Here is a 61,736-nt window from a genome sequence, read left to right on the forward strand (position 1 = left end):
TCTTGATTTGCTACAGAGGAGGAGTTTAGGGTCACCCATTGACTTGGGCAAGGGCATTAAGGGATTTGTCTTGAAGGTGTGATTGCATAGCAAGTTCATTGCTTTTGGACTAGCTTTGGGATATATTGGAGATTACAGAGGAAAGTGGTCTGAAGACCTCCATAAGCAAGATAATATGTAGTATTAACACCACTAGAAGTAAATATTTTAATTCCTAAATTTTGGGGTCTATTTCTTTCCCTACGGTGTTATTTATTGCTGCATGACAAGTTACCCCAATACTTAGTAGCTTATATAGCAAACATTTATTATCTTACAGCATCTTTGGATCAAAAATTTGAGAAAGGCTTAGTTTATGGTCTCTCATCAGGTTGCAACCAAGTTGGTGAGGGCTGTATCATCTCAAGTTTGGACTAGAGCTGGAGGAGCCATTTCCAAGATGGCACACTCACATGGATGGCCTGAATGTTTTCATCATATGTCAGTGGCTTTCCCCAGAGGAAATGAACCAGGAGAGAGAATAAAGAGGAAGCCCAAAGCCTCGGTGATCTTACACTGTAGTATCACCCTTGTTCTCATTAGTTAGAAGCAAGTCACTGAGTCCAGTACATACTCAGAGCAGGAAAATTGAGCTCTACCTTTTAAAGGATGACTATAAAGGAATGCAGGAGCGTATTTTAAAATCACCATCCCATTATCAGCAAGGATAGAGGCAGGCCCCATGTCTCGGATTTCCCAGAGCCACTGTTTCTGAAGTTGTTTTAGTCAAGATGGGCTGTTGAAACAAATCACCCTCAAATCTGAGTGGCTTATTGCTCTAAAGTTTTCCCACTCTTCCTGTAACAGTCTAGGAGAAGGCCCTAGTCATTGTCACAAAGACTGAAGACGTCAGAGGCTCCGTCTTGACATATCCTCTCATGAGTACCAAACCAGAAGTGTATAGTGAGTCTCACTCTGTTCATAAAGCTTCAGACTAGAAGTGACACACATCACACAAAATACTGGCCAAAGCAAATCACACGGCCTAACTTCAAAGGAAGAATAGGGTGTGCCATCCAAACTGTCTAGAGAAAGGCAAACCAGAACACTTGCTCACATACGGTGCTGACTATTGATTTCCTCTATCTGACCCTCTCTAGTAGTATTACACTTAAAAAAAAATCAAAATGCAAGAACAAGTTTAAAACATTCTCTGGGTGCCTTCATTGAGTTCCCAGAGGGAATGCTTGTTCTTAGAGACACTTTAAATCTCTTTTACATTGAGATTGACCTGTGTGCAGGGACTAAACCTGACAATACAAGAGAACGAGGTTTTTCTCCAAATACATGTCTGAATCATCTCTGCTTCAACCCTCAAGATCCCTCTCACACAAGGCACCAAAGGCAGAAGAACAAGAGCGTTATAAATGCACTAGGCAACAAGTAATCTCAAACATCGCATTATTACCTACTCGTGTCATCTTCATTCTGATCGTGGTGATTTTGAAGGTCTTCACTCTATATCTGTGTGCCTTGCTGTCTGTTTCCCCCAGAATCCCTCAGACTTTCAGCAATAATTAATGACCCATTTACATGTTAAGTACCCCTTATAATTATTTATTAATCTAGCATTAAAAATGATGAGTCCATCCTGGGAGAAACGGCAGCAAGGTCTCTCTTGGGGGCAAACTCTGAGCTCCAGGAAGTGAAAGGCTGCACATGCCTGCCTTCCCAGTGCCCTGGTGTTCTTCTCACAAAGCACCAAGTCGAGCTCTGACAACTGCAGCTGGGAAATCATAGAAGCCTTGTTTTAATTCAGTTTGGCCTGTCATCCAGAAAGACACTGTAGATTTAGGTGACAGCCTGAAATTTTCAAATGATAAATTTTTACCATATTCCAAAATATGAATTGCTAAAGCAGAAGAGCTCCTGCTCTAAAATCCCCATGAGAGCAGCTGTGCATGTGTACTTAGGAAAAGAACAAGCATCCACGAGCCCGGGACTTCGAATCAATTAACATAAACAATTGCTTTTTAAGAAAATCATTCCAGACTGAAGAGGTCTAATCCTGCTTCCCAAGCTCTGTCTGTGTGTTGAACACCATCAGCTACTGAACTAGAATGTTCCCTCAGGATTCCTTCCCAGTTGCCTAGCTGGGATATCACAGGGTCTCACTGACTGTCTGAACCTCCAGCTTCTCTTCTGCTATGTGCTCAAGGCTTCAGGATGCCCTTCCTTCTTTCCCTAGCGCCCTATATTTCTTGCCCGATTGGTGGTGTTCCACACAGCATTTTTTTATTCCCTGAGCAGCTTGGTCACAATCACTGGATATGACAGTCCCCTATGTTTACCCTGACTCTCCTATCTGGAGTGTCCTTAGGTCTTGTGGGCCATGTTTCAGGATCTCACCAGCGCCCTCAGGTAGAGGCAAGTGCTTTGCACAGAAGAGGGACTGTGGAAGGAAGGTGGATGGCAGGCATTCTCACCCAGAGCCGCAGACCAACATCAAGTGCCCACAGAGCTGGCTACCCACTTGCTGTCTCTGCTCCATCCACAGAGACAAATCTCTGATTCTCTGACCAAAAACAATAACAAAATGGGATTTCCTGGATGAAACTTGTCCTTCAATAAAAGAACCCAGTTATGTGTATGAGGCTCTGGAGTCTGTCTGCTCTGGACTGGCCACTGATAAGCCAATGACCTGACATCCCCAAGTTGCCTTTTACTCTCACAGAGTGAGGGTAATGGCAGTTCTTACTCACAAACGTTACTGGGAGAAGGGATGAAATAATGCATGAGAAACAGCACCAAACATAAAGTGTTCACTAATTAATATCCAAGAATTTTAAGCCGCTGGGGGCTGAATCTAAGTCGCTACCTCCCCCAGGCTCCGTAGTGAAGCTGCCCTTGGTGTTCCCCTGCACAGCCATCTTCTCCAGAAATCATAAAACCTGGCTTCCCAACCTTCTTTTCCTCTTTAAACCATCACATGACCGTGACAAGCTGAACACCAGCTGAGCAACAGCCATGAGAAACAGCAGCTTTGATGCATGGATCCGTCCACAAGACAAGCAGAGGCAACCCACCAGGGACCACCTCCCATGTGAGCTGTTACCTGCCCTGCATCTTGTCTGCCACCTTTGCCCCCTGTCCATCCATGGCCTTTGTGATGCTGCACTCTGACTCTGTGACCTCACTCACATAACACCGTAGGGGTGAGCTGGGTGTGATCCTTCTACAGTGGTAGCCACCTGTGAGGGGGGCTGCTCCGTGAAGCATCAGCATGTGGCACACCCTCAGACATCAGAGCCATTCACCTTCCTTTTCCTCTGTCCTAAAACCATTCATGTAATGAGAACCCACAATTGTGCACATCACAAAAGGAGACACAGAAATTAACAAAAAATTGGCCCAGCTGGTTTGTTTTGGAGACTTGGGTTTGGAATAGACCTCTACATGGGGTTTTACTGCATCTTAGGAAGCCAAAGATGTATTCAAGGGGTGTGATTGGTTCTGTGTGTCTGCTTGGCCTGTTATTTAATTAAGCACTAATCTAGGCATTTCTGTGAACATATTTAGTGGATGTGGTTAGTGTCTACAATCACTTGACTTTAGAATCAACCTCAGTAATGTGGGTGGGCCTTATCTAATCAGCTGAAGACCTTAAGGTCTTCTGCCCCAAGACGGCAAAATTGACTCCTGCCTGTTTCCAGCCTGCCAGGTTGCTTTACAGACTTCAGAGCTACCATCCCATGCATCAAGGGTAGTGGCCCTGCTGGGCACCACTTCCTGTGGTAAGTGAGGTTTATTGTTTTATGCTCAGAAAGGGCCCCAGTCCCATCCAGAAACCAGACAGACCATATAGCCAGTCTCATCTCAACCTACTAGAGTCCCTCACAATGCCACCCTTTTCACTGTGGTTTTCATCAACAAACAGGTGAACCAGATTTTACCTCAGTAGACAGCACGATCTGCTGATGGCTTACTCTTGACTCAACCCGGTAGGGGGTGCAGAGTCTTAAAGTGTTCCTTTTTTTTTTTTTTAAAACACATCATGGCCACTGGTGTGAGATGAGGAGCAAACCAGGGGCCAAAGATCAGCAGATCTAGGTGTGAGGCCCAGCTGTAATGTTTACTACCTGTGCAAACTCAGACCTCAGTCTTAGCATCTATAAAATGGGAAGATTACCTAACTCACAGAGATGCCGTGAGGCTTAAGAAAGTAAAGGTACATAAAGCATTTTGAGAACTTTTATAAAGAATATAGAAGCTAATTATGAATTAAATGAATTATTTTCTTTTTTTTTAATATTTTTATTTATGATAGTCACACACACAGAGAGAGAGGCAGAGACACAGGCAGAGGGAGAAGCAGGCTCCATGCACCGGGAGCCTGACGTGGGACTCGATCCCGGGTCTCCAGGATCGCGCCCTGGGCCAAAGGCAGGCGCTAAACCGCTGCGCCACCCAGGGATCCCTAAATGAACTATTTTCATGACTTTACATCTGTCTAGGAATAAACCCCACATAGCAAACCATTTAGGAAAAAAACAAACAAACGTTTCTAAGCTGTGCTGCTTGCAAGGAGCTGTTTCTTAGCACATGTACATAGAACTGTGAGTCTTAATGTATTACTGCCCTTTCCAGATGCCCAAGTCCCTGAAGGTTGAGGGAGTCAGCTGGGCTCTATGACCTCATGGTCCCCACTTTTTACCTATGGCTGGTGGGAAGGATCAAATGGCATCAGTCCATTTGCATGGCTGAGCCCTCCTTCAAAGTTTCTTCTTTGTCTCCTAACACTTTGTACTTAGTCCAACGCAGACTCTGTGCACTGAATTTTGGATAGGAAACAACCAAGTCACAGACTTATAGGAACCTGTGTCTGGAGCCCTGTAATAATCTGCCCACGGACAGTTATTCATAGTGTGAACCTGGCGTTGACCTCACTTTTTAGGGCAGCAGGGAGATGAAAACATCAGCTTAGGGGTATTTCCAGATTATTTGCTTTTGCCCTATTCTGTGCGCTTCACAGAAGTCTGTTCTGTTTGCTGCCCTGCCCCTCTGCTCAGAACAGGTCACTATGGCTCTACTTTAGGTATTCCCCAACCTCACACCTCTACACAGCCAGAAGAACAGTGAGAACTCAGGCCTCCAAATTCTGCTCTCAGAGCCCTAGGAGTTGGGGGACTCGAGGGGGGTGCAAGCCCTGCATCTGTGGAGTTCAAGGAAGCTTCAGGTATGAGATGTGAAAAGAAGCAAGCAAGCTGGCAGGGTCAAAGCTAGGTCTCTCCCCTGTCAGTGTGCAACTCAACCTTCCGGAACCTCTAATTCCCCCTTACCCTAGATGAGGGTGACATGATCTACCTGTATATGTGTCATAAAGATCTTAAAAGCTCCAATGAACAATGCCTGATACACAGGAGATGCTTAGTAACATTGTTATTATTCTTTTTCCAGTACTGTGATCCAACTTAAGCAAAGAAAGAAGGAAATAGATAGATTTGCTGTCCAGACAACCAAGGCAGGAGGCAGAGGGATCACACACCACACATGGTTCTTTGTAATCTGTCCAGGATTCCCTCCCAGTTTTTTGGACAGAAAGGAAGGGACCCTGCAGTTTAGAAGCAAAGGGAAGGTGGGAATCTTTGGGTTTATTTAGTTAGATACAAAATACCTGGGATGTGGCTTCTTCTGCCAGTGGCTGTACACAGTCATTTGTGATTTTGAGGCCAGGTAACTGGCATGTCCTGAACTTGGGGCCCCAGTCTCTGGCATTTAACTACAAATCACATGGAGAAAGGCCAGGCTGCAGGTAAGTCTTCTCTGCCTTGAAAGCCAAAATGGGCCTTCTAACGTAGGGTGCTCTGTTAGAGCCCTCATTGCTCTAGAGAGCACCAGCTGCCTCAGGGTTATTGGGAGGATCAAGAGCAAATAAACCCAGAGGAAGGGCTGGTGCAGAGAATGTGTCAGGTGAGTACGCACCACAGCATCCTTGCTCCCCCTCCCACCACTGCGTACAGGTGAGCATGCTGGGCCATTGGAGACTTTCCTAAGATAGCACTCCTAGCGAATGGTGTCTTCCTTACAAATGACAGCTTACCAAGTGCCTCCCTTCCCCAAGACTCCACGTCCTGAGGTCACAAAGGCATGCAGGCTTGTTGCCCTCCTTCCCTCACCAAGCCCCCATATACCCCCTCCACACCCCACATCTCTGCACCATGTTGGATGACCTTCCCAGTGCAAGGTGTATCGCCAAATGGAGCAGGTTGCCATGGCTTCTTCCTCATCCCCAAGGGTACAACAAGTCCTAAATATCTAGCAGGCAAAGATTTGATGCCATCTCTGAGCAGAGTATGTTTCTCAGAAGGAAAACAAGAGTTGCTATTTGCTGAATGGGCTAAATGAAAGAGGTGGCCTGTGACGTGCAGGACCAAGTGATTCAAAGAACGAGAGAAAAGAGTGTGGCCATAAAGCTATAGAGGAGCCAGGTCTGTGACAGGAACCAAGAGTTAAAGTCATATCTGTGGTTTAAAAACTACCTTGAAGGGCTTTCCGGTCGGTAGATCTCAGGAAAGGTGAGAGGAGGGACGGGTCTCACAGGTGTCATTCACTCATTCCACAGATATTCACTGAGTCCTTGGTGCCTAGGAGCTCAGAATAATATCAAGGTGAATGAGATTGTAGGGCTTCTGGCCTCATGAGGTTTACATTCTGGCTTGGGGTAGGCAGCATACATCAAACAAGGAAATTAAATTAAACAAATAAATTACATAAAAGAAGGTTTCATGCTGTGGAAATTGCTGCAAGCACTATGCTTGAGGGTGGGCCATATAGGGTGCTTAGAATTAAGCTGATTTCTGAGAAAGCTTGAAATAAAATGAATTACTATACACAACTGGTTAAAACACACACACACACACACACACAGTCCACATACATAAATCCAGATTTCAGTACTCTAAGAGGTTTATGGCTCTAGAATAAATTATACTGTATAATTTAAAGTTAATCTGTAAAGTTAATTGGTTTTAAAAAGCTTTTTAACAACTTCCAAGTGAGAGATCAATTCTACATTCTACAACACTCTGATGAGAAGCTATATCTTGAAACATTATACACAACCAGACAGCACCCCTTTAGAGATGTTTCTGAGGAGCCAGCGAGTGTTAGCAGGTGTCAGGCGCCTGTGGACAAATGCATATAGAGAGAGCCAGGTTAAAGGAAGTCACTCCAAATCAGTGGAGTTACAAAACCAGGTTACAAAACCAGGAACTCGCTGGAGGAAGCCCAAATAAAGACTAACATTATTTGAGCAATGGGTGTGCCCTATAGACCCCAAGGGCCAGAAGTAGTGACAAGCCCATGAGGGACTAGAACTAGGAATTGGAGGTTTTCCAGAATTGAGAACTCATCTTCTCAGAGGCCATGTGATTATTGCTTAAATGTAATTATTGCTTAAATGTAATGTGTTTACAATACTAGTCGTCTGTAGGATTGCTTTTTCATAATGTTTTATTGTGCTAAAATATACATAACACAAAATTAGTCCAAGTGACCTCAACTATTTTTAATTCCAACATCCCTGCCATGTTTGGTTCTGATGCTTGCTCTGTCTCTTCTGATCGCATTTTTCCCTTTTGAAATGGCTTGTCATCTTTCTCAATAGCCAGAGGTGCTGGACCATGCTGCAGACAGGCTCCTAGCATGGTCTCGATGCAGTATCAGGAGGGAGGTGCTCAGTAGTCCTGTGACTAGGTCTCGGCCCCTTAGTGAGCCTGTCTTTGGGCGGTGAGCCTCAGGCGTGCATCTCAGTGTTCTTCTTGCCCTTAGGTGGACGGGATGGCTAGCATGGGCTGGAGTAGGCAATTTCGCTTCTCCCATGGGCAAAGCTAGAGCTGGCTGCAGCTGGCTGCTGGATGCTTCCCTTACCCAGGTCAGTTACCCTAGCAGGTAGTGCCCCAGCAGGTTAGCCTCTGATTAACTAGTTTCTCCCGAGGGTAAGCCTTGTTAAAAGAAGAATAGAATGTTCTGGCATATTTTAGGTTGCTTCCCTGCCTCTACCCCCAAAGCCCAAGGGATTCTCCTCCAGGATTTACTGCCAGAACCTGGTGAGACCCTGCAGGTAAACTTCAAGATATGGTGGAGGTCCTCCAAGGACTGCATCCCCTGGAGGTTTCACTCTCAGAGTTGTGAGCACTGAGCCTCCAGCAATTCATCAACTGCCCTTCGGGTTTCCCCACCCAGGCACTTGTTCCCACTGTGGTGGTTTCTACTTTCAGTCTCTACTCCAGGAAGCGAGTACTCCTTCTATTGGCCTGATGGTCTCTCCAAGCTTGAACAAAATGGCTTGCCCTGTGTCCTCCCTACGTGGATCCAAGAATAGCTGTCGATTTTTCAGTCCCTTCAGCTTTTAACTTGTTCTTGGGTGGAGAGGTGACTTCCAAGCTCCTTCTGTGTGGAACCAGGAACGATTTTAATCATTTTTAAGTCACAATCCAGGTGCATCAAGTACATTCACAGTGCTGTGCAACCATTACCACTATCTATTCCCAAAACTTCATTATCTTAAGCAGAAACTCTACTGCTCTGCAGTAATAGTGCTGTTATGATCATTGACATACTACAAGTACGTCTGAGCCCCTGATTTCAGTTCTTTGAGGCATATGCTTAGAAGTGGAATTCTACATTTAGCTTTTTGAGGAACTGTCATACTATTTTCCACATGGAGTATACTACCATTTTGTATTCATCTCAGTAATGTACAGGGGTCCCAATTTCTCCACATCCTTGTCAACATTTGTTTTCCATTTTTGTTTGTTTGTTTTTTAATTATAGCCATCCTAGTAGGTATGAAGTGGCATTTTGTTGTGGTTTTAATTTGCATTTTCCTAATGGCTAATAACATTGAGTACCTTTTCATTTGCTTTTTGGCCTTTTATATATATTCGCTGGAAAAAAATATCTATTCAGTCCTTTGTCCATTTTTTTTAACATGAGTTGTTTGTATTTGCTGCTGTTGTTGTTGAGTTGTGGGATATTCTGAATATCGAACCTTTATCAGATATACATTTTACAAATATTTTTTCCCATTCTGTATGTTGTCTTTCCACTTTCTTGATAATGGCTTTTGATGCAAAAAAAGTTTTAATTTTGATGAAACTCAATTTATCTTTTTTCTCTTGTGCTTTTGGTGTCATATCTAAGAATCCATTGCCAAATCCAAAGTCATGAAGGTTTATCCCTGTTTTCTTCTAAGAGTGTTGCCATTTTAGTTCATATATTTAGATATATTAACCATTTTGAGTTAATTTTTGTAAAAGTGTGAGGTCAGTGTCCAAATTCGTTCTTTCGCATGTGAATATCCATTTTTCCAATACCATTTATTGAGAAAACTTCCCTCTCCCCATTGAATGGCTTTGGCACACTTGCCAAAAATCACCGGAGCTTAAGGTTTATTTGTGAGGGTTTATTTCTGGGCTCTTGATTCTTTTCCTTGCACTCAATGTCTATTTTGTGTCGGTACCACACTGTTTTGATTACTATAGCTTTGTAATCTTCTTTGAAATCAGATAGTATGAGGCTTTATTCATCTGTTCCAAGACTGTTTTGACTATTTGGGGTTTCTGTCAATTCATTTTGTTCCTTTGCATGTACCATGTGTTCCTGTTTCTTCATATGCCTCATAATTTTTTGCTGAAATCTAAACACTTGAATCATATAAAGTAGTAAATATGGAAATCAGATTCTCTCAGTTCCCTAAGGTTTTCTGGTTTGGGTTTGTTTGTTTGTTTGTTTTTTATTTTAAAGTCTATAGTAGTCCATTTGTTTAGAAACTTTCCCTAACTAGTTTTGCAGACAGATTCTGTATTCCCTGCCATGTGTGGCCACTGGAGTCTCTCTGTTCCTTAGTTTCAAATGACTAGTATTTTCAGAGATTTCCTTAAATGTTAGGAGCTAACAAACCAAACTCAAACCAAACTAAACGCAAAAATCCCCTCTCCTAGTCTTTGCAGTTTGGCTCTGTGTCACATCACTCCTTCAATACTTAACCAGACTTGCACTGAGCTTAGAGATCACTCCCGGATGAAGGCTGAGCATCTTCTCAGGGCTTTTCTCTCTTTCTCTGGGTATGTGCAGTGGCTACAAGGTGCTTTCCAATGTCCTGATTTCCTAAAGAAAGTCAGGGTTTTGCTCCCAGTCTGAGACAGTCTATGGTATGTATTAAGCAGTCTATTGTATGTTTCCACTGTAATCTTTTACCCGAGCATCTGTGGGTTCAGTTCATCTCTCAATGTTTTCAAGCAATGCCTGCTGCTTTTCTGGCCTGACTTCTGATTTAGGCGAAACAGAGATTATTTCTCTTGTGTCTATTCTTTGGGTGTCCCTCAGACAGGCTAGAACAGAAATCCACAATAATTTGCAAATAAAGTCTGCTCTGTTCCCCTCAGAGCCAGGAACCAGGATCCCACACTGCAAAAGTGGCCGACATCTTCAAGGCCCCTGCCAGGCAGGAGAAGTCAGGTAAGGCCTAGTAAGATGTCATAACCTCTCCTACCATTTTTGAACTTACCTTTTTCTTGATTCAGCAAGTACTTGGCTGCTGTAGACCTTTGACTGTTTTCCGGAGTTTTGACAAAGTTGGTTCTAGCAGCTTCTGCCTGTCTCTGGATATTTCTGATGAGAGCTTAGAGTTGCCTCCTCCCCCATTGTGTGATGTCTCAGTCCTCATGTGGTTTCTTGCCTCAAATTTTCTCTGCAAATCTACTCCAACCTCTTCCTCTCCCTAGAGACCAATTCTCTCTGCTTGCTCATTACTGCCAATAGCTCCAAAATGGCTCCTCAGCATGGAAGCCTCAACACCCCCCCACACCCACCCCAGGGCTGTGTTACTTCATAGCTCCAGGACCCAAAGCAGTGTCTAAATCTAAAATGCAATGTCAGGATGTTGAAAGGGATTGGCTCAGCTTGAGTGCCTGGGACTAATCAGCTGTGGGGGTAGGCAACCGTGTGACTTACTTCCTATCCAGCAGGGCTAGCGGGCAGGATCTGCTCAGAGGAGGGCTAGGCCGGCTCCCCAAAAAATAAGAGTAGAAGCAGAAGTACAACAATAAAACATGATCCTTTATGGCAGGACTTCCAAGAGGGGGAACACAGTGAGAAGTATTTCCCAACCAAATTAGCTGGCTTTAGTGTTTACTGGAGTACAAATTATACAAACAGGGCTGTACCAGTCCAATAAAAATACTGAATTGGGAAGGTGAAGATTCAGATGGTATCTCTGCCCTTTTCTACTTGTACCAGAGACTTTTGCCACTTGGGGCACCAGGCTGGGGGGGCTGCAGATGTTCATTTGATGGGTACAGATGAGGTTCCTGAAAGCTTGTGACAGACACCATGCTGTCTGTCCACTGTGCAAAGGAGTATGAACGTTTCTCTCTCCAGGTATTTAAAACAAGTGAAAAGGCAGTGTAAGTCCCTGACCAAAAAGGAAAGGACACATATGACACAAATGGAGAGAGATAAATAAACCGTGAAGAGACCTTGCTCTGGCCTGGGTTTGCCCCCTTCCAGCTAAGCAGCTATGTGATATCAGACAGCCCAGCAGACCTCTCCAGATTTATGTTTCTTCACTTGGAAAACAAGGAGCTCAGACCCAATCGATTCTAGGATTTTTATTTATTTGTATGTTTGTTTCAGTTTTTGTTTTAAAAGCAGAACCTCTTCTTTAAATAATGTGCAGAGCCCCAGTATATAAGAACAACAGAAGCAGAACCAACCAGTACAATGGGAGTCAGGACCCCAGCGCTGGTCACCAGAGGTTCCCATAGACTTAGTGTTCTCTGATCTTCATAGGATGCCTATTGTGACTGTCCTTTGACACAAGCAAATCACACTCTGTATGGTGAGCTCCTCCGGGCCTCCTCCAGGCTCATGTCCCCATTAAATTGTAAATCCTTGCAGGCAGGGGATATCTTAGAGTTTGTGAATGCCGAGAGCCCAGCCTGACTCCCTGCTTGTGGGTTCTGGTTATGCCTGATAGTGGGAGATGATAATGTAGTAGTAGTAGTAGCAGTAGTAGTAGTAGTAGTAATACTGGGACTACCAAATGACAAGTATGTGACTAGTATGTATGTGACAAGGTGTATCTGCCACAGGCCTTCCCAGATTTCTGGATTTCTTGGGTAGTCAATGTTCTGTTTTGCCAAAGACAGATGTTAAGGAAGATAATTTTCACTACTATAGTAACCTCCAGTTCATCAGAGAAATGGCATTTTAGCAATAATAAAATGACCCAATACTGGGAAACCACCAATCTGGAGCCATTTCATGTCCTTTGTATCATTTTGCCATCTGCCTGTCCTCTCCAGTCAACACGATGTCAGGCTGATCTTATATCTTAAATCTTCAGGACCATCCAGGTCTGGCCTCTAGAGAATCCTCAGGTTTCCCGGTTGTGATGTGCCTGACCTGGGCCACTGGCCACGAGTGTTGTCCCCTTCTCTGGCACTGATCACTGTGACATCTTTGCATTTGGTCCAAAGTTCTGCCTATACTTCAATAAAACATGATAGTTTTGTCATGACTTCATGAACAAAGGAAAGCTAGGATTACTTAAAGTAATCAGAACAGCCCTGAGCACCAGAATCTGCCCATGGAGGTGGAGACAGAAATGAGTCAGTGTGATCCCTGTGCTCAAGTTGGGGACAGACACACAGACAAGCAGCACAGGTGTATTAACAGAGGTTCTCACAAAACAGTGTGGGAGCCCACTGGTGGAAAGAATTCCTCTGACTGAAGTTGTAGGAGATGGTATGTGCATGTGTGAGAGGCAGTCAGTAAAAACTGCTTGTAGAAGAAATGATGAGATGGTCCTTGGATAAGGAGTCTGCCAGGGTAAGTGGAGGGGACACTTCATGCAAAGAGAGAGCAAGGCGTGGCACAAAAACTTGAAAATTCCAGTAACTTTGGGAGAATACTTCTGTATCATCCTTTCAACAAGACCATTCTCTGAAAAGCAAAGTATGGTGAAGATGCTGCCCGCAAAGTTTTAACCCTAACCATGCACGTACCTATTCCCTGCCAGAAACCAGTCTGGAGCACCATCCACCATCAAATGACCAGGCAACAGGTACAATTTGGCAGCAGAGGTTTGAGGTGCAATCAGGCAACTCATCTATGTTGAAAAAAGCCTTTCACCTCCCAGAAGATTTACCTTGGGGTGATCTGGAAGGTAAGAACTCTTGGTCAAGGTGTCCATGTGATCCCCCATAGAGAGTTAAGATTGTGCAAAGTCTACTGGGGTGCCAGAATCAATTTCAAGCCACTATCTGAAGCTTTAGGCCCACTTACTAGGATGTGTAGTCGTTCTGCTTCAGAGCACTCCACCAGAAAATGAGGGGGGGAGGTCCCAGAGGCACCAATCTTATCCTCTGCTGGATTGGGATTTAGGACAAGCTGTAAGACATGACCTCAAGTTCAAATATGTATTCCAAGCAAGAGGTCCAAAGTCCAATGAAGACTCAGAGTCACATCCAGTTTGTGGACTCAAAAGGCTTGACAGAGAGGGATAGGCTGGGTGAGTTCTGAGAGGTTTTTTTTTTAAGAATTTATTTATTTATTTATTTATTTATTCATTAATTCATTCATGAGAGACACAGAGAGAAAGCAGAGACATAGGGAGAGGGAGAAGCAGGGACCCCGATGTGGGACATGATCCCAGAATTCCAGGATCATGCCCTGAACCGAAGGCAGATGCTCAACCGCTAAGCCACCCAGGCTTCCCAAGTTCTGAGTGTTGAGAGAGATTGGGATGGTGTGGGATAGAGACAGAAAGGGAGCAGAGTTGTGTTCTAGGTAGAGAGAGGGAAGAGTATTCCTAAAAGCACATGAACAAGAAAAGAGAGGTGAATTTTCAGCCTTCTGCAATAGCCAGATATTTTTCTCATAAAGGCTGGTAACATCTGTTGGCAGCTTGTGAAGAGCCTGACTTCCTCAGCAGATCTTCCCACGAATCTTTAAGATCAGGTCAGTCTAGGGTCCCAAATGATAGATCATGTGATTGGGTCAGCACCAATGGGCCAGACAGGAACACCTTCAGAATCCACAGGAGAGGCCACACAACACCAGACAGCTCCGGCCATCTGCATTCAATATCCTGGTTCATGGGATCCCTGGGTGGCGCAGCGGTTTAGCACCTGCCTTTGGCCCAGGGCGCGATCCTGGAGACCCGGAATCGAATCCCACATCAGGCTCCCGGGGCATGGAGCCTGCTTCTCCCTCTGCCTGTGTCTCTGCCTCTCTCTCTCTCTCTGTGTGACTATCATAAATAAATAAAAATTAAAAAAAAATATCCTGGTTCATGAATAAACAAGCACTGTGATGATGGTAGTGATACACAGAGGGGTTGTCATGGGTTGAATCACATCCCCCCAAAAGATGTTGAACTCTAATGCTCAGTGCCTGTCAATATGACCTTATTTGGAGGTAGGGTCTTTACTGATGATCAGTTCAAGATGAGATCAGTCATGAGGGTCCTACTCTAGCATGACTGGTTTCCTTATAAGAAAGGGAAAGTCAGACGCAGACAGACACACACAAGAAAGCACTATGAAGAAACAGGAAGAAGGCCATCTAGAAGCCAAGGAATGCCTGAGACTAAGAGAAGCTAAGAGAGGGGCTTGGAACAAATCCTCCTTCTCAGCCTACAGAAGAAACCAACCCTACTGACAGCTTGGTCCCAGCCTTCCAGGCTCTAGAATGAGGTAAGAGACAATACATTTCTGTTGTTTCAACCACTCTGTTTGTGGTACTCTGCTATAGCAGCCCCAGGAAACTAAACTTGCGGGGTTGACTTATTATTTGAAAAGGTCTCTAGGCTAGTGAGAAATATAAATTATGAAGGTTTGGAAACAGATGCTATTGTTGATTCTTTTTTTTTTTTTTTTTAAGATTCATTCTCTCTTTTTTTTTTTTTTTAATTTTTATTTATTTATGATAGTCACACAGAGAGAGAGAGAGAGGCAAAGACAGAAGCAGGCTCCATGCACCAGGAGCCCGACGCGGGATTTGATCCCAGGTCTCCAGGATCGCGTCCTAGGTCAAAGGCAGGAGCCAAACCGCTGCGCCACCCAGGGATCCCGCTATTGTTGATTCTTGAGAGGACTACCAGACTTTCTTTCCCCCCATCAATTTATGTTGATTCGGGTCTGCGTAGGACACGGTAGTGAGTCATTGGTGCCTTGGCATGTGCTGGCTCTCCTGGTTGAGCAGAACCTGATGAATCCCCTCTCCAGAGAAAATGCCCCCCAAAACAGGCACAGACCTCTGCATGAATTTCACGGACTCGTGTACTTGGACCCTAATAATGTTAAGATTTAGGGAAAACAGAGCAACAGCTCATATGTGTGTTTTTTAGCAAAAACTTGAAAGTGAAAGCCAGGAGGGGTCCACTGTAATCTGGAAGACCTCAGACCAGTGGTGGGCACTCTGACAACAGGCCTTTGTGATGAGCGATGCAGGAAGTTATCGCTGGCATTTAAGGATGTGCCCAGAGGAAATTGGTGCTCATTTTGACTCAGGTTACTCCTGCATGTGCCTGCAAACCTATGTATCCTGTGCCCCTAGCCTTGCCTTTGCTGCCGTACAAAGCCTGTGTCCCTGCCAGGTGAGCAGGAGGCCGGTGTCTGAGCTGACCTCACCCCCCAGCCCCACCCCCACCTTTGTCTCCTTCCCCAGTGGCCTGAGCTCTCACCGAGGTGAAGCTGCCTTGTGTGCTCCTACAGCTCACAGCACTGCCACTTCTTCCTTCAGGGGCCTTGATTTCATTGGCTCCAAGAGCAAATAAAAAGCAGGTCCCAGGAAAGGCTGAGACCCAACTTCCTGGTCAGTCTCAAACAGTCATTTTACACTTGAGATCAGATCAGGAGGGGTCACTTCCCTGGCCCTGGTCCAGCTTGCTCCCATCCCCATCTCATTCGGAGATGCTATGCCAGGTTGCAGCACAGGCAACAATATTCAACAGCATTCTTTTTATTTTATTTTATTTTATTTTATTTTATTTTATTTTATTTATTTTTATTTTTTAACAGCATTCTTTTTATTGAAATAAAGACCTCACTGGAACAAGCCCATCCTAAATCACTCATTGCCCCTCCTAACTAAAACCAAAGAATGAGGGGCAGCCCCGGTGGCCCGGTGGTTTAGTGCTGCCTTCCGCCCGAGCCTGATCCTGGAGACCCAGGATCAAGTCCCGCATCGGGCTCCCTGCATGGAGCCTGCTTTGCCCTCTGCTTGTCTCTCTCTCTCTGTGCCTCTCATGAATAAATAAAATAAAATCTTAAAAAAAAATAAAATAAAATAAAACCAAAGAATGAAGTCACTCCCTGGCTTGCATGGCACAGATTTCCACAAGACAGTGTTCACAACCTGCTCCTGGGTTTCCACTCTGCCCACCTGTCTCAATGTCCCCTGGCCTGCAACCTGCTCTGGCCACCTCAGGGAAGGGGAGAGTGCCAGGAAGAGAAAAGCCTCCACGGACAAGGTGCCCGTTGGTTAATAAGTGTCTTTATAGATGGTGTCCCAGACTTACTTCTGCCCTCTGCCATTGATTTGGTGGTTCTCCAATAAAAAGAGAAAAAGGAGCAAAAGAGAAATTGAAATCAGTGAGATGTACACGGTGACGGCTGGCCTCATCCATGGACACTAATGACCTTTGGCCCATTGTACTCGCTCTGCTGTCCTTGATATTGTCCACTTCCCAATATAGTAGGTGAGTTGAAAAAATACTGTCATCAGATTCTCATCACTTCTGCCTGTCTGTCTGTTATAGGCTCAGTTATGTCCTCCCAAATTCGTATGGTGAAGCTCTGACTCCCATTACCTCCAAATGTGACTATATTTGGAGACAGGACGTTTAAAGAAACAATTAACATGAGGTCATTGGGGTGGGCCCTAATCCAAAATGACTGCTGTCCTTATAAGAAGAGGAGATTAAGACATAGATGCTCACAGAGGGAAGACCATGTGAGGATACAAGGAGAAGATGGCCATCTGCAAGCCAGTGAGAAAGGCCCTAGAAGGAAACCAATCCTGATGACACCTTAACATTGGACTTCCAGCCTCCAGAACTGAGACGGTAAATTTCTGTTGTTTTAGCCTCCAGTTGATGGCACTTCGCTGTGGCAGCCCTAGAAGACTAATACACTCCCTGTAAGTACTTGGAAATACCTAACATTTGTGAACAACAGTTAAAATATTTAAAAAGAAGCATGTTTGTAGCTATTTTCTTTTGGATTCCCTACAATAACTCTGTAAGGATTTTATAGATAGGAGAACTGAGGTTTAAGAGAGAATTTCCTTCATCTTGTGCAGCACAAAAACAAACAAACAAAAAACAGCCCAGCTGACCCAGGGAACCGAGCTGGCTGTTGCTCCTCCAGCTAGGACTAGCCTAGCAATTCCCTTTTATGAAAAACACCTACTTCAATGTAAAAATCCTGGGCATCTCTTCCCTCCACATGTCACTATTGTACATGGAACATTTATAGAAATAACCTGCAAGAGTTGGATTCCTACTGCTTCTTATTCTATACACTGTTGCCTGAATTCATACTTCTCACTGCTTATAAACCTGAATCTCAGCTATAAATCTCCTCAGTGACAGACCTGAACATGCAGAACACACATTCATAAAGACAAGATGTCAAAGTCTCCAGCCATGCTCACTCAGCGGACTGAAGGGAAAATTAAAGCTGGACTGTATGTGGAAATCCAAGTGTGGGATGATTAATGGGAGTGTTCATGTGCCTGAGCATTCCAGGTTACCAGAGGAGTGTGCTATACGCACCCCCAGAAGAAACAGGGCTGCCCAGACGCACCCTGCAGGGGACCACTTAAAAGGGCTGCCCACTCATTCTAGAATGTCAGAACCTTAAAGACAAATACTGCCTGCTTCCCTCCATTCAAATACTATTTTTCCCTACTTCACTCCTATGATTTTGTGTGTGTTTTTTGTTTGGTTAGGTTTTTTTTAGATTTTATTTATTTGTTTGGGAGTGAGAAAAAGAGAGAAAAAGCACAAGCCAGGGGGAGAGGCAGAGGGAGAGGGAGAAGCAGACTCTCTGCTGAGCAGGGAGCCCGATGATGTGATGATGCTGGGCTCCATCCCAAGACCCTGGGATCATGACCTCAACCAAAGGCAGACATTTTACCCACTGAGCCACCCAGGCGCCCCAACCCCCATGTTTTATACATGATTAAAAAAAAAAAAGAAAACAAAACAGGGCAGCCTGGGTGGCTCAGCGGTTTAGTGCTGCCTTCGGCCCAGAGTATGATCCTGGAGTCCTGGAATCGAGTCCCACATCGGGCTCCTTGCATGGAGCCTGTTTCTCCCTCTGCCTGTGTCTCTGCCTCTCTCTCTCTCTCGGTGTGTATCTCATGAATAAATAAACAAAAATCTTTTTAAAAAAACAGTTTTATTGATAGTATAAAATAACCTGCACATATTTGAAGTGTATGACTTGATGAACTTTGATCTTTGTGAACATTTCTGAAACTCTCACTATGATCAAGGTAATAAACATGATCATCACTTCCAAGCATCCTAGTCTCCTTAGTAATCCTTCCTTCCTGCCCTCCTCCCACCCCTTCCTAGGTAATCACTGATCTGTTTTTGTCACTATACATTAGTTTGCATTTTACAGTAGTGGAAACATAGTGAGTACTCCTTTTGTCTGGCTGCTTTCATTCAGCATAATTACTTTGAAATCCATCCATAGTGTTGCATATACCAACAGATCATTCCTTTGATTTGTGAGCAGTATTTCATTGTGTGGATATGCCATAATTTATTTAATCGTTCATCTGCTACAGGACATTTGGGTTATTTCCAGTTTGGGACTAATACAATAAAGCTGCTGTGAATATTCATGTTCAAGTCTTAGAGTGGACTATGCTTTTACTTCTCTTGAATATGTAAATACCTAGAAGTGAAATGGCTAGATCATATAGTGGGTGTATTGTTAACTTTTAAGAAACTGTCAGACTATTTTCCAAAGTTACTGTACCTTTTTACATTCCCACCAGCAGTGTGGGAGAGTTTTAGTTTCCCCACATCCTTGCCAGCACTTGGTATGGTTCATTTTTGAAATGCTAGCTCCTCTCATATGTGTGTAGTAATTTCTCCTTGTGATTTTAGTTTGCATTTTCTAAATGACTAGTTATGTTGAGCATCTTTTCATGTCCTTCTTTTGCCAACTGTGTATCCTCTTTGGTAAAGTGTGCTCAAATCTCTGCCCATTTAAAAAAAATTGGATCATTTGCTTTCTTGTAATTGAGTTTTAAATGTTCTCAATACATCCCAGATCCACGTCCTTTGTTACATCTGTTTTGCATTTAATTCAGTATAATATATAAACAAGAAAAGCTCATTAGGAATAGCGAAACCACACTAGAAAATGAAATATACACCATTTATTCAAATATTATCATAATTATAAATCATACAAGCAAAAGCTGCATGTGCACATATTACTTTTAATCTCTCCCTAATGGCATTGATGGGACTCTTCAGCCACGTGGGCTGAAGGAAATCTCACCTTCCATGCATGTCCAGGTCTTCTTTATTTCTTGCTTCTTGTCGTTGGCTACTTTTCTGTTTCCACTCCTCTCTGACCCACTCCAACACATCAGGCAAATCTTGTGCAGGATCAGAAAGGACACCATAATTATCAGTCTTAAAGGCAAAGTCTTCATTAGTTGCTCCGGCTACCTTGGTTCTTCCTTTCAACTAATGTCAAGGAGGGGCAGATGCTTTGTGATGCTTGTTCTCTACCCACTACTAGAGGGTTCTTGTAGCTTTTTGCAGGAAAAGACCGATGTCTTGGTTTTGCGTTGCTGTAGAGAGTTTTCCCCTTGATTAAAAAATAACCCTCCGTTTGCTATCAAATACCCCTTCATGGAGGTACCAGCAAGGAGGTTTCTGCTTAACCCTCACTTCTGAGGGGGGCAACATCAGCCCCTTCTTTCCTCCTCCCCTTGGAGCCTGATAGACTATATGTCAAAAACATGTTCAGTGTCTGTCTCTCCCTAGTAAAACCCCATGAAGGCAGGCCTTCTGCTTATTTTCTTTATAGTTATGTTCTCAGCCCTTAGAACAGGACCTGCACATAGTAGGAGCTCACTATATATTTGTTGAATGAATGAATAAATGCATATAGCACAGTGACCAGCCTGAGCAGGTGGATGCAGGGCTGGGACCCAGAAGAATTCCCACTAAGACCACCTCGCTAATAAATATAGACAATACATGTAGGCCCCAGGTATCCCTGTGAACAAGGGGACGTTATAATGGAATAAGGTCACTGCTTCCCTGGAGACAGTTCTGCTGGGCCCTCACACAGAGGAGGGGATTATCTGTGTGCCCAATGAGGGTGGAGAGACTTCTGAGAGAAGGGGAGACTCTGAGAAGGAGGAATTTGTGAGATACACAAACTAGATAGAAGAAGAGTCTCTGAGTTGCTGCCAAGGGCCCAATCTGTCTAAGATCCTGGGAAATTGCAGTGTGTGCCTGTTGAGTCCACCATGTTCTTTCTCCTAGCCACACATTTTTTACCGGTGTACCACCATTTGATGAGTTACAAAGTGAACTTTTTTTTAAAGCCCAAAGTAATGAAAAAATTACAAATGATGTTGAGAAAGTCTCTAAACTCATGAACAAATTTAACCTTAGAGTGATTTTTTTAAAATATTTTATTTATTTATATATTTATTTATTTCAGAGAGAGAGAACATGGCAGCAGGAGGGAAAGGAAGAAAGTATCTGAAGCAGACTCTGTGCTGAGCACAGAGCCTGATGCAGGGATCCATCCCCCAACTGTGAGACCATAACCTGAGCCAAAAGCAAAAGTCAGATGCTGAACCAACTGAACCACCCAGGCACCCCCTTAGCATGATTTTTAAAAATCCTTTAAATCCTATGGTTTCATTCTGTCCTCTTTTCCATGCCTAACTTCTCATTTCTCTTGTATCCTGGGCCATTCTGCCTTAAATCTCTCACTATTGTTTCACTCAACACACAGGAAATATGTCCTTTCTTGGTCCTCCACCCAGGTCTTCTTCACCACCTGTCCAAACCATAACAGGTTCCTAACTGGCCTACATCTCCCTCCAATTACATCCTCAGAGCTCACCTACATTATCACTGTATGCTGCCCTTTTGCCAGCTCCCCACTCATAGCCATTACCTAAAGGATGAAGCATCCTGATTACTATCCCACCTCAGTCTCCTCTCATAGGCACTGCTCTTCACAAACATCCTTTCACTATGAAAAGTCATGCACAACAAGCCACGGCTTCAGCGACAGGACTCTAATAAACAAAGGGTCATCAAATAAAGAAAGACATACACGTTGTGTCTTCATGGAAGCTAACAAAGGGTGCAGTGAAACAGTGGACAGGAGAAACTGGTTTTGATGGGGGTGGGGTTAGAGAAGATGTTTTTGAGGAAGGGACATTTGAGATGACACTTGGAGGATGATTAAGGAAGGACTAAAGGAAGAGATGTGCAAATCCCCAAGGTGAGGACACCTTGGCTTTGGGGGGGAATTATGGAAATCTGGGTGGTTGGAGTGTTGTCACTCAGGGGACAAAGACACAAGGTAGACTGTTGTGAGAAGCAGGGGTTAGGTCACACTGAGCCTTCTAGACTGTGATAAAGCTTATGAATCATTCTTGCAGCTGGCAAGAGGATACCTGAAAGCCAGGAGAACTTAGAAGGATTGTAGAAAGTGTGGCAAGAGCAGAGAAACAGAGGAAAGTGTGACAGTGAGACAGAAGAACAAAATGCCCCTGAGGTAGAATGAATAGGACAAAAAGGATGTGGTACTGGATTGCGTGTAGAGGGAGCAGAAAATGTTGGCAAGAAAAATGATGGCTCCCAGGTTTCAGACTGGTGAAAGGTGTCATTTTCTAGCACATGGATGAGACGCAAGAAGCACATTTGTGGAAGATGAGCCCAGCTCAGCTTCAAGCAGGACCCTGAAGGCCCCTTCCCGCTTGCCTCTTGTGATTTATTATAATCAGATTCACAGTTTCTACAACTCATATGGCAGTGAAATCACCTTCCAGAATGCATATGTGCTTTCTTTCAAATAAGATAAAATGCATCAGGGAGCAGAGAATATATCATATGGTCTTTTGAACAGCTCACACTGCCCGGGCCACAGGAGTTCCCACTCTGCTGTGCTAAGCCCTGCACATCACTATGCGACCTAGGAACTAATGACTGCACAATATTGGGATATATGAATTTTTAGCCTTCAAAACATTGTGAAGTGACAGTTAATTATCATTATTATTTTTTCAGAGAAAGGAAAAGCAACTTCAGAGCCCACTGTGTTTGAAATTATTGCCTTTTAATTTACCCTGACAAAACTCCCTGGGCTTTGGCAATAGTTACATGAAGCAGCTGTTCTGTGTAAAGATGCTTGTGCTAACCTCCTGCCCCAGGATTTCACAAAGGAAAAGGCATGACAATCCCATCCCTAACCCAAATCTCATTCAAAATTCTCAAGCTATGTCTTTTGCAAATGGTCTGAATTTGCCATTAACGTAAGTAAATTTCATTCAATTAAAACAAACTAGAGGAGCAACCAGGCCACATAGGAAGTGGTGGGAACAGTGGTAATTGAAGCTAATCATGAGATCATGTATTATAACTCCTCACTCTGCACAACTTGATCCTGTGATAGGAGACACAACACTTGGCCACAGCCAAACAGCCCCAGGCAAGGTCCATGAGGCCTGGGGCTGGATGGAAAGACCCACAGAATGTGACATCTGTCCATGTCCCACCGCTGATGGACCTTCAGAGGAAGTATATCATTTAGCAATTTCATGGGTCACTCTAATGCCTCTGATAATTTCTCTTGAGCAGGAAGTCAGGGAGTAGGGGATGAAGGTGGTGGGAAAAGGCATCAAAACTACCATTACCATCAATGCAAGGAGAGGAAAGGTAACACTTATTAATTTCTTGCCACAATCCAGCCTCCTTCACATACATAAGCCTCTCTGTACCTGTTTCTTCCTCTGCAAAATGTGGACAATAGTATTCCTCTAATGATGGTTTGTTTGTTTGTGGAACAAATGAGCTACTACATATAGAACACTTAGAACCAAGCACAGCAGAAGTGCTCACTACATGTTAGCTTTTTTTTTTTTTTGACTTATTTATTCATGAGAGACACAGAGAAGCAGAGACACAGGCAGAGGGAGAAGAAGGCTTCCCATGGGGAGCCCAATGTGAGACTCGATCCCAGGACCCCAAGATCTCTACCCAAGCCAAAGGCAGAGCTCAACCACTGAGCCACCCAGGTGCCCCATGTTAGTTTTTATTATGAGGACTATCAGCATTGTCATCATCGTTATCATTACTATTTCTTGCCCCAAATAGATTCATTTATACCCATGTTTGCAGATGAGGAAACTGAGTTTGGGAGCACACCAGTCAACTGTGGTTCTGTTATGCTGCAGTAACAAACAACTCTCAAGTTCAAGTGGCTGACAACCACACAAGTTTATTTCTTACTCACATTACATATGGCTATGGTGGATTCCATCCAAAACCCAGGCTTAAGGAGCCACCCTTCTCTGAGATGTCACCATTCCCAAGGTAAAGGATAAACAAGGATGAGGGGGACCAAGCTTCTACTCAGAAGGGGCTCAGGTCACTTCCACTTATATCTTATTGGCCTCACTCAGTCACCCAACAAACCTAATGTTGACCGGACAAGGAGGATATCGTTTCCCCAGGCATGACGCTATAGAAAAGTGCAGCAATCACACAGCCTATAAGAGATTTTCAGTACCTCACCCAGGGTGGCACAGATTTCAAAAAGCTAGGATTTGAACCCGTGCCTGACTACGGCAAAAGTGTTTCTATGGTGCTGCCCGGCTCTACTTCCCTTTTCCCTTTTCCTCCTGCTCCACCATTTATCAGAACTATGTCTGTATATGGGTCGTCTAGCTTGTTCAGCCAGTTCAATCTCAGGATGGTGAGTTTGCCCAGGGTCACGAACCAGGAGAGCCAGGTCCAGGATAGAGTCCATTCTCTTCCAACTGTAGGGGCCTCATTTTCTGTGTCTTGCCCTGTAAGATGGGATAAGCCAATGCATTTCACTTCAAGCATTTACTACATGCCAAGACTTAGAATTTTGATTATCTTGATTCACTTCCCATGATTACGTCAAGGGATAAAATCACACAGACCATCACTATAACCCAGCCCATTAGTATATGGGTTTATAGCTATCTCAAGCTAACCCCAGAACTCATCTAACAAGTTGAACAATCACACACACAAGCTAGTTTTCTAAGATATGGAAATATATTTTGAAGTTCCCTTTCAGTATTGGATTCACAAACCAGAAGCCATATCGTCCACTGATGAATTATTTTTACCTCTGAGTTTTCATCAGTAAAGCATAATCCATCAGTCTGAATAGTCAGTGTTGGAACAAATTCTATTCCAGACATCTCTAGGGCCAGGGAACTTACACCAACCAGGAAAGCCTACTTCGGCCCCAACATTGCCTTCCTTGCTTGGTCTTCAACCTTGGGAATACAAAGGGCAAATCAAGTCCTTCTTATCCTGTCTTTGGTGCCAAGTGGCAGCAGCATCTCAACTGTCCCCACATTTCTGGCATTGAGCACAGGTACAACATGTGGCAGGCTCTCAGAAATGCTTGCTGTTGATTTGTGTTGGGGCTGAGTGGCAGTGGGGCTGTCATTTGGACTGTCTCTATAGCTGAGGTAAGGGCTGTGGCTTTTTCAAACTGGCTTTCCAGAGTTCAACAGCATCCTTACCTAAAAGGAAAAATATGAAAAAGATCAAGACAGTAAAGGGACACAAAGAGGATGGTAGGGAGGAGGGGAAGCGCCACAGACATAGAACAATGAGGGTAGAAAGAGACACTGTAAATGACAATTGCCGTCTGCTTCTGTGCTGCTTCTTACTAAAACCCCCTTCACTCTGCCTGAGAAATGAGCATTGAGAAGTTTCAATTTCACTCCCCACTCAGCACCTGAGGGAAGGCCCTATCCACCTGCCAGGGCCAAACAATCCCATGACGTCAGTAGTCCCTCCAACTCCCTCCCTCCTAAGGGAGAACCTGAGGCTAGTTAGCGAGGTGCCATCCTTGAGTGGCAGGTCAGATGGTTCACATCCCATCACTGGCCTCACAGGAATGTGACCAACTCACCCATAGCATCTTTGGTGTTCTTTTTTTTAATTTCTTAACCCATTAAGTCATGCCCTCCGGCCTCCCTTGCCTCGGCGGGTTGGAGAGGAGGCCTACCTCACCTGCAAAAGGGGATGGTTCTGATCTGACGAGAGTATTTCAAGATGAATGGGAGAAAACAGGGAATTAACAGAGAGGTTAAAAAAAAAAAGTGGAGATTTTTTAATGCAATCACATCCTTCATTTTAACTTATGATTTGCTGAAGGAATAGCCACAGTCAGCCATGTAAACATTAACCGGGTCACCAGGAGAGAGAGGCTCCGCAGGCGGCGCAGCACAGTTTCATCTCCACCCATCCTCTCCATCCCACCCTGTTCCAAGCTCTCTGAAGCTAGGCTGACGGGTCAGGCTCCTCCAGGTGTACAAAGTGACCCCAATGAAAGCCATCCCTCTCATAGCAGGGAAGCAGAGAAAAGAAGTGTTTCTCTTAGTTTTTCATCTGGGTTTCTTAACAGAGGGGAAAGAACTGCTTGTTATCATTTTCAAGTGGCTGATGGAGGATTTTTGGCTGAAGGGACTAGGCAAGGTGTAGGGAGCAGGGGGCAGGGAAGGGGGAAAACCTCACATGGAAGGGGCGCTAGGTCTCATCGCCACACCCCCTGGCTGGCTCAACATACTGGGGGAGAGTGTTAAGTGTAGGTTTTATTATTATTTAGGTGTGGCAAAGCCAACAGATTAGGAGATGATTGCCTTTGAAAGACAGTTTGTGACAGTTCCCCATGGGACTCTCATGGAGAGGCACTAGGGGCAGGTGGGAGGCAGAAGGAGTAAGGCAGAAACTGGGCAAGAGTCTTTGTTGCCATTTCTGTGGGAAGGAAAGAATGAAGCAGGGCAGGCACGTTTAGGATTGGCTAATCTGAACAATTTCAGGGCTTGGAGCCATAGGGGCTGTCCCTTGCTGTCTGTACCTGGCCCTTTGGTGATCAAGACAAGAGGATAGTGGCCCAGAGTGTGAAAGCCCTGTAAGGTAGGTGGTAAGGGGACCTGGGCTTGGCTCATTTGCATGTGAAAGATGGACTCTCAGGTGAGTTGTTTACTCACTAGGTGTGGGCTAAACCTGGGAGGGGCAGTCTCTCCAGGATCACCACGTCCCCCTAGAAGTCAAAGCATCAAAATATAGAACATAGAAGATGTGGTTACTACAGAGAGGGAGGTATCTGATGAAGCCTACAAGATAATAAAATATGAACTGACCAAAACTTTACTGAAAATCCTAAATCAGTCTGCTTTTTCATGTAAAAATTTGCATTATCTTATTTGTCCTTCCCTTTCATGTCTCCTTAGCATGCAGAAATCCTGTGGTGGGAAGTCTAGGAAAACCACCGAGTTGTTTTTGTTGACATCGTGGAGAATGTGGAAAAGAGAAATCACCTCTGTGTGGGTACCAGTGCATCCATCCAGACTGAAATCCGTCTTGGTGCTAAATTGGCCTGCAGACAGGAGATATCTCCACTCTCCATAGAAGTATGGCCCCATCTGGGCTTCTCCTAAGGTTTGCTGGGATTCTGGAGTGACCGGTTTATCAGGTCAATGTGACAGCCTTCATCAGCTACACCACTTCACCCCTTTCTGAAAGAACGAGTCAGCAGAGTCCAGCAGACATCACGGCTGGAGGTGGAATGGCGCTGATGGCTTGTGCAGTGCCGCTTAAATGTGACAACCCCATGTGGAGAGCCCCAGATCGCTGCCTGGTGACTTCTCCACAGCCCCATCCTGTGCTTTTCTCCCCGCACGAAGAGCTCAGCTAATCCCAGGATGCCTTAGCCTGGCTTATTTGCCAAGTAAATACTAGAATCGAATGGCAGAGCTGTTCCTTGCTTTGCAGACAGAGGTGACCTGCAGTGGGGACCGAGTGTGCCAGCTGCCCTGCACCCTCCCACCTGCACTGGGTGGACTGTGAGGAGAGCTGCGTGCTGCCCCAGGGGGGCTCACTGAAGGCCTGGGTGGTGGCTCCTGAAAGTGTGGCCTTCCCACCCAGTTGCTGGAAGTAGACAGAGGCCCTTGTCTGCTCCAGAAAAAACAAGCCTTCATGTCACCTTTCCACACCCTCCCCAGCACCAGTAACCTCCCCTCCCCCCCACGGGCTGCCAGAAGAGCCCTGACCAATGCCATCCCGTCAGCAACTCCCGCTGTGAGCAAACCTCCACCCACTCTGGTCTTGGGGAAGCCTGTTTCAATGAGCATCATGCCGGAGCCGCCTCCCCTAACCACGTTCCCAGAGTGTAGGGGTTTCAGTGACGGCATTGGGTGGACATGGACTCAGGGGTCCATCCTGAGGAAGCGGAGCCCAGAGGAGCTGCAGATGAAGAGAAGGATGTCCCACGGGGCCAGGCCCGGCCTTCCCGGCCAGGAGCAGGGCTGTCTCAGGCAGCCAACACCCGCGTCCGCCCGCGGCCTTCCGGGCGCCCCGGCCCACTCCCATGTCGCCTGCACGGGGGTCGCCTGGAGTCGCTGTCAGAACAGCCCCTCATTTGCTGGTGGCCCTGTCAGTGTAGAGGCCCAGTGGCCCCTCCTGTCAGTCACCTTTGCCACATCACCCGAATTCTGCCGCAATGCTCCGTCACACAGTCACGTTTCTTCTCTCCCACTGCCGCTGTACTGGAAGGCCCTTTCTGCTATTGCTCTCCGTCTTTTCTTTTTCTTTCTTTTTTAAGATCTTATCGAGGGCGGCCCGGGTGGCTCGGCGGTTTAGCGCCACCTGCAGCCCAGGGCGTGATCCTGGAGACCCGGGATCGAGTCCCACGTCGGGCTCCCTGAACGGAGCCTGCTTCTCTCTGCCTTTCTCTCTCTCTCTCTCTGTCTGTCATGAATAAATAAATTTTTAAAATCTTTTTTTTTTAAGATTTTATTTATTTAAGAGGGAGCGAGAGCGAGCGAGCTGCGTGTGCGCACAAGGTGGGGGACGGACAGAGGAAAGGGAGAAGCAGACCCCCCCGAGCTCCATCCCAGGACCCGGAGATGAGGACCTGGGCCCCGGGCACCCTCCGTATTTTCTGTGTCTTCCCCAACAGAGCCGGTCCTTCCAATCCTAAATTCTAACTTGGCCCATTCCTCCTACTTAGAAGGAGCATTAACATAACCCGGTTTTGATTGCTCAGCCCAGCATGGAACTACTCTCTGCCATTGTATGCTTTCTCCGGAGGCATTTGGCTATCAAATCATTCATTTGTCGTCCTTTGATCGGTAATCCCCATCCCACCCCCTGTAGCTTCCTCATCCAAAGGAGGCCCAGGGTGGCTGGGGGACATTGCATTTAGAGAAAAGGACTCACTTCCTCCTCCTTCTTCTCTGCAGTGTCCCCGTTGACACAACAATCACTATTATATGAATAAGTGTATCAGGGGACCTGGGTGAAAAGTATGTCTTCTCAGACTTCCAAACTTCTGCCTCCGCTGTGTTCTGTGCCAGACTTGCCCTATTCCCCGTCTTCACTGGCCTGGCCCCTCTTGACTATATAAGTCCTATTTCATTTTAATACCCTGCATGGAAAGCCACCCCCCACCTGCTCCCAGCCAGTCACTGGGGCCCCATAAGAATTTGTCCAGGCCCTTAGGCCTTTTCAATCCACCTCTCATGGCTGTACCTGTGGCCTCACCTCTTCTGCTGGGCTGGGGGAGCTTTGAGGCCCGTGCTGTCTCAGCTGCCCTGAATCTCTAGAGCCTTCCCAGTACACTGAATACCTTTCCTCCGTTGCTGTGTATTGGGCCCATGGGTGGAGACAGAACAAGTGGTAACTATCAGTGTTATATGTGTGTGTGAGGGGATGTGGGGCAGTAAAGAGAGGGTAACTTAACAACTCTGTGCCTCAGTTTCTTCATCTGTAAAATAGGTATTAGGATGACAATATCTATGTCTATGTCAGAGAGGAGGTACTAGAATTAAAAGAGCTAATACAAGCATATCTCACTCAATTTCCTACTCTTTGCAGATATTACATTTTTTACAAGTTGAAGGTTTGTGGCAACCCTGCATTGAGCAAGGCTCAGTGCCATTTTTCTAACAGCATTTGCTTACTTCATGTCTTTGTGTCATATATTGGTAGTTCTCACATTATTTCAAACTTTTTCATTATTATTATGTTTGGTTTGGTGATCTGTGTCAGATGATGGTTTAGCATTTTTTAGCAATGAAGTATTTTTTAATTAAGGTATATACATTACTTTTAAGAGATTTTATTTTTAAGTAATCTCTATGCCAAAGGTGGAGCTTGAACTTAAAATCACGACATCAAGAGTCACATGTCCCACCGCCTGAGCCAGCCAGGCATCCCAAGGTATACACAGTATTTTTTTAGATATAATACCACTGCACACTTAACAGACCACGGTACAGTCTATACATAACTTATATATGCACTGAGAAACCAAAAAATTCATTGGACTCACTTTACTGCAATGTTCTCCTTATTGCAGTGGTCTGGAACCGAATCTGCAGATCTCCAGGGTACGCCTGTATGCATAAAGCACTTAAACCAATACCTGGAACTGACACCTAGTAAATGTTTAGTGAATGTTAACTGCCTTAGAAGGACAGATGAGACTTACATGAGCCAACTTTGACTCCTTAACATAATAAGGAGGGGTACGATATGTTATCCTAAAAATTTAAGACTCACTGATCATTTCAGTATTTGTTTTCTCAAACTTTAGAGTGCCCTCACCTCCCACTTCCCTTTTCTCCAATGGCCAAATGATCAAAAGTGGAATAGGGTGGACTAGGAGTGAGGGTAAAAGTAAAAACGGATTCAAAATAATGGAAAAGCTGGTTTGATCAGCCCCTGGGCTGTAGAGAATGTATAGAACAGAGTGGAGAATAGGATAAGCAAGACTCAGGCTGGAGTTCTCTTTTAATTCCAGCTCATAACCCAATATGTGTGTGTGTCTTCATAAGTTTCTTTATTCTTTTTAACCTCAGTGAACTCATATGTGAAATGGGGATAAGGAAGCTAGAATAACCTGTAAGGTATCTTTAATTCTACAAGAAATCCTATCATTCTAATTCCAAATGTAATGTCTGTATATGGTCATTATATGCTGGAAAAATAACTAAGGTTTTATTTCTTTTACTGGTAGTCTTGGAAGTTAGCAAGCTAGGAAAACAAAAGCAAAATAATAATAATAAATTTTTAAAGAAAGAAGAAAACACCAAAGACAAACCAAAATCAACCTTCACCAGAACTAGGAAGTATTTTCACATTATTTACAAAGCTGTTCTTATTTTTAAAATAAAAATACATATACTATTTTTATCATATCATATTTATATTATATTTAAAGTTCTATGTATCATAAATATGTATATATGATGGTTTTCATAATGGCTTCTCACCAGTACCTCATTTTAAATAGAAATCCTAACTCTGAGCATTATAAAAACCCCAGGCCCATTTTCCAGGAGGTAAGCCACTTAGAAGAGCCAGAGGTCTGAGAACAGTCTTCCCCTGGACGGTTCGCCCTGGGAGAAGCAATAGCAAATGGCAGTCAGTTCCTTAATGACTCAAGTTTTGAATTCTCACTCTTTTGGATCTAGTGCTGCTCAGTCTTTCTGTGGTTCTTTTTTACTGGGCAGATTCAGAGATGTGGGGATGTGCCTATGACAGACCAGGTTGGTGGGTCCTACAAAGTGCCTCTTATTGTATTATGCCTGCTGCCAAGAGCTCCCTGGGTTTCTCACTTCATTTCTCATTAATCCTCTCCAATCCCCCTGAGGTAGCTGGAGGGGCACAGTGCAATTAGCCTGGGCCTGGATTTATAGCTGGGGTTGGGGAGAAGGAAGTGACCATCACTCTGCCACCATTAGCAGCAAAGAAAGGACTATCTAGTCGGCCTTTTAAATCTCAGAGCACACAGCTGCGTCCTGGGAGCCACCAGGCTTCCCCTGCTGCCTGCCTGCTTGGATTATTCATGCAGAAATGGAGCTCCTGACTCAGGATCATGTGTGTGCCTCTGAGGCTAAATCAGATTCTGGTGTTGTATTACTTCCTAATCATTTAAAACAAAAAGTCTTTTGATTTTTTTAGCATTTAAACAAGGTCAACCACATTTTGATGTCCCCAGATGAGACAGAAGTGCATGTCTCTGAAATTTACCATGTTTAAGGATGTTTTATTTGGAAAGTTCTGAGCCTGCAAGGAATTCTTTTGGGAAAGTCTCTCCCAGCTAGTAAGCTGTAGGAATTGTAGCTACAAATCTTGACCGCAATTTTTTAAAATTGCAGTAAAATATATTTAACATAAAATTTACCATTTTAACCATTTCAAATGTTCAGTGGCATTCACATTCTTGTGCAACTGTTACCACCATCTATCTCCAGAACTCTTTCATCCTGCAAAACTAAAACTTGGTCCCCATTAAGCCCCAACTCGCCATTCCTCCCTGACCCTAACAACCACCATTGTATTTTCTGTCTCTATGAACTGGACTCCTCTAGGTACCCCATGTGAGTCGAATCATACAGAATTTGTTGTTTTGCAACTGACTTACTTCACTTAACATAATGCTCTTCAGGTTCATCCATATTGTATCCTATGTCAGAATTTCTTTCCTTTTAATCCAAATAATATTCCATTGTATGGATAGACCACATTTGTTCATCTACTTATCTATTAATGGACATTTTCATTGCTTCTTTTGCAGATTTATTTATTTACATTTTAGCAAGTATCCATTACCCTTAGAAATGAGGGTTCTTTTTTTCTCTTGCAAATTTATTTTTTTTTAAATATTTATTTATTTATTTTTTATGATAGTCACAGAGAGAGAGAGAGAGGCAGAGACACGGGCAGAGGGAGAAGCAGGCTCCATGCACTGGGAGCCTGATGTGGGATTCGATCCCGGGTCTCCAGGATCACGCCCTGGGCCAAAGGCAGGCGCCAAACCGCTGCGCCACCCAGGGATCCCTCTCTTGCAAATTTAAATTAGATATTTCCCAATTAGTCTTATTTCCTTTCAAATGAAAATTTTGTTCCAGTTTTGTTTTTCCTTCACTTTGATTAAAAAAAAAAGATTGAATTCAAACTGCATTAGTAAGTTGGATTAATACTTTAAAATGACTTACAAAAGTCTTTGGATTTTTCATCTAACCAACCCATGAAACCCTCTCCTTATTTCTACCACCAGCAGCTATGTAGAAGCTGGGTCAAGATTAAAATCTACAGGCCCATTGGGGAAGTTCTTTAAATAATTGAGATAAAATGTGAGAAAAGTCTGACCAAGGATGTATATGATGGAGACAGGAGGGGTGGGGCTGATGTGAGAGGAGTTTGAAGATTAGGGAGTTAGCTGACAGTGGAAATGAGAAAAAGACTGAATCCAAGACAGCTCATCTGTGGGCACAAGGAACCAGACATTCTAGTTGATTAGAAGTTTATAAAAGAGGATTAAGCAGAGTCCTAATAAGCCTCTAAACTAAGTATATGCTTCATAGAGCATATTGATCCTAGGGCTTTCTGGATAAAATCAAATAGCTGGATTTTGTGGCTTTCATTTTGGCTGCTAAGAGTCTTCTTTTTCTCCTTGATATTTCCACTTGATATTGCTACTGTTCTCAAAATGGGTAGAATTGCCAAATAACTGAAAGTCAGGTGGTTATGGTACTTACTCTCTGTTCTGTTCTGTATATTACATGTTGTTTTCTGTCTTCAAATTCGTCCTAGATTCTCCACTTATTTTATACACAATTATTCATAGCACAATATATAGCATACAATTTTCTGCCTTTATAAAGAAAGTGTTCTGTGAATGGAGGCTTTACTACAAAGCTAATGAAGCTAAATCTTCAGGCTTCCTCACTTACTTGAACCTTTCCAAAGCACTGAAAGAAGCCCTAGCAGTTTTGAAATTGTAGTTTTGTATTATTTTTTTAATGAGAGTCTGCAGGTTTTATAAATTCTAAGCCCTTCAAAATCTGGACCTGTCCTGTCTATGAGTAAGAGTTGAGCTGGAAAGCCAGGTGCTTAAAACAGCTTTCTCAAGTATTTCTAAGGGTTTTTCCCATCTGACAAATGGGGGAAACCTTTACCTTGGAGTCAATGCTTCCATCTCCTACCACTCCCCCCCCACACACACTACACCCCCATTTCCCTTTCTAAATCTTTTCTACTGTGTATAGAGCATTTTCAGAAACAGATTTCCTCAGCAAAAGTGAAACAACAAAATGAGACAATTGCTTCTGTTGAGATGAGAACCTGATGTTGGATTGTTAAGTTTTGCTCAATTTTTCCTAACATCACCTCAATTCCAGTTGTCCTTTTAAGTTGGCCTGGCAAACTGGGTAGGGAGTCAGCCCTGGCACCCCACTCATCCTTGTCCTTTGCACACATGCATGCATCACCCTGACAGAGCCACACGTGTGCTGCTCTCAATCCATAAGGATAAATCAAATCACTCTATGCAGAGAGAAATTGGGTCCTGAGCAGCAAGCCTATGGATAATCCATGTGCATTTTTAATGTCCTTTTCTCCCTTTTAACATCATCCTTCTATCCAGACACCCTCCCATCCTTGGAACAATGGGAAACAAAGGCCCCTTCCCCTTGGCCCTGTTAGCTGCCTCCCAGCAGTTGGGCTCTAAAAGAGACAGTGGAGAGAGCAGCTGGCAGGGGGATCAAGTGCTGGGGTGGGCGGGGGAGGCAGAGAAATACCCCTTCCCACCACCCCATGAGACAAAGGCTGGATTTTGGTAACAGATCACCATAATCACTGCCTTCAGAAAGAAAGAAGGGCAAACAATAAAAATCTATATTTTCAATAAATAAAACACGACCAGATTCACTTGGGGAAGGTGAAATAATGAGTGGGTTTGTAAAGTGATGTGCTTCTCTTGTACAGCTCTCTGAAATTGCTCTGAGTTGCCCCAGTGAAATGAGGCCCTGGTGTTGATTTTCAGAGTTAGCGTTGTGTTACTTACCCCAGTGTTAACTCCTGGAGACTCCAAACTTTTCTATATCCAAAAACTGAACAGATGTGAGGAGGAAGAGAGAGGCCCCCACATCAGGGAAGTCTTTGCCCCAACTCATCCCTAACACATGAGAATCTCCTGACCTCTATACACTTTCTATCGAAGACTCTCTGAGCAAGGGGAGGAGCATAGAGAGTCCTACTTTGTCATGTGCCATTAATAAAGTACACTGTACCCAGCCAAAAAATAATTGAACAGATATGGTTTTTCTTAGGAAAAAAGCAGCAACATTCAACTGTTTTATAACTTTGAAAATTTTAATTAAAATATGATACATAGAATGCACAAGTTGAAAATATACAGTTTAATAGATATTTACAAAATTAATACACTAAAGAAACCAGAATAGTATACAGAAATGTGACCAAGAAAGAGAACCCAGAGCCCTTCCCTGTCCCTTTCCTACTCACTTCCTCCCTCCCTACCACCCAAGCTAACCCTAATCCTAACACCTAATAAAATTTGCCTCTTTTTAAATTTTATCTAGGTGGAGCCATACATTGTGAATTCTTTTATTTCTGATGTATTTTGCTCACATTGCATTTGTGAGATTTTTGCATGATTTGCACGTAGCAGTAGTTTGTTCACTTTTGTGAATATATAGTATTCCATTTACTTTTCGTTCTACCATTGATGGAAATCTGAATCATTTCAAGTCCTTTCAAAGCATTCTTAGCCACATCTTTGGGAACATAAATAAGCATTTTGGAGGAATATTTCTAGAAATGAGATTACCAGATCATAGATTATCTTTATTTTATTTTAAGATTTTATTCATTTATTCGTGAGAGACAGAGAGAGAGAGGAAGAGGGAGAAGCAGGCTCCTCGCAGGGAGTCCCATCAGGACTTGAACCCGGGACTCCGGGATCATGCCCCAAGCAGAAGACAGATGCTCAACCACTGAGCCACCCAGGAGTCCCTAGATTATCTTTAAATTCAGCTTTAGTTGAAACTGAAAATCAACCAAACCAACTCATTATTCAGTGAGTTTTTGTGAAACAGTATCAAAAGCATAGCACTCTTTTTGACTTTGAAGGAAATATAAAAAGAAAGAGGCCCTACCCTCGAAGAGTAACAATATTGTCAAGGATCACTTTTGAGAGAATAAGGAGATACTACAATTTACTTGACTGAGCATCAAATTGACATTATTGTTACCAATTGACATCATAGAACCAAAATCATAGGTAGGAGAGAACACTTAGGTCTCTTTCCTCCTTACAATAGTGAGGAAATGGTCTCTGCAGGAAAGTACAGGCATGGGTTCATTGAGTTAATCCCTTTTCTGATATTAACACTGGTAAGCCCCAAAGGCATTTATTCTTTCACTCTGCTCTTTTTCTGATTTTGATTCTCACCCCACATGTAGAAGGCCAAAATACCAATAGACTAGGAAAACTGAAAAAAAAAAAAAAAAAACAAAAACAAAAAACCAGAGATTTCTTCTATGGAAATTTCAGTCAAGTTATCTGAATCAACTCTCCTTGTGAAAATAACTAACATTATAGATTAAATACTAAAAGCACCTCTTTAACAACATGAAATAACTAACAAAATAGTAAGGAATTACCAGGCCAAAGCCTATGACAAAAGGGAAACTCAGAAACAAACAAGAGAGCCGAAGCTAAATAAAATAAAATAAAATAAATAAAATAAAATAAAATAAAATAATAAAATAAAATAAAATAAAATAAAATAAAATAAAATAAAATAAAGAGAGCCGAAGCTGCTTCTGCCCTAGGTCCTTTACCAAGCTGGGCACACCTGGGCTTCAGTTTTGGCAGCTTTGAAGGAAAAGGACCCAGAAGTCAAGGCCCAGGGCTGACTCAAAGTGGGAAGTCTAATGCCTTCTGGTATTAGAATTACCCAAATCTTACCAGAATCTAAGGATACTTCCTCCACAGAAGTTGGGACTTCAGATGTCTATGGCCTCAGGGTAAATATAAAACAGAAATAAGGGCAGCGACAGTAGCTCAGCGGTTTAGCTCCGCCTTCAGCCCAGAGCCGGATCCTGGAGACCCAGGATCCAGTCCCACGTCGGGCTCCCTGCATGGAGTCTGCTTCTCCCTCTGACTGTGTCTCTGCCTCTTTCTCTGGGTGTGTCTCTCATGAATAAATAAATAAAATCTTTAAAAAAAAAAAAAACAGAAATAAAACCTCTTCTACTTTCTGCCTCTCAGAAACCACAGGTAAGAGTGCCTCAGTACTAAGCAAAGCAAAAGAAAAAAGAGAAGAAAAACAGTAAGCGCTTTAAGAATTTGTGATTGCAAGCTGACTCTCATAAGGATGTGCATCATGGCCTCATGTTACCTACATGGTACAGAAAACCTTATACCATGAATTTATTTTAATATGGGCCCAAACTGGTAGTGCCTGGGATGCCTGCCTGGGAGAATCAATCACAAATTCTTTTATGGGTAAATGTTTCTTCAGCATAGGTCCATAAACACTTTTATAGGGACAATGAGCAGTACACAGTCAAAAATAGCCAAGCACACAAGGAAACAAAACATCATAAACAAAAAACAACTAAAACAATAAAGAGAGCAAATATGCCTTTAATATTTAGATATTGGAATTATCAAACAACTATATTTCCTGTGTTTAAAGAAATAAAACAGGCTTGAAAATATCTGCAAGCATCAAGAATCTATAAAAATTACTCAGTATATCTGAAAAAGAACCAAATAGAACTTCTAGCAATACAAAACAAGGTCCAAAATTTTAAATCCCTTTGGTAGGTTTAACAGCAGATTGACACAACTAAAGAGAGAATGGTTAGATTTCATAAAATCCAAGACACCATAAGGTGCATCATTATCTCATGAACATTAAGAAATAAAAAGAAATGTCTCCAATTAAACTATAGCATAATCTTTTCTTCTCTCAGAATTTTTAATTTACACTTCTTGGAAGAGCTTAGACATTCTTTAAAAACCTATATTGAAATATCACATTTGTGCAAGCATAAAAAGGAAAATGTGATCGAAATAAACTAGTTAAAAATGGTCCTAGAAATTTTTTGCAGCCAGACTCTGATTCTTCTGGGTCATTTTAACTCAATTTTTGACTGTTGTTTTTCTCAAACTTGTGATGCAGCATATCTTAGAAAGTGCCCCATGATTCTTTATAGGGTCTTCTCCCAAGTCCTCAAGACCTATTCTGCAAGTTTTGATTCATGATTACCAGAAATGATCAATTTATAAAATGTTTTCCACTGAAATTCAATTCCATGGAAAGGCTTTAGACAATGCCTGGGACTCATATTTCTTTCTTTCTCAGATTGTTCTTTTTTGTTCATTGAAACATTAATATCCTGCAATGGTCCAGTTAATGCCACTAAGAATAACAACCATGTTCACACCTAGACAGTGGCAGTGATTACAAACCATCAACGGTAACCTGCAGTCCTGTTTCGGGATGTAAAAATGTGAAGAAGAAAAAAAAGTGTGGATCTTAAAATGAATAAAATATGGTAGATGAGGTCTTGCTCACAAATTTTTGGCATCTCCTTACAGCCAGTCCTGTGGGGCTTTGAGACCCTTGTGTCTTATAACCCCTCCTCCCCCTTCTTACCTCCTTGGCTCCACCTTGATAAGGGGAAGCTGTGTCCGGCTGTGCAGTAGAAACACAGCCCTCCTGCTCCCTCCTTGCTTTCCCCCACCTCCCCTCCTGCTCCCCCTGTCATGGCTTCCAGCCATCTGGTCTCCCTGCTGTTGCCACTGTCTGAGCTTTATTCTCTTAGACCCTGTAGCCAATGTTCACTTTCTACTTCCTCTGTTAACAACAATAATGCCTCCTAACCCAAGCTAGTACCTTCCCCTGGTCCCCAATATGCCTGCCAGTGTTGGAACACATCTCAGTGTCAGGAGACACCATGTAGCACTGCTCAGACTCTCCTAGGAGCCAGGCCTCCTTTAGGTACTTACTTTGTGAAGCTTCACTAGCTCCTTAGTACTAAAGGCAAGAGTTAATGCAAGACAAACATTTTATCAAGTGGTAGTCATGACCTGAATGTCTTTTGGCCAACAAACATTTCTTAAATTTCTGTTTTCAGGCCTTGTGAGTAGAGCTCCTAAATGGACCCTTCAGAGTTGAGTCGCCTTGTCCTGGTCCTCCAGGAATGTTCATTAGAGTGTACCCCCAACTGTGAGAACAGTGCATAATGGTACTAAGGGGTTTTTAAAGTCCTTGGACAGTGTTTAAAACAGCACATTGAAATTTTAATAATGTATTTGGTAGATCTGATAGAAATAATTCCAAATGGCGTTTCAGTTGTCATTTTTCCCCTCTTACAACTGATTCAGGCTTCAGTTGTCAACATGGGACAGTTATCGTCTCACCTTATTACAGATCCTGTGGAAATAGGATGCCAAATGAGCCTCCTTTGTATAGAATTATGTAAAACATTTATCATAAATGTGCAGAAATTTGCTTTTACATATCATTTACATATTATTTCTTCTATTCTTAATTGAGTCAAGGGAAGCATGGTTTTCCTATTGGCCAGTCTTTTCAGAAATAAAACATTGGCTTGCAAACTTTCCCTCTCCAACCCCCATGAGCCTATGAGAGCTTTCTTGGCCATGAACTCATGAAGTTTGACGGGGTCACATGAAAGAATAATTTAAGGTCTACGTATTAGTTTTTTACTCTCACTGTAACAAATTACCTCAAACCTGGTGGCTTAAGAACACAAATGTATTCTTTTACATTTCTGATGGTCAGAAGTCTGACACAGTTCTCACTGGGCTAAAATCAAGGTGACAACAGGGCTGCATCCATTCTGGAGGCTCAAAGGGAAATCCACTTCCCTGACTTTTCTGGCTTCTACAGCTCTCTGACTTTCCTCTTGCTTCAGAGCCAGCAATGTTGCATCTTTGATGGTTCTTCCACAGCTACGTCGCCCTCTGACTCTCCCCTCCACTTTTAAGGGTCCTCATGATTACGTTGGGCCCACGTAGATATTCCAAGATAATCTCCCTATCTCCAGGTCAGTTTTTGGCAACCCTAATTCCATCTGCAAACTTAATTCACCTTTGCCACGAAATAGAATGCATTCATAGGTTCTAGGGATTAGGACATGGGTCTCTCTGGGAGGCCATTATTCTGCTTCCCTCCATATGGATAAAATGGGAACTGGCAGACATGAAGAAAAGCAAGAGCATCCACCTGAGAATTGCTTCCCGGCCCAGGTGCACACATAGGAAAGAGCTAGAGAAGAATTCTTCTTGTGTGTATTTGCTGACCATCAAGAACCTATTCGTGACAGGAGTTGGCTTGTCACTGTCCGTGACCTGAGTTTGTGACAAGAGCCTCCAGGCCCTCTTGCCTCCGGAGGGAGGGAGAACATAGCTCTCACAGCAGCTGAGCCAGCTCCAGTGGGCCGCAAGCGTCCAGCATGGTTTAAATGCAGAGAATTTCCCCTGGAGCTCAAAGGGACTAGCTAGCTATCAGGGTTGGGGAGAATTTTTGAAACTGGAAAGGTGAAAATTTGACAAGTTCTCCTTTATCATTCAAATTCTGCTCCAATTGAGTGACTTACCATGTTGCCTCCATGCCACCCTGCTCGCTGTTGAGAGGATGTGGCAACTCTGTTTTGCAGTCTGCATAAAGTGAGGTAGAGTCACAGAGAAGACACCTTGCACCTTGCTAGCTTAAGCAAAGAAGGATTTATTTAGGGTTTTTCATGGTTTACAGGATTGGTGGGAAAGCAGAGGAAACAGACCAGAGGCCCAGCTTCTAGGAATGACACCCAAAACCACACTATAGAACTGGCCACCAGAGTTGCTGCAGCTGCTGCTGCTCTTGGGGGGCTGCTCACTGATCCAGGAGTCCAACCCCAGAGTCATAGTCCCCGGGGCTACTCACCGCTGCCTCACTAGGAAGCTGCCTTCAGGGAATCAGAAAGCCGCACCACAGCTGCTGAAAGTGGAACTGTGACCTTGACCACTCTAAATTCACACCCCAAACTGCGTGCCTCGTGTCCAGCCCCCTGTTGCACTTAGCTCAGCTCTGAAGTCAGATGTTCCAGGAGGGAAGCTGTTTGGCAGAAGCCAACCACATCTGGACTCAGGCCAGAAGAAGGTGGGGGGTGGGGAAGGAGAGCTCTCAGGAGAGCGCTGGGGGAGATGGTAATCAGCCCATGATGCCCAACGTCATCCGCAGTGAGTCAGCGAGAGGGCGGACGAGGTTTAGCTCCAGAAGCCCCGATAGGTCCACTACAGAAGGCGATGCCCCTGCAGGACGACCATCAGAATGGAATCTGAACCAAGACTGCAAAGTGCATGCTGCCTCATCCTCTTTTTCTGCTTTACGTCCTTTCTTTTTTTTTTTTTTTTTTTTTTTTTACGTCCTTTCTTTTTTAATAGCACTTCCTAAGCTTGTGTTGGCTTAATGTTTGAGTTGGCTCCTGTTTTAGCTGAACTAGTTCGCTCATTCCGGCTTTGCGGCCGCCCCAACGATACATGTACATATTTTGCCTGCGTATGGCTATCTTTTCCTTTTTTCCTTGAGGGAAAATATATCAGCATAGAGTCCATGGCATCAATCCAGATAAAACAGCACAGCAGAATGGCCACCACCGGCGGAGCTCTCTGGGTGACTCATGGGAATTGGGAATTAATGACCAAATGTAAACAGTGGAGGGGTGCCAACTGAGGCCCTCTTCTAGCAAACAGTCTCCTGTGGCATGTGAGAAAAAAAAGGCTGGGAAAAGCCCAGCTGTGGGCGCCTTGCCATCCCTTGCTGCTAGCTTACTGCCAGTGTTACTCGGGGTGCAGTGATGTCTGCTTTTTAGAAACAGCCTTTTCTTGCTTGTTTTTTCTACTGACCTCCTCTGATTGGGAGTCACCTATGAGATACAGGCGTCCTCCATCAGTCAGGGCTCAGGCCTATTTGCCATGTTGCAGAAGTGTTCCCAAACTCACCACCAGGGGCTCAGTGCCAGTGAGAGAGGAACTCAGGGGCGTTCCTAAAGCTTGCTGCCTTTTGCTTCCACATACATAACAGCGAGTCCTTTGCTGACCTCACCTGACCAAGATCAAAGGTGGATGATACATACGGATGGATAATAGAGGAGAGGTGTAGCTAGAGATGATAGAGATGATGATGATGATGATGATGATGTGAAGATGTCACCACATCAGCTCTTTGGGGAGCCTGAACAATCACACAGTGTGGGCCACCAGGCCTCTCCTTTTCAGCTCTGGCTTCTGTAGAAGCTGCTGCTCAGAAGCTGCTGGAGGCATCAGCGACCTCGCAGGGTTGCTGCGGCTATTTCCCTCCCCGCCAGGGCCCCGTGTCTGAGCGTTCCCACAACCGAGCACCCCCAGTACACCTGCACACACAATATTCCCTTTAAGTCTCAGAGCCCAAAGCAGCCCTGTGTCCTGGGCAAAAGCAGAGTGCTACTTTTCCCAAGTCTGTCACCCTTTTTCAACTGAGCCCTGAAGCAAGGTGGCATATGCCCAGAGTCTTGCAAAGAGCTTTCTGAAAGTTCCCTTGCAGCCTCTCTTTGCTGGGCCTGTGTGAGCTCTCAGCCAGGGTGGTTCCTCGAGTCCTTCTCAACAGAGTTCCTCCCCACCAACTCCCACCTACTATACCTACAGGTCTGTGTACATGGGTCCTCCAGCTATTGAGCATGCTCATGTGTGCTAGCATGTCAGAAAGCATAGTCCGGGCTAAACCAGAAGCCCCCACATTTGCCTGGATGGAAGAGACTAAAAGGTCAGAGACTCTGGGCAGGCTGGGGGAGCAGGGGAGGAGCTGGTGTGGAGAGGCTGGGAGAAGAGCTTGCCTTAGGCTGCCATATTCAGTTTGCAACTCTGCTAGACTCCAATGCCATGCTCCTCCATTCCCTCCACTGCCCAATAGCTTTTCTAAATCCCAATAAGACCCGTGTCTGGGTCTGGGACCGTGATACCTGGTGGCTGAGGTGGAGGCTCTGAGTTCAGCTACAGACTCAAGCGGGTCAGGAGTGTTTACAGGACCCATTTACCCTGCTCCAATGGGGGTGATGAAGGAATACACACACCTCTGCAGGTCCCAATATGCCAGAGGACAATCACTGGACCCAAATTGAAGACCGGAGCCAGCCCAGGAGACACTGACGCTGAATAGGGCTTAAACACCATTGAGGGCATTCTCTTTCATGGGTATTGCTGAGACGACAGATCAGAAAAGGCAAGATGCAGATGGAAACCTTTGCTTTGGCAAGTGGGGATTTTGTATTTTTCTGGAAGGTTGCATTGAATATAAGCCCATTGTAAGTCTCAAGTGTGGTACGAGTACACGAACCCAGAAAAAGTTCTAGACTTGACAGAGTTGCCATAATATGTCCTGCTCTTGCCACTTATGGGGCCTGGGGACAGACCAAATCCTCTAGTGCACGGCTCTCCAGACCTAACCTGTGGATCTGGTTCAGGCCACCCTCCATCCACACGCCTCTGGCCACAGCAGGGGACAGGGCTAGAGCTGCCCAGTAGCAGTCAAACCCCACAACAGACCTGTTAGGAATCTAAGATGTTTTCTAAATGTTGCAAACTGTCAGCCCACTAGTAAATTCTTAGTGCCAATGGTCAGGAAAAACACACAGATTGGTTAAGCAAACATCTCTCCACTTCTTTTGGTTGGCTTTTGCGTTTGTTCTGTGTGGCCGCTTTGGAGACTGGGCCTGAAGTCAAGAAGAGCTAGTCACCTATGCTTTGGTTAAAGCCCCATGGTTCTTCTTCCAAATCCAAGTCTAGAACTAGCAAAAGACCCAACTCTATGTGGCACTGGGCCTCCCAGGTGTCCTTCAAGGAGTAACTCCTAACACGAACTGCTTTGGGTTTTCAGAGTTTTTTCTGGAGGGAAAGTATGGGGAGGACTGCCTTATGCATGAAGTTTTTGTATCCACTCGCAGGAGCCTGTTGTTGCATTTCAATAAATGCCATCTGCTGCCTTGGTGCTTGGGTCTCTTTAAAGTTGTACACATTTATGTTAGTGAGGGGGGAAAAATTATTATTTCAACCACAAAAGTTATCTTTAAAGCCCAAACACCACACATTCTCAATGACCAGAACGTTTTCCTTCTCCGCATGCTTCCAGCTCCATATCCAGTCTTGTAGCAGGGTGCTCTGCTGCCTGGGATTGCAGCTCTCAGTAACAGCCACGCAGCCCCTTGATTCTAACTTGTTACTCATCAAGAAAGAGGTCTTTTATCACATCAGGAACCTGGAAAAAGCTCTCTCCCCTGTGGCCATGCTGTTAAATAATGATCTCGTGTAACCTAAGTAAAAACAGACCGGCTGCTAGAATGAGGCAAGTCCCCCCTTTCCCTCCCCGCCCCCACGCAGCCTGCAGCCTGAGCCCCCATCAGATGCAGGAGGGCTGTGAGCGGAGGACCCCGCAGGGTCCTCGGTCTTTGTGAGAATGAGCCTGCCACACCCACCAGAGCCACCCTGGCGTAGTTTTGATGACACCACAGAATAATGACTGCAGAGCCTCTTTTAAATCACGTGTCTGGTTGCATTTAACAACAGCTCAGGAGGTCAAAGAGAGCCATGAGATGCAGCTGTTTTGAAAGCAGAAAGAAGACGGGCTCATAGTCAGGGCTCACTGCCAGCAGCCCCAGATAATGATTCTTCCACCTGCCCCTGTGGCCAAACAGGAGAGTGAGCCTGTGCATCCAAGCTCCCCGTTCTTTGTTTTCACTCATGTGTTTTCTAAATCTTCCATAACAAACACGCCTTTCTTTTCCTTTCACCCCTGACTCTGCTCATGTTCTGGGTCGTGTGTAGGTCAGGCTGCTGGAGGATCCTAGAGCGGGTCACCCCATGGGGACAGATGGCACATACCGACCGGCCCACTGAGCCAGAGAGCCCGTGGGAGTTGTGCCTTCTCTTGACCCTCCATCAGGCTCCACAGGGGGAACATCTGGAACCCGTGGCATTACCTCTGCAAGCCAGCTCGCTCGGGCGCGGTCACCCATGGGGAACGCATCCACAGGCCCCTGCCTCAGAGCCTTGCCCCCAGCCTCCTTCCTCCGCCTGGACAGCCCTGCCCACATAGCCACGGCGCTGGTGCGCCTCAGCAGCGAGGCCTCCCGCCTGTCCCGCTGCATCTGTCACGCCCACCGCCACCTAACACCCTCTCCGTTCGCTTGCTTGCGTTGCTGTGGTCCATTTCCATCTTACCCACCGGACAGCAATCTCCGTGAGGGAAGAGACCAGGGTCTGCTTTCTTACCATTGCGGTAGCCTCAGCAACTAGGACATATGGTCTATGCTCAATGAAAGTCAGATTCTGCAGAGTGAAGATGCAATTGTTTTCTGCTTTTCTATCTAGCCTTCTATTCCACTCTGTTCTCACAGAAGCATTGACTGCTTTACAAATCAGAAACAAATCAATTTAACATGTATTTAACAATCTAATAGGGAGCACCCTTGTGCCTGGCGGTTGGGGTCCCTAATCATGTTTAGGTGTAAAGCCCTCTGAGGGGGTAATGAAAACACTGTGGATATCTTCCCTTGGGGGGACAAAACATACTTGTTCCTGTACACATATTTCTTCCACAGCTTCAGGAAGGTTCCCAGGCCCTCCTGCTCCTCAAACTAAGACTTAGCTTTAGATCAGTGACCCATTTTCTCCTTATGTCACCCTCCTCCCCCAAAGATGCCTCAGGATTGTTAAAGATGTCACTAAAATAACGTTTCTGTCTTTATGTGGACGCATCAGACACAGTGCTTACCACAACCTGGGTTTCTCACAGAGGGAATTTGCCACCTGCTTCTGCTGAATGAGGGGGCGACGGGCCACCCTGTGTGCACACCAGACCCGGTGCAGGCAATGGGCAGGAGGAGGAAGGTGGAGCATCACAGAGAGCAGGGCCTACAGGAGCAGGAGAAGCCTCCAGGCCCACCGGTGGGGCCTGCCTGTTACCATGGCCTGGGTGCTCATGACTGGACTGCTTGTTTGTCTCTTTTGCAATCCCATGAGGTCATATATGTTCTTAAAGTAACATTTTCCATCTCCTGAGTTGAGATGCCCTGAATGAGACTCAGTTCATCTCAACAAGCAGCCTGAAGAGCACAGTGCTGAGTCTGTCTCTACCAAAATCCTACAAATTAGTGTTTACATTTTGACTGCACTTCTCATTCTATACCCCCTAAATCCGCTAGCAACTCTCTTCACCCCTCCTTAGCTGTCCTGGTGTGGATCCCACATCCTGCTTTATAAACCTGAACCTCAGGCAGCCCGGGTGGCTCAGCAGTTTAGTGTGGCCTTCAGCCCAAGGCGTGATCCTGGAGTCCCGGGATCAAGTCCCACATCGGGCTCCTTGCAAGAGGCCTGCTTCTCCCTCTGCCTGTGTCTCAGTGTGTCTCTCATAAATAAATAAAATCTTAAAAATAAACCTGAACCTCTGTCCCTGGAACCAAGGGACACCAGGCAGCACATGGGTAGACACTAAGTTAATCCTTCTTAACTATTGGGGGTGCCTGCATGGCCCCCAATGGCATTCAAAGACTTTCCAGCCCTCAGCTCTGACTCCCAGCATCCTCCCCCCACATCTAGCCACCCTCAGCTCACAAAGAAGCAGCCATGACATCTCTGATGGCTTTTGGACCTTTTGGCTAGGAAAAGCGCTTTGCACTTGCTGCTAGAGGGATGGTATTACCACTATATAACCCCCCTTTTCAGTGGACTAGCCAGGAGCTAGACATCTGCCGGTTCAGTGGCTCTGGGAAGTGCACTAAAGAACAGCAGGTTGGAGGGGCTGGAGAGCAGGAGTTCTGTCCTTCCTTTAGTGGCTGTGTGATTGGGAGAGGTAGATTGACTTCTCTGGTCCTCAGTTCTGTCATCAGTAAAGTGAGGTCACCATCCTGCCTCCGGGGTGGTTGATAGACTCACATGTGATGAAGTGTGGCATCGCATCTGTGAGCAGCTAAAGCAGAAACAGAGCTATGTGCTCACAAACCACTTCACGTTTGCCCTTGCCTCAAAAGGTTATGCATCCAGCTCCCCTACTCCTAGGAGGAGCCATGGGACTGGCTCTCACAGGCTTCTCCCATGTGAAGGCTGAAATGAGGGACACCACATCTAAGCCTGGCCCTTGAACCAGCTTCCTCCACACTCTCCCTCATCCTCTTCTGCTAAAATCTGGAAGGCCATGTATTGGAATGATGGTTCCCCAAGGTGGAAGGAGCCAGATCTGTGTAGCAGGGCCCCTCCCAACCCCCAACCACATCAGGATGTGACATGAATGAGCAATAGACTTTTATTGTAACAAGCCACTGAGATTTCAGAATTTCTTTATTTTGGTGGCCTTGCTTGGCCTACCCTGATAGAGATGGCAAAAGGGAAGCCTGTATGCCAGATGTGTTTTGTTAGGGACAAAGCAAAAATTTTTTAGATTGGAATTTAAATGCTCTACAGTATATGCTTGCCCATTTGCCACAATCCCCACTACTCCCTATTGCTTTCTACCCAGCCACTTGGCACATTTACCTGCCTGTCTCCATTAAACATTTGAGTTTTCAGGCCTAAAAAGCTTTGGATTGGAATCATGTTTTGATGAATGCTTCAGATCTGTATTATCTTGTCCTGTAACATGTTTAGGAGGATAACAGAGGCTCATCGAAATAAAAGGAGTAGCACAGCCTGTCACGGAAGGGTGTGGGTACAGATAGCTGGGGTTATAAGATGTAGTATGGCATGGTAAGAAATCCGATGCTTTGGTTCTCTATCACTTAAAGGCAGCACGACATCCACCAAATTCCATCTCACCTCAATTTCCTCATTTTCAAAATAGAGATTTTATTTTTTTAAAGATTTTATTTGTCTGTCTTAGAGAGAGCAGAGCAGGGGCAGAGAGAAAGAGAGAAAATCTGAAGCAGACTCTGTACTGAGTGCAGAGCACAGCTTGGGGCTTGAACCCACAACCATGAGATCATGACCTGAGCAGAAACCAAGGGTTGGTTGTTCAACCAACTGAGCCACCCAGGTGCCCCCAAAATAGAGATTTTAAACGAACCCTCTCTGAGGTCTCCTTCAACTCTAGGATGCTGTATTCATCAGCTTGGGCCACCATAACAAAGCACTACAGAATGGCTTAAATGACAAACATTTATTTTCTTACATTCCAGAGGCTGGAAGTCTGAATCAACTGACCCAAGCCTGGGTCAGTTCCTGGTCAGAGCCCTCTTCCTGGCTTGTAGATGGCTGCCTTCTCCCTGTGTTCTCATGGGGCAGAGAGCTATTGTGTCAATGCCTCCTCATATCTGGGCACCTGACCCAGCATATGAGGCCCTGCCCTATGACCTCACTTAACCTTTATCACCTCCTCCTCATTTCTAAGTACACACATTGGGTGTTAGGGTTTTAACATATGAATGGGGAGGGAGTGGAGGGGAGGGGACTCAGGCATTCTGTCTGTAATAGAATCTGGTTTTTTCAGGATGTTCAGAGGAGGGAATGGATAAGTAGTATTTTTATGTGTCCAATGGGGTGGAGCAGGCAGGGAGGGTGATTGACCAGACTTGCTGAGTGAAGGGAATACTTGAGAGCTGAAGGTCTTCACTTTTATTAAAAATTGTTATCCTCCGGGCGCTGGGATGGTTTGTCGGCTAAGCATCCAACTCTTGGTTTCTGCTCAGGTTGTGATCAGGTTCTGCTTCTGAGATCCAGCCCTGAGTCCAGCTCCATGCTCAGCGGGGAGTCTGCTTACCCTCTCCCTCTCCCTCTGCTCCTTCCCGGCTCTCACATTCCTTTTATTTCAGTGAGCCACTGTTTTCTTCCTGAACATGTCATAGGGCAAGATAACACAGATCTGAAATAAATAAATAAGTCTTAAAAAAAAAGTTATCCTCATTCTAGACAGCTTTGGGCACAACATGTCATTCTGAGGTTGGCCTTGAAAGACCTCCCTGAGCTGGAGGAAAGTCAGCACTGCCCATGTGCGTCCCTGGCCTAGAGTCAGTGGGCGTGAGCCCTTTACTGGTTGTACTTCTGATTTTCTCTTCAATCCAGGATACAAACACTCCCTTGGTACAGACGGTTGGCTTTTTCCATTTCTCAGATAAGGGGCAATAATCCTAACCCACTATCAAAAAACTCAAAGAAATAATTAGCTGATCCTGACCAAGAACTCTGAAATATACAAAGTATAAACCATGAAAGATTCTGAAATATGAAAGTATCTGTTTTGCAACACTTGGGTACGGCACTGGACACACTGTCCCTTTGTATGGTCTCTGCAAATTAAAAAGTCCAGCAACACCATAGGTAAGCTCAGAGTTCCCAGCCCAGTGCTATCTGTGGACTTGACGAATTAACCATTTGGTCTCCAACTGTACAGAATTCCCTGAAGCACCTCTGAGGCTGCAGAGAGAAATTTGGCTTATACCGGGTGTTATTTATAGTACTTTGATGACTTAGAAGAACATGCAATTTCACAGCAAGATACAGATCCTTGGTAAGACCATAGAGTTCAGTGAGAAGCCAGGCCTTCCTCCATCACATGTGCCTGTGTGACTCTGGACATGACATCTGACCTCTCAAGGCTCACACTCAGACTTTTGACAGTGGGAATGGGCAGGGAGGGAAATTTGACTAGATGAAAGCAAAGGAGCTCTTAGCAACTGCCTGCATTTTTAAGAGAAGGTGTATCAAAAGCTGAGCTAAAGCTATCTCAGCATGTCCAGGAAGGATGGCGGCCTTGTGTGGGGACCTGGAAGTCTCCCGGGTAAAAAAAGCACTAAAGGGTAGAGTTTGTTCAAGAGACCTGGGGTCTACTGAGGTAACAGTGTCTTCTTCAAACAGCCCTGTGCCTGGCCCATGGACACTGTGCAGATATCACAGCTAACATAAAATAGGAGCCCACAGGACGGCCACAAAACTCTGAGGCCAGAAACAGAGTGAGGCACATTTGAGAGAGAAGGGGTCTCTCATCATGGCAGGGACCCTGGCCCAGGGCCATGCAGCAGAAGGGGAGATACCACGTGGGGCAGGACATGGGCTGACCAGTCCTTCTGAGGCTCCTTAGAGACCAAAGGGAAGAACCTGGTGTTGATCTGGCTGGCCAGCAATCTGTAGGAGCAGCTGAGCCAAAAAGGATTCCTTCTGTCTACTAAGATTAGGCTCCCCAAGGAGAGAAAGATGGTGTCTATGTGTTCCTGTTACAATTCCCTTTTCTTCTGTGCTCTGATAGCCTACATCAACCTTGGAAACTGGCTATTTATGCACAGACCTGTGTCATCCTTTGTAGCACAATGAAATGTGGGCACATAAGAGAGGCTGGGTCTAGGGGATCCAAGACACACTGGAAGCCAAGTCAGTGAGGATTCCTTGGAATAAGGCGGGCAGTAAACAGATATACACACGAATAAATGGAAATGGAATTTCTATTATCCAAACACCCACAACACCAGCAAGTTAGATTTATAGCAGGACTTGGGAAAGATGACTCCCTTGGTGAAAAAGCTTGCTTAGGTCTCCCTTAAGTGCAGGACACCTACTCACCACCCTCCAGCTGCCCCGAGCTCTCTTTTCTTCCTTTCACCTGCTCTTTCCCGCCTCCACTTCCTCAACACTCACTACCCATTAACCCATTGCAGTCAAGGTCACACCCCCACCTTGACTGGAAGGCTTTCCACAGCCACCGATGACCTTTTCATTGCCAGATGCAATTTTTAACACACACTCCTTGACTCCTTAACTTCCCCATGAAATTCTATCCTCTGTGTCTTTGCTGGCTCTTCCCCTTTCAACACAGCCTAAGTTCTTCACAAGATCCTGGCCCTGGCCCTCTTTTCCTTTCACCCTCTCTCTCCTGTCTCCTCAGCGATTCCATGCACACCAACTGCTTCTCATCTCACAGCCCTGTGCCCATCCCAAGCAGAGCTCCCTGTGCTGGTTACCCTCGCCAAGCTGCATTTTTGAACATTCGAACATTTCTTATACACCCTCAGTCACTCTCCAGCATTTCTCTTTCAAGCATCCAACTCAAATACTTGCTGCTTTAAAAAATACTTCTTGGGACACCTGGGTGACTCAGTGGTTGAGTGTCTGCCTTAGGCTCAGGGCGTTATCTTGGGGTCCTGGGATTGAGTCCCACATCAGGCTCCCCACAGGGAGCCTGCTTCTCCCTCTGCCTATGTTTCTGCCTCTATGTCTCTCATGAGTAAATAAATAAAATCTTTAAAAAATAATAATTAAAAAATAAATAAATAAGAATACTTCTTTTTTCTTTATTCCTAAGAGATATTTTATTCCTTCTGCGTTCTGAAGGCACCTGAATAACTGAATTCTCCTTGATCCCTTACTCGATTTTTACTGTGATTCTACCTGCAAAACCCCTTGCCAAGAGTATACAAATGGGGATCTGAGCAAAATATACGGAATGGCTATTTGCAGACATGGACAGCAGGCAGGAGGATGGTGGATCCCTGAGAGAGATGAGGTCTACAGGCTCTTCAGCTTTCTGCAGACAGCTGATGAAAGGGATCTTAGCAAAGATGGGGTCTGAGGAGATGGGAATAGGAGGAGTTGGGGTCAGTTGTAAGTTGTGGAGCTAGGGAAAAGGACAGGAAGGGACCAGGAAGAGAAAGAGTCCACCAGTTGGCATAAGGAGGCTCCTTAAGTTTGGTACTGAATATTAACCCTAGCAAATACAAAAAGAATGCCACAAGCAGGACAGGAACTGTAAGGGTGCCATAAACAGAATGCATACAGGGCCAGGACAGATTCAAGCTTCAACCAGAAAAAGTGGAGAGACCTGGTAAACACTGTTAAACTCCAAAAGGCTGAGTCTTTTCACACGCTGTTTCTGCATCTATTGAGATAATTATACGGTCTTCCACATAATGTGGTGCTAATACAGTGGTAAGGATTTTTACATCTATATTCATGAGAAAAAATGGTTAACAGTTTTTTATTCTCCTAATGTCTTTGTCAGATTTTGGAATTGGGTGATGCTAGCTTGGCAATGTTCTCTCTTCCTTTGTTTTTAGAAAGAATTTGTGTAGGCTTGGTATTACTTCTTCCTTGAATGCTTAATGAAATTCAATGTGGAAGCCTTCTGGGCCTGGAGTTTTCTTTATGGGGAAGGTTTTTCACTCTAAATTCAATTTCTTTAATAGATACAGGTGTGTTAAGAATTTCTAGTTTTTACAGTTTTGGTAATATATCTTTCAAGGAATTTATCTCACCTAAGTGGTTGAATTAATTGGCATAAAGTTGTTTATATTATTATTTTAGTATCCTTTCAATGTCTGTAGCATCAGTTGTGATACTTATTTACTTTGAGTATAATTTATCACTTTTTTGAGCTTCTTTAGCTCAGTGATTTAGAGCTTTTTATTTTTCAAATATAAGCACTTAAAGCTATAAACTTCCTGATAAACTTTAGCTACTTGCCACACATTTTTAAATGCTGTGCTTTTATTATTATTCTGTTAAATATAATTTTACAGTGGAGAAACTTAGGAGAGCCCACATTAATCCAATGAGCAACATGAACTTCATCAGTAATGGGATAAATGGAAATCCTGTGCTATCTGATACTATGTAATGAGAAGAACACAGCATTACTTGTGATATTCTTCCCAGAGTTGGCACAATCTGAATCGAAATATGGATCAGACAAATACACCTTGAAGGTTATTGTATAAAATAAATAGCTTCGGGGTGCCTGGGTGGCTCAGTTATTTGAGTGTCGAACTCTTGATTTCAGCTCAGGTCATGAGCTCAGGATGGTGAGATGGACCCCCACGTCAGGCTCAGTGAAGAGTCTGCTTGGGATTCTCTCTCTCCTTCTGCCCTTCCCACCACCCTTCACTGCTTAAGCACTCATGTGAGCACTCTTTCTCTAAAAAATAAGAAAAAAAAAAAAGAAGAAGGAAAGAAATAGCCTGTAACCTTAAAATATTATAGTCAAAGACTGAGAAACTCTTCCAAAATGGAGATTAAAAAGATATGCCAACTAAAAGGAACATGTAATTCTGATTTGTATTCTTTTGGCATTGAGACATTGCTGGAATTTGGGATCTGAGGATTAGATGGTAGAAATGTATCAATATTAGTATCCTGATTTGATGGTGTAATATAGGAAATACTAAATGTATTTGGAGTAATGGGCATTTCGGCAACTCAATCAGAAATGGTTTTAAAATGTTCTTTGGATTATACTTAAAATTTTTCTGTGAATTTTTTTTCTGAGTTTTTAAAAAATTATCTCCACTCCAAAGGGAAAAGTTTTACTGAGAGAGAAAAAGCTATATACAAAAGAGTAGCTACTTTATGATTCTGTTTACATTATATTATAGAACATACTCAAAGTTAATCAGTCTATGGTGACAGAAACAGTTCAGTGGTTACTGAGGGGTAGGGATGGGAGACTGCAAAGTGGCAGAAGGAAACTTTTGGGGCTGATGAAAATGTTCTGTTTCTTGATTGTGATGATGTATACATGTATACACATTTGTTAAAAATGGATGCATTTTATCGAATATAAATTATATAATAAATAAAGGTGATTTTTAAAAATCAGAATATGGTCTCTGTCACCATTTCCCCTGAAAGAATCAGAAGTCTTTGGGGAAATGGCTAATTTTTGTCTGAATCAGGTCCAAGATGAGCCTGGGACACCTTGTGTTACTAGAAAGTAAGGAAACTTTCAAATATTAATGGGGTCATATCAAAGGGACATAAGAGACCTCTTGAAAAGGGCCCACTTGCCAAAGTCACAACAGTTTAATCATCAAAAAATATAGTAATTATGATGGTTGAAATATATTGAATCAGTGAAAATCTGCTAATTCACAACAAAATTTTTGAAAAAAAAAGTAAAGAAAACCCATTTATCACCCCATTTGAGTACATATTAAAACAATGCCTCACTTTGAAAATGGACAATTAAAGAGAAAGAGGTAAGCATTTTCCTGCCTTTAGTAGTCCATGGATTTTGAGATATTCGAGCAGTCTCAGTGGATGAGAAAAAAAAAATGATACTTTAAGAATGCCAACTTATATAGGATGAATTATAGAATTATTTAAAAAATCATTTCAGGGGCACTTGCGTGGCTCAGTCAGTTAAGTGTCTGCCTTGGGGTCAGGTCATGATCCCAGGGTCCTGGGATTGAGCCCCATGATGGGTTCCCTGCTCAGTGGGTAGTCTGCTTCTCTGCCTCTTCCCTGGATTGTTCTCTCTCTCTCTCTCTTTCTCTGTCACTCACTCTCTCCCTCTCTCGAATAAATAAATAAAATATTTCAAAAATCATTTCATATGTTTTAATTTATCAGTTGATGTTAAAGCCATTATGAGAAGAGTTGGTGGAGAACTAACTATACATTCAGGAATACCTCAGGGAATGTAGTCATAATGGGAAAATACATCTATAAAATAGAGAGATTAGACTTTGATAACTCTAATCCAGTCATGGGTCAAGCAGGTATGATTGGGTTTTGTGACCAGCTGCGACCTATTCTAGCTAGCAGTGTTCAGATATAAGCTTCATGAAGCACACAAAATAGTCTTCCAGAAAATAGGATGTCTTACAGGCTTAAGTCCCTTTGACAAATCGGTATAATCTTAAAAGGGACTCTTCTAGAATAAAGGCGTCTTAAGGGACATAAAAACAAGTTACCATCCTGGATTTAATGCTGTTTAGACAAAGCAGCAGTAAATGTAATGTTTTGGCTAATTGGAAGAATCTGAATATGACCTGATCATTCTTTATGAATTAGAAATTTATTGAAATGGAAAAGTGAAGATCATTGACTGAAAAAAATTACAGTACAATATATACAATTAGATCTGATTTTCATTAAAGACACATCTATACACATGTGTTATGTGTGGGTGAGTGAAGATAGATAATAGACTTACAGTAAAATCTCATTTTGGCTAAAAAAAATTAGGCACTGTGTATGTATGGATGTATCTTTACCTACCTAATATATACAAACGTATTTGTTGTATATACAGTATTATCCTATTTTGGTTAAAAAATTGTATATATGTGCACACACATACATATATAGAAAAAAAAGCCAGGAGTATATGCCTAATCTATTAGGCATAAACCTAGTCTATATCTCAGTGGTGGGAATATATCATTTTTATCATATTTTTATTTTTTAACTTTAAAAAACTTAGTCCTTACAAAGTACACATGCAGCAACTTACATAAAAAATAATGTAGCTGGGTGTTGGGAAGGACTCTGCTATACACAATTGCTCAAAGATCTGGCTCCTTCCATCCTAGGAGCCACCATCCCCAACACATAGCCTTCCAGGTTGTGACAGAAGGGGATGAGAGTGAAAGAGTGTGCAAGACAGCTGGTTTACAAGACAGGCTTTTATCACAACCAAAAGTTATTGTCTCAAAAAAGTTTTTATTCTGACCATGCTTCTGCATTATGTTAGTGCAAAGTGCAGGCTCTCACTCATTCTTGCCTAAAATATTGCAGTAGATCCCATCCTTAATCTTAAACCACCACAATCCATCCTATGGCTGGCTACCAGGTTAATCCCCCTAGGAGGGAAATATCAATGGGGGGACTCCACTGATGCATGTACCTCTGCAGTTCCTACCTACACTGTGGGAGGTCTGATATTCCATTCCTCCAGGACGGGGTCCTGACCGGCATCTCTGAGCACCTCCCGAGTGCCCCTGCAGCCCGCAGCCTGCTGAGCCTGCCCACCACCCCTTACCCTGCTTCGCCCTGGCTCCTGGGCCCACAGTCCTGCTTCAGGCACCCGGATGCCCCTGCGGGAATCCTGCCCCTGCCCCGGAGCTTGCATGCCCACCACCCTATAAGCACCTTCCCTCTGAGACTTTGCATTTTATTTATAGGGTGTTTGTTTGTTTGTAAGAGAGAGAGCATGCAAGAGTGAGCAGGGGGCAGGGGCAGAGGGAGAGGGAGTGGGACAAGCAGACTCTGTGCTGTACAGGAAGCAGGCCCACAGGCTGGACCCCAGGACCCTGAGAACATGACTTGAGCTAGAATCAAGAGCTGGATGCTTAACGGACTGAGCCACCCAGATGCCCCTTTTTTATAGTTTCTAATGTCAACATGGATGTGTACTGTCTCCCTGAATCAGATATCACCTTTTTGAATGCAGATATTCTTATTCAGTTGCGCATCATTCGTGGAGCTGGTTCTATTTTTTGCAAAGTAGTTCCAACAAATAGTAAATAGATGAACAAATAATGTTCTCTAATTAAGAGAATATCCTCATTTGAATATTTTACCTAAGCTCTAAAATAACTATTTAAGGACAAAATATTATACTTTTTCCCCCCTAAAAGGGATAGAATGTACCCCTCCACACTCATATTTCTTAGGGAACCAAGATCAATAAGTGGGCGTGAATGAGGGACCTTCTCTGATTGGTGGGGAAGAGCGGATGTCAAAATTGGTTCAGAGGACTCATTTGTGTTTCCTCTTTTGAAATTACACTCTTAATGCTTGCTAGATAAGGTAGGATTATCCTGTTTCTCAGTCACTTTGTCTACCCCTTGTAACTACCAGACTGCCCACTGCTCTCCTCCAACTTTGCAAATCCCTTCAGGCTTAGAGATAAGGGCTTGTGGAGGAGAGGAAAGAGCCAGAAGTCTCAGTCACCAACAGGAAAAGGGTTCTTTTCTGTGGAGCAGATGGAGGCAGTGGTCCTGCAGGGAGGCAATGACAACAGGAAGGGGAACCATTAAAACAACCTTTAACCTTAGGAAGCCAAATGCAATCGCACTGAGTTTCCCTTAGTGCCAAAGAAAGAGTGAAAAAATAGTACAGACCTCCCTCCCAGAGTTGTGGCTGCGCTCAACGTGAAGAACCCCAGAGAATTCTCCAGAGCATCCTGCCCACAGGCCAGAGCTTTGGAGAGAAAGAGGGTGGCTGTCTCCACCATCAGCCCAACAGGCATTCCAGGGCAGGGCCAGGTGTCACAATAGACGACATTCTATCAGGAAGTAGGGCAGCCTCTTGAGGTAGGCATTGTGTGCTCTCTGTGTTACAGATGAGAACACAGGTCTAGAGAAGGTCCTCATTGTGGGCTGAATTGTATCCCCTGCCTTCAAGATTCATACGTTGAAACCCTAACCTCAGGACCTCAGAATGTGACCGTTTGAAGGTAGGATCTTTAAAGAGGTAACTAAGGTAACATGAGGCCTTCAAGGTACCAATCTGACTGGTCTCCTTATAAAAAGAGATTAGGACACAAACACACACAGAGAAGACCCAGTGAGGATGGCCATCTACAAGCCCAGAAGAGGCTCAGAGGAAACCAACCTTGCTGACACCTTGATCTCTGACTTCTGGCTTCCAGAATGTGAAGAAATAAATCTCTGTTTTTAAGCCACCCAGTGTGTGGTATTTTGTTATAGCAGCCAGGACTAGAAATGAGTAGAGCTAAGATTTGAACCCAAAAAATCTGACTTCAGAGACTGCCCTCTGAACCATACCATACCTTCTTCCTGCCCCAAATCTACCAGATCATAACTTATAAAGTGTGGCCTGACTTCTGTGGCTTTCAGGAAAACTCCCAAAAGAGACTTCCTAAAGCTGGGTGTAGGATTATCTCCATAGCCTCCTATCTTCTGAGAATAAGCTTGGTAGGTTAAGAGACCAAGACAAAATCCAGGGAATATTAGAAAGGGGACACTTCCGTTACCCTCTTGTGTATCCGTGGAGCTCCAACGCTCTAACACTCCTGGCCTCTCTTGGCCCGTGTACATTCTCATTCTTCCCTAAGGGAGAAGCAGTTTAATTTAATCAGTAAATATGGGAGGAGTAACTACATTTCTTCCCAGCCTCATGAGTTCTTCCTCATGGGGCAAGCTGACTGGCAGAGAGCATGCATTCTCTGATCTTCTGTGCCTGAGTCTTGCTGGGGCAGCCCCCTCAAAATGGGGAAATCTGGTCTCCTCATGATGTCTGTGCCTGGCTAAGAATGACGCCTCATTCTGACTTGTGGTTAGCAGGCACATTTTACTCTTGACTTAACTATGTCCCAAAATTAAACCCATGAAAAAACCCAACACATACAACAAGCCCCCATGATGAAGCACAGTAAAGTTTGAGAAGCTCTGACCTAGAAAATATGCTTTTTAAAAAATTACCCCTGAGTCCCAACCACTGAGAAAGGGGCTAAGCAACAAGATCCAATAATTAAAGTCTTCTGGCCCTAAGAAACAGCTTAACAATGCCATCATATACCATGAACGCTCAGCTTTTCTTCAGTGAATTTTCTTCCACTGTAAAATGAACATGCTAGACTTTGCTTGAGGCTTCCAAGGACCCTTCTGCCAGACATTCAGAGCCTGGTCTTTAACAACAGCAGAATTTCCTGAGAGGCAAAGTTTGTAGGCACTAAGACAAACACTATCCTTTGTATGGTTTATGATTTAATTAGAAAGAAAAGAGAACACATCTGTGAAACAGTGGGACAGGGCAGTTGGCCCAAATCAGAGGCAGTTATAGACTATAAGAGGACTACAAGGAGACACAGAAGTTCAAGGAATCAGTAGTTAGGGCAAACTCAGGGAAAAGGACGCTTAGCCATCAGGGTCGATGTCATGGCACTAGGAATGCTTTCTAACAGAGACCTGGGAAGAGGTCTGGCCAGCGCCAACAATTTGAGCCATCCAAGGACTTAGTTTCAGTTGTTGATGAGAAAATACTGAACCATATTTCTAGAAAAAGCTTTAAATTCTTAACATTCTCATCATCACCTGGTATTTCCAGAGCATGTTTTCCTTTGATTTTTGCAAGCATCCTGAGCAGGCAGAAATACCTCACAAGGAAAGAAGGCTGAGGTATGGGGTGATATGCAGCTCTGGACTCCTGGTGAGGCCATCACACCCACGTCACAACATGGTTGTTTGTCTAACCAGCCCTGGTTCATCCTCCTCAGCAGCCCAATGCCAAATGGCAGGAACTCACCATGGTATCCCCAAGAATGTGGATGGGGTGGAGATTTCTGTGCCAGCATCACCAATTCTAGTTTTTCCTAGGTGGCTTTCTGAGATATCAAGCAGATAGACCTAAAGAACTCATAATTTGTCTCCTTCATACCTGCCACACCCAGCTCCTCCCTCACTAAGGAGAAGGAATGTTCCTCTGCAAAACCCCTAGCAACTCTTGGCAGGAGCAGCCCAGATGAGGCAGCTCCATGGCCATCAATCATCATTATCATTCTTACAATCTTTATCATCATCTAGAGGAAAAGGGGCTGTGTGTTTTGTTACATCTGACTGACAGATCCATTTATACAACTGTCTAAAGACTAAAAGGAAAATGCTCATTTGCTCTGAACAGAACCAAAAAACCCCACAGACTATCAAATTCAAAATAAACTGAGCTACTGATTTTAATATTAAAATTAAAATGTGAAGTTAAGACTGCAAAAACTGGGAAGGGCTGGCATGTAGCAAGATACTGAGGGGTCCCCAGCAGGATTGCCCTGGGGTTGCAGTGATGAGAGAACATTTCTTTCTCCATTGTCATCTAACTCTATTCTTAAAGACCCAAATGTCTCTGACTTCCCAAACCAATCATTTGCACATGAATGGAGGATCTGGGCAGCAGAGTGGCCTAAATTAGACACACCCAGGTTTAGCACCACAAAGAACAGGAATTCAAAACAATTAGGAAGAGTCGGGGAGATTGCCAGTGATACAGTGATTAGTCCCATTGTCTTTGCTACCCATCATTAAACTTTCTCAGCAACTTCCATTCCAACACCTGGTCTAGGACTCCACAGAGATAATGTAGGATCCTTCTTCAGGGGAGTGGAGGGGGAAAAATCAAGGCATGGAGAGAACAGGGGCTGTGTGCAAAGTCACAACAAAAGACACATTTGGGTGGGCCTCATGTAATTGAAAATCTACTCAGTAATCTCAGTGGTCACCTCACTGGATGAGTATCAGACTGGGTGCATTGTGGCAGAGATGTATCCAAGTTTCAGAAGTAGCTCACAGAAGCCCTAGGAGGGTCATGCCAAGAGGGTGTTTATCTAGAAACAGTGGCCCCAACACAGCACAAAATCCCTCTTGTGAAGTCCCTTCTGAGCCTTTAAAGGGGATTAAGATAGGTTGAATCTTGGAGGTAAACAATTCAACCTTCGTAAAGATTGCCAATATAAACAGAACAAACTCTTCCAGGGGCCCCATTCCTTACTCCAGTGCTCCTATCTGGACTGCTGATTGGCCCCATACATTTGGGACCCAGACTGCCCCTATAAATCGGACCTTTCTCCTTTGTCCTTCTTGGACTTGATCTTTTCTGAATGGTTACCCCTGGCCATGTCCCTCAACCTCGCCCTAGCCACAGACCCATACCATAGCACTTTGTGTGTGCTCTTCTGACATCCCATGACCTCCACTGTCCTCAAGACCAAATTTTCCTGGCCATATGGCTGCTCACATTGTCCCTTCCTCTCGGCAAAGCCCAGGTGGGTCACCAGAGTCCTGTGCTTCGGATTATAGGTTCTTGTTGATATTTCTCTCAAATATAATCTGACAAAAAAAAAAAGTTCCATTGGCCTTCTTGAGCTCCGAACTACTTGGCTGCAATAGTTTGGGATCAAACCAGAGGTAAGTGGGTGGGTTTTAGGCACGCGGCTACGTTCCCAGCTGCACAGTGCGGCTACATGGCCCAATGCTGAAAACAACTTGACAGGACATAACTCATCAAGTTGCTTTCATTTCTTGGTTTCCTGCAGCTCCAACCACAATCCAGACTAGAGCTCTCTTTTTTCCATTAGTCCACTCTCCTCCATAAATGAGATAGGAAACCCTTTCTGTCTGTTTCCCAGGAAGCTCTCGACAGTTCCAGAAGTAATTCTCTCTGGCTGAGCCAGGGAGGTGACAATGAGAGACTGGTGCACTTGCCTTTTAGGAACACTGCTCACGTCCCTAAGAATTTAAACCAAATTCTTTCTTTCAATTTAGAGTTCATTTTGATAGCCAAGACAGAGAGGCAACAGTTCTCAAACCATGGTAAGTTTGGGAATCACCTGAAGAGCATGTTAAACAGATAACTAGGCCCTAGCTCCAGAGATGTTGATGTGTTGCCTGTAGGGCAGGGCCCGGGACTGGCATCGTTAACAAGCTTCTCTAGTGAGTCTGATACAAATGTTCTGTAGGCCCCATTTTGAGAAATACTGAGTTAGGATTAGAGATAAATAGCAGTAAATGTATTTCCAGGTCTTTAATTTTCTGTATTTCTGATGCTTTCACATCTGGGACCTCATTGATCCTGGAGGAACTGACCTCCTAGCATTAGTCAATTCCCAGAGATAGTAAGCTATCCACAGGCCTGCTTTTCAAATGCAAACCAACAAATTCAGAGCGCACACCCAATTGCACTCAGAGCCACTCTCCCTCTGCCCTAATCAGCCAGAGTCAGGTGCCAGACTAGGGACAAGTGCTATCTATGCCCTAGAGCCCACTGAAATTGTTCAAACTGGTTAATCCTGAGCCTGCTAATGCGGCTTCATGTGTTCCTTCCTGCAGAAATCACAACAAAGGCTCTTGCCCACATTCCCCTCTTGCCTGCCTCCTGACCAGCCAGGCTACTTTCTCATGTATCCCTCTCCCATCCCACACTCCTGTGCCATGATGTGCCCCCTCCTTTTGGGAACTGTGAGTAACAAGCTCTCTTTTCGATATCGATCATCTCTTGTCGGCCTTATTATTCCTCAATTTCTCTATTAATACCTGTATTTTTAAATACCTGCAGCCTGAATTATGGATGGCAAGATCAGTCTGAGAATAAGAAGATAACTAAAATTTAAAAAAAAAATAGCCTAAGATACAAATAGATAGTTCAGAAAAATCTACATTTGGAAGATGTGATGTCACCATGTCTGGGGATGAGGGACAGTGTCAGTCAGGCAAACCTGAACAGGGCCTTGAGAGAAGCATGAGACCAACCAAAATGGCTCATGATTCCTGACACATATTATGTGCTGAGCTCTGTGCTCTGGTCTTCATGTGCAGTAGCTATCATGAACCCCCAATGACCATGTGTTTCCTCTTCCTCAGGAGGCAGCACCTTATGGAGATGAGCCACCAGAGTCACAGGCCTGGCTCCATCCCTTACTGGTCATGTAATCTTCAGCAAGTAGCATGGTAGCTCACTTCCCATCCTTCAGTGTTTGCATCCATGAAATGGGAATAACATTAGTAACTTTCTCATTAAATGCATGGCCTTTAAATGTAAGGATTTAGTGAGTTAATGTCCATAAGCATTTGGAATGGTGTCTAGTTCTTATCAAGAATTTGATAAGGGGAATAAGGAGAAACTGAGGCAAAAATAAGTTTAAATCACTTGCCCAAAATCACTCAGCTGGTGTTAGAACTAGATGGGAAGCAGCATTCTAACTATGGAGCTGATATTTTAAGCCAATAGAGGAAGATACAGTAATTTGTGTTTAATTACACGTGACTTTATAATGATAAATATTTGTTGAATAAATGAAGGACGGCTTTCATCACAAAAGAAATGATGTGGCTCAGG

The 61,736-nt window shown here is 44.2% G+C and overlaps 1 protein-coding gene and 2 long non-coding RNA genes across 4 annotated transcripts; 2 read left to right on the plus strand and 1 right to left on the minus strand.

The window, feature by feature from the left end:
* Window positions 1–16,945: 16,945 nt before the first annotated feature.
* On the plus strand, window positions 16,946–28,028 carry LOC106558669. Of its 2 annotated transcripts, none has more exons than XM_038533960.1 (2): window positions 16,946–17,113; window positions 26,560–28,028. In XM_038533960.1, the coding sequence occupies exon 2, from the start codon at window positions 27,305–27,307 to the stop codon at window positions 27,926–27,928; it is 624 nt and encodes a 207-aa protein (XP_038389888.1). In that variant the 5' UTR covers window positions 16,946–17,113; window positions 26,560–27,304; the 3' UTR covers window positions 27,929–28,028. The 2 variants fall into 2 exon arrangements, with proteins under 2 accessions (XP_038389888.1, XP_038389887.1); XM_038533959.1 differs by having other exon boundaries at window positions 16,954–17,187.
* Window positions 23,541–36,260, minus strand: LOC119871451. Its single transcript, XR_005357833.1, has 3 exons — window positions 36,111–36,260; window positions 24,532–24,840; window positions 23,541–24,123 (listed from the first exon to the last, which is right to left on the minus strand). It is a non-coding gene; the product is annotated as an uncharacterized LOC119871451 (long non-coding RNA).
* Window positions 36,261–56,179: 19,919 nt separating this feature from the next.
* Window positions 56,180–56,574, plus strand: LOC111095447. Its single transcript, XR_005357558.1, has 2 exons — window positions 56,180–56,346; window positions 56,423–56,574. It is a non-coding gene; the product is annotated as an uncharacterized LOC111095447 (long non-coding RNA).
* The last annotated feature ends 5,162 nt before the right edge of the window (window positions 56,575–61,736 follow it).

The sequence above is a fragment of the Canis lupus genome, chromosome 4, assembly GCF_011100685.1.
Source record: "Canis lupus familiaris isolate Mischka breed German Shepherd chromosome 4, alternate assembly UU_Cfam_GSD_1.0, whole genome shotgun sequence".
Classification (NCBI taxonomy): Eukaryota; Metazoa; Chordata; class Mammalia; order Carnivora; family Canidae; genus Canis; species Canis lupus.

Bases quoted from the DNA above. Each gene is read 5' to 3' on its own strand.
- LOC106558669 (XM_038533960.1), top strand. From the start codon at position 27,305: ATGTCACCTTTCCACACCCTCCCCAGCACCAGTAACCTCCCCTCCCCC.